General features: G+C 34.9%; 5 protein-coding genes across 6 annotated transcripts; 1 reads left to right on the top strand and 4 right to left on the bottom strand.

The window, feature by feature from the left end:
- The first annotated feature begins 37290 nt into the window (after positions 1-37290).
- Positions 37291-44582, top strand: SRS2 (P-loop containing nucleoside triphosphate hydrolases superfamily protein). Of its 2 annotated transcripts, XM_079020658.1 has the most exons (28): positions 37291-37565; positions 37695-38550; positions 38648-38689; positions 38780-38943; positions 39020-39224; positions 39314-39370; positions 39454-39559; positions 39655-39788; positions 39871-39945; positions 40055-40180; positions 40337-40462; positions 40542-40625; positions 40699-40812; positions 40910-41010; positions 41112-41178; positions 41287-41337; positions 41446-41523; positions 41617-41829; positions 41911-41949; positions 42043-42114; positions 42195-42281; positions 42361-42417; positions 42494-42690; positions 42779-42872; positions 43613-43663; positions 43763-43825; positions 44128-44250; positions 44341-44582. In XM_079020658.1, exons 1-28 carry the CDS (start codon positions 37423-37425, stop codon positions 44428-44430), a joined length of 3615 nt encoding a protein of 1204 aa, XP_078876784.1. In that variant the 5' UTR covers positions 37291-37422; the 3' UTR covers positions 44431-44582. The 2 variants fall into 2 exon arrangements, with proteins under 2 accessions (XP_078876784.1, XP_078876785.1); XM_079020659.1 differs by lacking the exon at positions 44341-44582 and having other exon boundaries at positions 42779-42859.
- Positions 44583-44670: 88 nt separating this feature from the next.
- Positions 44671-46068, bottom strand: LOC145074250 (protein BIIDXI-like). Its single transcript, XM_079020660.1, has 3 exons — positions 45965-46068; positions 45350-45874; positions 44671-45284 (listed from the first exon to the last, which is right to left on the bottom strand). The coding sequence occupies exons 1-3, from the start codon at positions 46023-46025 to the stop codon at positions 44671-44673; spliced, it is 1200 nt and encodes a 399-aa protein (XP_078876786.1). The 5' UTR covers positions 46026-46068.
- A 1312-nt stretch (positions 46069-47380) lies between these two features.
- LOC145075880 (uncharacterized) lies at positions 47381-47881 on the bottom strand. Its single transcript, XM_079021963.1, has one exon. The coding sequence runs from the start codon at positions 47879-47881 to the stop codon at positions 47381-47383; it is 501 nt and encodes a 166-aa protein (XP_078878089.1).
- Positions 47882-58277: 10396 nt separating this feature from the next.
- LOC145075879 (protein BIIDXI-like) lies at positions 58278-61186 on the bottom strand. The gene is made up of 4 exons (XM_079021962.1): positions 61033-61186; positions 60871-60955; positions 58701-59167; positions 58278-58627 (listed from the first exon to the last, which is right to left on the bottom strand). The coding sequence occupies exons 1-4, from the start codon at positions 61184-61186 to the stop codon at positions 58278-58280; spliced, it is 1056 nt and encodes a 351-aa protein (XP_078878088.1).
- A 4851-nt stretch (positions 61187-66037) lies between these two features.
- On the bottom strand, positions 66038-67599 carry LOC145072028 (protein BIIDXI-like). Its single transcript, XM_079018395.1, has 3 exons — positions 67452-67599; positions 66850-67365; positions 66038-66780 (listed from the first exon to the last, which is right to left on the bottom strand). Exons 1-3 carry the CDS (start codon positions 67510-67512, stop codon positions 66167-66169), a joined length of 1191 nt encoding a protein of 396 aa, XP_078874521.1. The 5' UTR covers positions 67513-67599; the 3' UTR covers positions 66038-66166.
- Between the last annotated feature and the right edge of the window lie 4490 nt (positions 67600-72089).

The following is a 72089-nucleotide window of genomic DNA, read 5'->3' as shown; positions in this document are numbered from 1 at the left end:
AACTTGAAACAAATTTTGAAATCATTCAATTAGACATAAATTTGTGCGTAAATTGGGGGATATTCATGGAAACTATGATCAGAAAAGGGGAGATATTCATGGGATAGAAGGACAAAAAGGTAATTCAACTTAGGAGGAAAAAACATTTTAAGAGACGACACGTATACAAAATGGATTCTTTTATTAGGACTAGGATTTTGAGTCCAAATCTTAAGACCATAACGCCTCGTTCCCGAGTTTAACAAAAGAAAAGAAGAGAAAAGAAAAGAAAGTCATGAGAGAAAAGAAGAGAAATGAAAGGAAAACAAAATTTTCTTTTGTGTTCCCGAGTTGGAGAGAAGTGGAAGGAAAATGAATTATTTTGTTCTTTCTTTCCAAATCCTTCCAAATCGGAAGGAAAGTTAAGAGAGAAAGAGATCCTCCAATTTCCCTCAACTTCCTTCCACTTCACTCCTTTAATGAAACTCGGGAACATCAATTTCTTTTATTTTCTTCTCATTTACACTTATTTCCTTTCCTTTCTCCTGTTAAGTTGAACTCAGGAATGGGGTGTAAACGGATTCTTTTATTAGGACTAGGATTTTGAGTCCAAATCTTAAGACCATAAGTTCGTTGTCTGTGTGGTGTAAATACACATATGAATCCTGGTTGTATTCTTCCAAGGCAATAAAAATTCGAAGGTTACATGCAAAAAATAACAACTAAATGTCTCTCATATACTATTTTTTTCAATTTGGTGTATGAGCAAGGTGGTAGTTTTGAATTGAAGTTAGTTCGTTGTCTGTGTGGTGTAAATACACTTGAACTCTCTTTTAACTGGTTAAACCAATATGGTTTTTTTACTGATTCAAAAGATTTTTTTATTAGTTTTAAAATACTTGGAAAACTAGAAAAACAGTATAATTTTTTACTGTTTTAAAGATTTTGTCACTTAACAGTGATTAAATTGTTATTTTTTAATGGTTAAGAAAACTATTGGTGGAAATGTTTCTAAGAAACCATTATGTACCCTTTTACACTTGCCCCTGTCACAACCCTAAGGTCATTAAAATTTTATTTCATTGGGCATTATTTAGTTTCAAATAGTATTGAATCTGCATCCATTTTCAAGTAGCAAAATATTCTTTGATTATCCCTGTTGTGAAGTTATTTGCATGTTTAGCTACCGTGCTCTAAATAGACTGGCAAAAAGAGGAAAATGAGTCTCGCACAACTGGCGTTCTACAAAATGCTCTTAATAGATCCGGAGAAGATACAAGTATCCAAAAGAAATTCTCAAATTAATTCATTAAATATATTAAAAAAGATCCACAACTTCATAAATGCTATTCAACGTAATTGCAATAAAAATAAACTAGGGCCCTAAACCACTGAGATTAAAACACGAACTGTCCCTTTTCTCTTAAGATTTCATTAGCAAGTGTAAATACAAATACAAGTGTAACGGCTCTTATCACTTGAAAGTTCGCATACTCCGATGCCATTGTGTTGTTGAAGACATTGCGCACGACACTCACCAATATTACAACTGTTTGGATCCCAAACCACTTTACATGTTTGTTGTCCATTGACAATCGAAACTCCAACTAAACAAAAAGAAACAAATTACTTATAGTGTGATCCATAAAATATTAGACATTAATATCATACATATAGCTATCTAAAATCAAAAGGAAATAGATTAAAATTGATTGTATGTTAATATAATCACTTTGAGTTGGATATGTTTGGAATCTATCGATAATAATTTAATTCAAACATGATATGCTTTGAGACATGTCGTGTTTGATATCCTAATATCTATATAATAAACTTCATCATGTATTTCAAGATTAAAATAATTAATATTTTTCAAGATTAGCTCTAGAGAATTGAGTAAACAAACCTGAGATTACAACAATAAAAAGCAAGAAGTAAGACGCGAACTTGGCCATGTTAATGTGCAATTACAGAGACTTGATTCAGCGTGGGATTTGTGAATGTTATCGTTTAGGGACGGATAGTCTTCATTTAAATAGACAAAATAAGCATATACTTCTTCTTTTCTTGAATCCCGAAATGTTAAAGCTACAAAACGGCTATCTTTTAATTGAAGGTAATTAATGAAAAAAAAAAAAAAACTTTCAATTGTAATAAGAAGCTTTAAAGTGTATAGCATATATTACGCACATAATTATCTTTCAATATGAAACTGACAGTTGAGTTACATACTTTTCTTTTTAAAAAAATTGATTTTATATATCATTCACATTAAATGTTAAATAAAGAAATTGAGATAACATAAATGTCATGTTTGTCATCTCCAAATATCAAAAACAGACTTCATCATGTATTTTACAATTAAAATAATATTTTGGAGGATAGGCATCTAGAGAATCGAGTGCACAAACCTGAGATTACAACAATAAAAAGCAAGAAGTAAGACGTGAGCTTGGTCATGTTTTTGTATAATTACAAATACTCACTTCAGCGTTGGATTTCTAAGTGCTTTGTTTTAGGAACTGATAATGTACACATTTAAATAGACCAAGCAAGCATTATTTCTCTCTGTTTTTTATATTACAGAAACAAAACAACAATCTGTTAACTGAAAATAATTAATGAAGAAACTGCCAATTGTAATAAGAAGCTTTTAAATTTATCATATATAATGCACATAATCACCTCTCCATCTGAAATTCATAATCTACTCTAATAAATAAAAATGACTTTGTCACATGTCCTTCTCTCATAAGATTAGCCACATGTCATTTTGTCATAATTTGAAATATATTTATTTTCCACTTGTCATTATTTTCATTTTCATTTTCAATATATCATTAATTACTTTCCATAAATTAAACCTACCATAATGACTATCAAATTTTAAATTTTAAATTTCAAATTCAATTCCAAATAAATTTACAGTTAAAACCTTTATGTTTAATATTTTGTTATAATTAACCCGTTTAGTACACATTAAACACATAATTTTAATTAATTTATTTTTTGCATGTTCTTTTCTCATAATTTTCACTTATTTCAATTTCAAATTCAAATAAAATTTATATTTAATCGTTCGTACTTAACATTTTGTTTTAATCAACCCGTATATTATACGGGTCTCACAACTAGTATAATTATAAATTTGATCGATTTAGAATTCCACTTATTTAGAATTCAGCTCAGATTAACATAAGAAAATGATTCAGGAAAACCACAACTGAGTCCAAATCTTAAAACCATAAATTTTTTCCGTGATTATGCGTTTAAACATCCATTCACAGCTAATATGTAGAATTTCAAATTAAAGATTAATATCGTTTTCAATTTTCTTTTTTTGTAAATTATGTATAAGTATAATATCACTCATCACATGCTATAATACAAAGTAGGCTTTTATAATCCATGAAAAATTCAAAGTACATTGGTTTTTAATAATTTTTAGAAAATGAAAATATAAGATGCGTTAATACACAAACCAACGAAGTACAAAGTAAAACGAGACTCTATTTGAAGTGGATATAAAATTCACAATCATTATCAGAACAAACAAATATAGACAGCAAAAGTGAATCAACAAACCATGTAACCAACATCATGGAGCTTCAACAAACCATGACCAAAACATGGTACTCTATTTTTGGATTTTAACTTTTGTATTATTTTTTTTTATACATTTCAATATAATCAATAACACGAAGTCTCTTTATTTTACTTTATCTTATTGATTTTATTTTGTCGAGCATTTTATAACTTTATATGTATTTTTTTATATGTTCCCCACGTTTTACACGGGTCATAATCTACTCTATTAGGATATGAAATACTTTGAGGATATGATAAAGTGTGATTGCTATCTAGGCATAACCATAAATTGTTTAATAATGTGGGATCAATTTAATGTTTGTGTTTACATTTTGATTTTTTTGTATTCAATAAAGTTTTTCCTTATTGTAATTGACATCGGTTCTAAAAGTAATCGTAATTCTTATTGAACATCACTTTTATACAAAGGCCTAATCACCCAAATAATATATTTACTGTTTTCATCGGTAGATTTGTATTTGATTTCATTAGTTTTTGTTTCTTTTTCTTTTTTAACATTTATATGACATAACTTGAGTAGCAAAAAATATCAGAATTAGGAAAAGATAGAGATATTGCCAAGACTTGTAAGTCTTTGAACGTCTATTTTGGGGAAATCTATTACAGTTCTTCATCTTTCATTTTTCATATATTTAGGTTCTAATTTCATGAAAGTTAAGAATTTTATGCTCCGCACAAGAAGGCCACAAATTTGAGGAAACCCACCTAGAATCATTCTTCTTCACAGTTGAGACTGAAGAAAATAGTAAACAGAAAGATCCAAGATTGATTCTTTACTTCTGAATAAATGATACAAACGAGATACATGATAATATAGAAGAGAAAACCTCAAGATAAGGAAACAATATGCACAGATCGGTGCACCAAAATAAAGAGGTTAAAATAGGAAACCAAATAAAATAAAAAAACTAATCCCAATACTCCCCCTCAAGTTGGAGTATGTAGGTTCGGAATGCCCAACTTGTCGAGTAAGAACTTCAACCGGTACCCGCCTAACGGTTTTGTTAATAAATCAGCGATCTGGTTACTCGATTCAATGTGCACAGGTTTTATTTCATTGGATTCAACACGTTCGCGGACAAAATGACAATCCATTTCCACATGTTTTGTCATTCATGAAATACTAGATTGTTAGCAATATGACGAGAAACTTCATTGTCACAGAATAGTGGAGTCGCTCTAGATTGAGCAGCATCAAGTTCAGTGAGCAACCAATGAAACCACAAGATTTCGCTAACGGTGGTGGCCATTGCCCGATATTCAGCCTCAGCAGAGGATCGAGAAACCACTTATTGTTTCTTTGACTTCCAAGCGATGGGAGCCCCACCTAACAGAAGAAGATAACCCGTACGAGAACGTCTAGAAAATGGACAACCCATCCAGTCGGAATCACAATAAGTCACCAGACCCATGCCCCCAGATTTAGGCAAAAGAATTCCTTGGCCCAATGTGTTCTTAAGATAACAGACCACCCGAATGGCTTCATCAAGGTGTGGTTGTCTTGGATCAGCCACAAATTGGCTAAGTAAGTTAACTGAGTAGGCGATATCGGATCCCGTAGCTTGTAAGTATAAGAGACGACCTATCAATCTCTTGTATTGCCCAACATCAACACGAGGTTCTTCGTCCCCTTTCTCTAGTTTTAAGCCTTGTTCCATAGGCAAGGAACTAGGTCGACAACCTTCTAGACCCATGTCACGTAATATATCCTAGGTGTATTTTCTTTGGCTAAGCACAAGACCGTCTTTTGTCCTGGCGACTTCAATGACGAGAAAATATTTTAAACAACCAAGATCTTTAATCGTGAATTGTTCATAAAGGAGGTGGCTTGGATCTTCGTCATATTATTTCCAACTATTATGACATCATCGACATAGATGAGAGTAGCTACCTGATCTGCACCGTGTTTGTAAATGAACAACGAAGGATCCGCTACCGATTGTTTGTATCCCATATCAACCAGTGAATGAGTAAACTTGTGATACCAATTCCTTGATGCTTGCTTAAGGCTATACATAGATTTGCGAAGACGACAGACACGTCTGATATCCTCTTTCGTGAATCCTTGCGGTATCTTCATATAAACTTCCTCGTCGAGATCTCCATGCAAGAATGCGTTGTTAACATCTAATTGGTGTATGATTCAGTCTTGCTTTACCGCCAAAGTAAGGAGGTGCGCAAAGTTACCAATTTGGAAACCGGTGCAAAAGTATCATGATAATCCACACCTTCTAGTTGAGTGTATCCTTTGGCGACAAGACGCGCCTTGTATCGTTTGATTTCGCCATTTGGTTTAAACTTGACTTTGTAAACCCATTTCGAATCGATTGCTTTCTTTCATGCAGGCAAATTTCAAGAGTCCATGTGTCATTTCCTTGAAGGGCTTTAATTTCCTTTTTCATAGCCTCACGCCATTTAGGATCCTGTGAAGCTTGTTTGAAATTCTTTGGCTCATGATAAGAATCAATGGCCGAAAGGAAAGCTTTGTGATTAGTGCTAAAATTCTAATATGAAACAAAGTGAGCTAAGGGATGTACCGTAGAGGTCTCTTGATTTGATGATGGGTCTGCATGGTTTACTGAGGGAGGAAGATCGACTGAATAGTCCTTGAAACATTGTGGCTGGGTTCGAACCTGTGTGCTTTGAGTCCTCATTGTGGGTTCAGGTGGCTGATTAATAGGTGATTGGTTGCCCTCTACCACAACCACAGGTTGATGTTGAGTTGTCTCATCAACTTGATTAGAAGGAGAAATTCTTTTTGCATGCGGTTAGTTTCCTCATTGTTTTGTGGGCCCGTTGAGTCTAATTTATTAGGATCATCTTCATCTGTGAAAGTGTTTGTTTCTGTATCTGCACGTGCTCCTTCTTTCCACCAATTTTCATGCACTTGTTCTCCTTCTTTATAATTGGGTGCTACAAGATTTATATCGTCTTCTTTATTGGAAAAAAGGGAAGCATGTTTCAATGAATTTTACATGCCTAGAAATGATCACCCTTTTTAAATCCAAATCATAAATCTTATATCCCTTTGTCCCATAAGGGTAACCAACAAAAATTCCCCATCTACCCCGTGGTTCAAACTTGTCACCCTTGGTATCATAGTTCCAGTAATAACTCAAACATCAAAAAATTCTCATATGATCATATCTAGGACTTTTCCCGAGTAATACATACGTTGTTGTTAAAATGCATTCACCCTAGAATTTAATAGGTAAATTTGCATCAAAGCGAATGGCACGAGCTATTTCAAGGATGTGTCTATGCTTTCATTCTGCCACCCCCATTTTGTTGCGGGGTGTGTGGACACGTAGTCTCAAGGATTATACCCTTTTCGGCATAAAAATCCTTCATTTGGTTTGAAGTGAATTCACCTCCGTTCTCGCTATGAAAACATTTAATTTTCTTTCCATGTTGTCTTTCTACCATATTGTTAAAGTTTCTCAAACATGTGCTCGCCTCATTTTTTTGTTTTATTAGATAAACCCAAACCGATCGGCTATAATCATCTACTAAGGTAAGAAAATAGCTTGCTCATGATTGTGATGGGGTTTAGTAACACCCCCCCCCCCCCCTAAATATCACAATGAATCAAGTTAAAACAATTATTTGTTTTTATGGAACTATTTGGAAAGGGAACTTTTGTAAATTTAACTCGAATGCAAGAATCACAAACATCGTCTTCTAAATAAAAATTCTTAAAAATATATATATGGGAAAACATAACATTAGGGGTATGACCAAGTATTTTGTGCCACGTACAAGAGGTAACCGCTAATGCTTTTATTTCCTTTCGTATCACTCTCGTTCGATAAAGACCCTTCGTGCAATTACCCGTTCCAATCAAGCTCCTTGTTTTCAAGTCCTGTATCATAAAGAAATCCGGAAAGAAAGTGATTGCACAATGCAAATCCCTTGTTAGTCATCGAACAGATAACAAATTATATTTAAAATTTGGAACAAACAAAGCCCCTTTTATTTTAATTCCTCCCTTGAGGAGGACATCACCATTGCCTTTGACAGATGCGTCCTCCCCATTAGCTACTATAACAGGTCCTTCATTTGATTCATTGACAACATTATCGAGCACCTCTCATTGAGAGATCATGTGGTCAGTTGCCCCTGAATCCACAACACCCTATTCAAGATCGTTATCGTGTGTACCTACCACGTTTGCTTGTGGTGTCTGGTCTTGGACTTGGTCCTTATTGCCACCAAAGAGTTTCAGAAACATATTGTATTGCTCATTAGTCAAACCCGCCACAGGACTCATAACTGATTCAGCATAGGCTACTTTCGGTTTGTTGCCTTCTTTCTTCGTCTTTCGCGGCCACCATTCCGGGTAACCGATCCTCTTAAAACAACCTTCCTTATCGTGACCATCACGACCTCAAAAGGTACAATGCTTAGTTTTGGTTGCAAGGGTTACATTGTCGTTTTTCTGCCACTATTTCTTTTGTGACTGGTTATCTTTTTGGTTTGGTTGACTCACCTGAAAGGCTACTACTTCAGTTGTCATTTTTCTGCCCATATCCACGCTCCTTTTCTGCTCATCCTCTTCCACCATGTGATAAGCATTGTTCAATGTAGGTGTTGGTTTCATTGCAAGGATCTGAGTTCGTATAACCGCAAACTCATTATCCAGTCCCAACAAAGACTCATACAAACGTTCTTTCTCCTTTAACTCAACCAACCTTTTTCCCACTTCACACTTACAGCCATTTCCTGAACATCGTGGTGTCGGCAAGACAACATTGATCTTGTCCCAAATCTTCTTGAGCTTCATATAATATGCTGAGACCGAAGCCCCATCTTGTCGGGTGACATTCAACGATTGCTTCAACTCATAAGCTCTTGGTGCACTTTCTTTGCCAAAGCGTTCGTTTAGATCGTTCCAGATCTCAGTTGTTGTGTTTGCATATTTCACACTCGCCCGTATGTCTTTATCCATTGTTGTCGTTAACCATCCCTTAACCATGACATCACACCGCATCCATGGCATATAGTCTTTATGTGCGTTTTCTGGTTTCCAAACTCGATCTTGTTATTGGCAAACAAGAAATTCGTCATCTCTTGTACCTAATCATTGAAGTTGCTATCTGTCAGACTATCGTTGACATACATTTGTCTCAGATAATCCGATGGATGAAGATATAAAGGTGAGTTTGGATCAATCTGATCATTAGACTTAGATCCGTCATCACCTGCCATTAGGTTTTTCGAATTAAGGATCTTAATTTTAAGTAATCTGCTCTGATATGTATCAAAGAAAACAGTAAACAAAGAGATCCAAAATTGATTCTTTATTTCTAAATGAATGTTACAAACGAGATACATGATAATATAGAAGAGAAAACCTCAAGATAAGGAAACAATATGCACAGATCGGTGCACCAAAATATAGAGGTTAAAATAGGGAACCAAATAAAATAAAAAAACTAATCCCAATAGAAACCGTAAACGTAAATATTGTAACAAAATAATTTATATAGACACTCATGTGGGTCAGTTTATATATGCATAATACAAACCAAAAATCAACAAGATTTTGATTTACATTATGAATCCTTGTGTTTTTATAATTTTAACTCACTTCTCTTGCTCAACCTTGTGACTACAACCGTAGTGAAAAGAGGAGGAAAAGAGAATGGTGTTATGAAGAAGTGTTTGGATAAGGAGAGACATGCTCTCCTTCATTTCTGCTAAAAGCCACATCGATCATCTCTTAAAGGTAAAATTCAATTTTGGCGCCAAATTCAGTTGAAGTTTGACTGATTTTACCTATTTGGCATTCTTCTAATGATCGAATAGGAAATTACAGAGCTCAAGAAGCTCGTGAAGCTTATCTCAGAAAAAAAGTAGTTTTCCTCCTTCATTATGTTTTCTATGTACTAACTTCATACTTTTTAAACCATTGTAAAACACTAGGATTTGCAAGATCATGTGATATTGGGCAAAAGATGTGTGTTATGATGGCTTGTAAACTGCAATAAGAAACAATGATTTTTATGTTTCTTGTATTAAAGAAATGAAAGTAGGATACTGCAATAATTAATAAACAAATCAATGAAAGTACATTGCTATATTTTGACTTTAAGCCCAACATAATTGATGAAAAATTATCGTTCTTGTAAACTAAATGTAAACATCTTATAAATTTTTAGTTATCATCGTACAACGAATAAGAAGGCAAACGGGCAATAAGTTGTTGATGCAATAAAAAAACAATGATTTTTATATGAAAAAAAAAGCCAAAGAAGATGGTTACTTTAAAGTTAGTTACACTTGCTTTTATTGTTGAAAATCATCTCTTTCATATTTATATTAGTAGCATGATTTTCTTAAATTTCATAAATGAGTACAACAACGTGATAAAGGTGAATGGAGTGGAGCTTCAGAAGTTACGAGTTATTGTTTAGAAAACACAGTTGTAGAATTAGAGTCTTGCTCAATCAAACAACCATATGATGTGATTTTTAGCCTTAGCAATCTAAACAAGTCATAGTGTACGTTAAACCGAGAGTGTGCATAAAAAGAACGCCAAAATCAGACTTCGTATGAGGAAGTTATGATTTCTTCTAACTTTCAGCTTAGGAGTATGCAGCTCGAAACTCGAAATTTAGATCGAGTGATTTTTAGCCGAAACAACCTAAACGAGAATCGAAGATTTTTTTGATAGTAGCTCAACGGTAAAAAGACAGACAAAAACGAACGTCAGATGAAGAAGTTATGAATTTTTAACGGACTTTTCCTGTCTCGGCCTGTTAAAAATATAATTTTAAAAATAAAGTCAAAACTAGCCGACGGAGTCTAAACGAAAATTGTAGAGCATAATTTCACCTACGCGTGGATATAAAGAACGTCAAAAATGGAGTTCATATGCGTAAGTTACGAGTTTTTGAAGTTTTGGGCACAAACTTCGACGCTAGTCCGAAGGAGTACGCCCAGCGTACTCATGTAAGTGATCCGGAGTCTGTCACCCTCCCTACCCCTTCACATTTGAGACACATGTCGTAGCCTTGACGCGTCCGATCTGATCCACTCGTACGTCCAGCGTACGAAGTAACGCCCAACGAAGAGGTTTGCAAGGCAGTACGCCCCACGTACTCTGGAATTACGCCCAACGTAATGAGGAGCATCGGTCTCCTATAAATAGGATGTGAGGCTACCCCGAAAATGGTTACAAAATTTTCATCTTTCTCCCTTTTTCTCTCTTCCAAGCTACAATAAAACCCCCCCAAGCCTATAATATCATCCTAGCATCGTAAGCAACCCTAGAGAGCCCAAAATCCCGAGAAAAGAGTTTTTCGAGACGAAACTCTGCCCGTGCGAAACCCGGTTTTTGAGAAAACATCTCGGTTTCATAGAAAAAAAATATTTTAAGGGACGAAGTGATGTCCAAGCATCGTCTTATCAGGAAGTGTGTACTCACTTTCATCTTACACATAGATATGAAATATTTTCTATAAAATATGTGCTATGTGTAATTATATTGTTTGTTTATTTGAGATCGGTGTTGAATAGATGTTTTATACAAGTTTTAAAGTATATATGTATTTTTATCTACAAATATATTGGGTAAAACATGGGTAGATGAAATAGTTGTTGTGTGATAAAATGATGAGAGGCCTCAATATTGTTGTTGTTTCGGTCATCTAGAGGAGTATATATGACGACCACATACCTTTCTAAACAGTCTAGTGGAACGCTAGTAGGCTCGCAACCTGTAGGTATTTGTGAACTTAGTGTTCAACGGTTGTGACAACCCGAAATTTCCATTATCAACAAACCATATCAAGCCAATAGAAGTTGGGACAGTTACAGAGAAATTCCAGACTTTGAGTATAAGTTTGAGTATTTTAGGTTTAACACTTAAGGAGATATCAGGAGAGTGGATGCACTAGGGTTTTGTGCAACATTGTTATTCCAATACTCTATGATATTAGAGTTCATTCCAGGAATAATATATTTTCTGCCAAAAATCTCAAGACTATAAATAGAAATTTGAGCCATATTCATTCATTAGTTACATTTCTAACTAGAGAAAAGCCATTTTCTCTCTCACGGATCTTCGGGTTTTCATCCCAAATCATGAGTACCTCTCTCTAGTAGTGTTATATAGCTTATAATGTGTTTATAACATAGATTACATAGCTAAACAACTAGATTTAGGAGTTTACTCCCCAAGGTGTTCTTGGGCGGTAAACTCCAAAAATGATGCCTAGCCTTTCCCCCGTGATATGTTACTACCTTAGGCTTGTATATAGGTGTAATTGGGACAAGAAAACAAAAATGAAACACCAAAGTTTAGGTGTTCACGGCCCAAGAAGATCTTGGACCGTGAACTCCAAAAACATGGACCTAAGTGTGCTTTTAATTCACCTAAAGCCTTGGACAATTACATAGACTTACTTCCACTTAAATCAAGGACTTTAACACTTCAAAAACCCCTCTCAAAGAGAGATTACGGCCCTAAGATGGTGCTTGGGCCGTGAACATCAAACTAAGGCACCAAAGTGTGCCTAAGGCCTTCATTTGCTTTAGGTAAAAGTCTAGAACCTATCCTACATGTGCATGAGACTTGAAAGCATCAAAAACACCCTTCCATAAGAGTTTACGGCAGTAAACTCAAAGGGAATTGGCCTTGGGGCTGTAAACTCCTCAAAGGAGTGTATCTATGCCCTAAACCCTTCCAAGAATTAATCCACCAAGTTGGAATACTTCTAGGGATCATTTAGAACTTCAAAACACAAAATGTCACCAAGCTTGGGAGTTCATGGCCGTAAACTCAAGAGTTTACAACCGTAAACTCCTTGTGTGATGGTTATGGGAGAGTAAACTCAAGTATAGGGTCCTTTGGAACCCTAAACCCAATTGCCTTGTCCCACATCAACTTAGATGCAATCCTTAGGGCTTATAACACTTATATAAAGTGTTTATTTTGTTCTAGGATGTCTTAACATTTTCAATTAGTAATTTAAGACTAATTGAGTGCACATATGTGTGATTATATGTTCATTAGGATCATAGTGTGTGTACAAGTCCTCGCTTGACACTTAACAATCGTACACCGTTCAGTTCATCCAAACCACCATCTACAGGTGAGTTCATACCCCTAAATCAATGTTTTAAATGTTTTTAAATGCTTTAATGGGGGGAATACAAGTAGAAAACAGTATGTTATTAAATCACTCTTATGTATTTTATAACTGTGTTTTCATCCAGTAGATTTCACATACTTCAAAATGTGATACATGAAATGGTTTTCTATCTTAAAATACCTTGATAACAAACGTATTAGTTTTGAAATGTTTATTTAAAATGACATCAAGTCACTCTTAATTATTGTTCAAAACTCTTAGATATCTTACAAAACCATTACTTTTACCTCTTGAACAAAACTATACTTATACATTTATGTTTATATAAATGTTTTGAGATTATAGTTTTCATCTTTCATTCAGTTTCTGACACTCTTATGTAGTAAGAGTGTATAAACCTACTTGAACAACCAATTACCTTTCAGTTAATTATCATAGGGATAGTTAGAAGATACAAAACATTAGTCCTATTATAAGGAATCACACAAGAGTCAGTTCATTCATTAGTCTATACTAGTACATTACCTAATACATGAGTACATTTACATATACTTACATGATACATGAGTACGTTTACATATGCTTACATGATACATGAACACGCTTAATTGAATACATTACATGAGTACCTTTACGTAGATACATTTACCTGTGTATATTTACATGAATACTTGTATCTCGATTTGCGAGGATGATTTATTAATACCTTCTGTATAAATTTTCCTGCCTATCCCTAGTACCTCGGGATATCTAGACGGGACCCTATCCCTAGTACCTCAGGATATCTAGATGGGACTAACCATTCTGAAACCCAGCTGTTAGCACCAGTGGGTGATGAACATCTACGGATGCCTTCGGTTAATACTTATACTAGGAACATCGATTACGGGACTAACCCTTCCTTCCCCCTGCTGCTGCTACAGAGGATAATTGGATAATCTTCGGATGTTCATTAGGTTACTCATTTCTCTTACCGCGATGTCGTGTTAGTCCTGGTACCCAAGGATAACACTTACATTAGTACTTTTTCCTGTTTACTTTATTTTGTGATACATTCACATAAACGATGAGTTAGACTAATTACTGTTAGTAATAGTCAAAAAGGAGGAAAAACTATCATTTTATAACAAAACATTCAGGTATTGGTAGAAGACTATCATATTCTTTTCCTAATTTACTTTATTTTGTGATACATTCACATAAACGATGAGTTAGACTAAGTACTGATTGTAATAGTCAAAAAGGAGGAAAAATTATCATTTTTATAACAGAACATTCAGGTCTTGGTAGAAGACTATCATATTCTTTTCCTAATTTACTTTATTTTGTGATACATTCACATAAACAATGAGTTAGACTAAGTACTGATTGTAATAGTCAAAAAGGAGGAAAAACTATCATTTTTATAACAGAACATTCAAGTCTTGGTAGAAGACTATCATATTCTTTTCCTAATTTACTTTATTTTGTGATACATTCACATAAACGATGAGTTAGACTAAGTATTGTTTGTAATAGTCAAAAAGAAGGAAAAACTATCATTTTCATAGTAAAACATTCGGGTCTTGGTAGAAGACTACATTTTATACTAGTAGGAAATAAGGGATTTTCTAGGGTTTTCAAACTTATATCAATTGTTTCATTTAGCAATTTACAAGACATTCATAACAGTTTTCCAAAACAAGACAATGACACTTAAATACTTATGAATTCACTAGCTTTAGGCTGATACTCGCTTTCAAAATAACTTGTATTCTCAGGTCACCAGTTAGACAGGTACGATGTCCAGGCCTTGAGAAGACGGAGCACATTCAAGACTCATCTTATTTTGATTATTTATGTTATTGTTGTACATTATGAAAGAACACACATGTATTAAAACTTTACTTTTAATGCAATGGATGATGTTGTTGTTTGTTTACTACTTTACATTGTTATGATACTATACATGACGTCCTCCACCTCGTAACGTTTCCGCCGTTCTTGGTTTTGGGGTGTGACAACGGTATACTCCATCCCCCACATGGTTGCCTTATTTGACATAAATTGTCGAGGAATCCCTAAAGCAGTGTTGTCACCCCCGATGAAAATCCTTAGGTTAGGTCCCTTATGATAGATGTTTATGGACGTAAAGTGAGGATAACGAGAACGGGTAATCAGGGTTATTGTTGGTTGATGAAATTAATAAGTTTATTATTATTTGTGGGTTGAAAACCCTATATGCTCACCAGGCTCCCAAGCCTGACCCACTCATCTTTTTATATTACAGGTAGAGGACCCAGAGCATAATTTGGATGACGATGAGGGATTTTTGGATTATACGCCAGTAGATGTAAATAACTGTTGTAAGGCTTATAATGTACTGTTTATGCTTTTGGTCTGTATCGGAACATGACATCCCGGGGTTTTGTTATATAATGAAAATACATTTCTTTAAGAAATGTTTTGATAAATATTTATTATATTTTGTTTTAGGAACAAATTCCACAATACCTTTTGGAAGATTACTTTGATATTATTTTAAAAGCATAAACTAAATCGGTCTTTTCTGGCCGAGAAATTTGGGGATGTCACGGTTGGTATCAGAGCATTAGTTTAAACGAATTAGGAATTTTTAGGATTTCTAGACTTAAACTTAGAATGCTAAGTGATGATCGTGAGATGAGTGTCTACCATATTTTAGACACGAGCACTGGTATATTTTAGGAAAGATGCCTAAAATGCTTTTATGTACTAAATGCTATATGTTTGCCATATATGCCATTAATTGTTCGGATCTATGCTCTGTTGCCGATCGGATCTGGAAACCTTATGTGTTTAGGATTCTAAGTGTACGACTACGATATTAGAACTAGCATGTAAAAGTTTTGGAGTGATAAGGAGAATTTTTAAAAAAAAAATCTATCGTAAATAAAGATCTAAATTCTCCTTATTTGGTGTATAGATTATAATGGCAAGAACCCGAAGTGGAGCTGGAAATGCAAATAGAAATCAACAACCTCAACCCCAAGTGATGGAACAGGTGACTATAGTAGAAGTTGCACCAGAACCAATTCTATGGCTGGAGTACAAGCCATGATTCGGGCTATGATGGTCGAACAAAGGGAAGAAATGAGACAATTGTTGCTGAATAATAGTGATGAACCCTCAATGCCTGACGAACAACCTGAACTGATTGACAGACAGTCGGAAGAAAAGGACGATAGTAGGACTGTCAGGTCAAGCGGAACCCCCAGTGGCAGAAAGGAATGACCTGGAGAGGGAAATCAACAGAGATGGGCGTATGTATAAGAATTTGTTGGGCGCCAAACCGCCAAGTCTTGCCGGAAGCCCAAAACCTATTGAGATTATGGACTGGATCTCTAAAATTGAGATGGTATTTGAAAGCTGCAACTGTAGCGACAAGCAGAAAACTTTTTTTGCGGCCAGACAACTGAAGACCGGAGTTTTAAGCTGGTGGAAGTTATTGGCAGACATGATGCCACATGGAGAAGCCCTGAAAATGTCTTGGGAAATGTTATTGGAGCAGTTAAAGATGCAGTACTGCTCAAAGATGGATCTGATAGATCTAAATAATGAATTTTAGAACTTGAAGAAAGGGAAAATTATCATTGACGACTATGCTACTGCGTTTACCGAAAAGATGAAGTTATTTCCATAATTAGTGCCAACTGAACTCTCAAAAATTGAGAGGTTCGCAAACGGACTGCCAGCCGACTTTGGCCCAATGGTCAAGATGGCAGCTAATCTGAAGACAACAGTCCGAGCAGCTAAAAACGTGGAAACCCAGTTAAAGGAAAGGGGTCAGGAGAGGGCAGAGGTTGGTGAGAAAAGAAATTTTGATGGATCTTCGAGGTCCACCAAGAAGAGTAAATTCTTGAAGTCTGATTTCGGAGGAAGAAGAGGGGAAGCAAAGTGGTGTGACAAGTGTAAGAAGAAACATGTTGGAAAATGTGGCAAGGAGGTCACTTGTTTTAAATATGGAAAGCCAGGGCACTACGTCAGCAAGTGCACAACCAACAAAAGGGTGTGCTATGGATGCCACAAAGAAGGGCACATTTTGAAGGATTGCCAGAAGAAGAAGGAAGTAGCAAAGCCCAATCTCCCACCAAATCCAAAAGGTAGAGCTTTCCAGATGACATTGGAAGCCGCACAAGATGCAGCGGATGTCGCTTCAGGTATCATTCTTGTAAATGGATTGCTTGCCAATTTATTGTTTGATTCCAGAGCTAATTACTCCTTTATATCACATAAATTTGGTGAAAGACTAGCATTTCCTATAGAAAAACTTGAGGATGCCCAAATTGTAGAAATTTCTAGTGGCAAATTCATACATGTTAGTGATTGCATTAAGAATATCGTCATTGACTTGAATGGGAATAAGTTCCACGAGGAGTTATTTCCTATTGAGTTAAACGGCTTCGACATAGTATTGGGAATGGATTTGGTTAGCGCCAATGATGCCGAGATACAATGCAAGAATAAGATAGGGAGGGTAAACCCGCCTGGAAAAGAGTCCTTTATGGTATACAGAGACAAGCGCAGCGTGAATTTTGGAATCATTTCCATAATGAAAGCCATAAAATGTTTGTCTAAAGGATACACCTCATACTTGGCATTCGTAATCGATGCTAAGAAGGAGAAAAAGGATATGCAAAGTATACTAGTGGTGTGTGACTATCCGGAAGTTTTTCCCAAAAATCTTCCTGGATTGCCCCCTGATAGGCAAGTGGAGTTTAGAATAGACTTGTTACCAGGAACAACACCAATAGCAAAAGCACCATATCGATTAGCACCGATGGATATGAAGGAGCTTATGACGCAACTTCAGGAGTTGTTGGACAACAGTTTCATTAGACCTAGTTCATCACCCTGCGGAGCTCCGATGTTATTCGTAAAGAAGAAAGATGGGATCATGAGAATGTGCATAGATTATAGAGAGCTGAACAAGGCAACAATAAAGAATAAGTACATGTTTCCAAGGATTGATGACCTGTTTGATGAGCTGCAAGGTTTGAGCTATTTCTCGAAGATCGATCGGAGGTCTGGATATCATCAGCTAAAGGTAAGAGAGCAGGATATTGAGAAGACTGCATTCAGAACAAGATATGGACACTACGAGTTCTTGGTTATGTTGTTTGGACTAACCAATGCTACAACAGCATTCATCGATTTGGTGAACAGGCTTTGTAAACCATTCCTTGATAATTCTGTGATAGTGTTCATAAATGATATTTTGATTTATTCAAAAAGTAAGCAAGAGCATGACAAGCATCTGCGAGAAGTGTTAGAAGTTCTGAAAAAGGAGAAACTGTATGCAAAGTTCTCCAAATGTGATTTTTGGATTCAAGAAGTCCGATTTCTTGTTCATGTGGTTAACCAAGAAGGGATTATGGTTGACCCAGCTAAGATTGAAGCTATAATAAAGTGGGAACAATCGAGAAAGTCCTACGGAGATTCGAATCTTTCTAGGATTAGCCGGATATTATCGAAGATTTATCCAAGGCTTTTCTTCGATAGCTGCTCCATTGACAGTTTTTAACCCTCAAGGGAGCTACTTATACTTGGAGTGAGAAGCAGAAGGAAGCTTTTGAGAAGTTAAAGAAGAAATTGTGTAAGGAACCGATTCTTTCTTTACCTGATTGAGTCGAAGACTTCGTAGTTTATAGCAATTCATCTGGAGTTGGGTTAGGTTGTGTTCTAACCCAAAGGGATAAGGTGATAGCGTATGCATCGAGGCAATTGAAAGAACATGAAAAGAACTACCCTACTCATGATTTGGAATTGGCAGCGATAGTATTTTCCCTAAAGATTTGGAGGCATTATCTTTATGGCACAAAGTGTAAACTTTTCATTGATCATAAGAGTCTTTAATATCTCTTTAATCAGAAGGAATTGAATATAAGACAACGATGCTGACTAGAGTTGCTTAAGGATTATGATTATGAAATACTTTACCACCCTTGGAAAGAAAATGTTGTAGCTGATGCTTTAAGCCAAAAAGTGAGTCTTGAAAAGAAAAGGCCATGAGCATTAAGAATTGAAGTTGTCTCAATGATTGTAGAAAGTATCAATAAAGCTCAGATAGAAGCTTTAGAGAAAAATGATCGAAAGGAAGAACGTTTGGGCAAAACGTTAGTGTTCGATACAAACGGTCAAGGACAGAAGGTATTCCAAGATAGGATTTAGGTACCTAAATGGGAGGAATAAGAGATCTTCTGATGGAAGAAGCTCACAAGACCATGTACTCGATTTGTCTCGGCAACACGAAAATGTATAGGGATTTGAAACCCTACTACCGGTGGCCGACGATGAAGCTCGATGTTGCAAAGTATGTGGCCGAGTGTGTGACATGTGCGAGAGTTAAGGCACAACATCAGAAACCGTATGGGAGTTTAGAACCTTTACATGTACCCATGGGTAAATGGGAAGACATCACCATGGATTTTGTGACTAAACTGCCCAGAACGAAGAGTGGTCATGACATGATTTGGGTGGTCGTTGATCGATTTACTAAAAGTGCTCATTTCATAGTAGCCAATGAAAAATGGTCTATGGATAAACTTTCAGATGCCTACGTGAAAGAGACAGTGAGACTTCACAGTGTTCCTTTAACGATTGTATTAGATCGTGATAATTGTTTCACATCGAGGTTTTGGAGAAGTCTACCAGAGGATTTGGGTACAAAGTTGTGTCTAAGTACAACCTACCGTCCACAAACTGATGGTCAGAGCGAATGAACGATTCAAACATTGGAGGATATGCTGAGAGCATGTACCCTGTAATTCCAAGGTAACTGGGATGACCATTTACCTCTAGTAGAATTTTCCTACAATAATAGTTTCCACTCGACCATCAAGATGACACCTTATCACGCTTTGTATGGACAAAAGTGTCGAACGCCGTCATGTTGGCTTGAAGCTATAGAAAAGCAGTTTACGGGACCCAAGATAGTTTATCAGACTGCTAAAAAGCTGAAGGTGATTAGGGAAAGGATGTTAGCAGCTCAGGATCGTCAAAAGAGTTATGATGACAAGTAAAGACAACTGATAACATTCGAAGTTGGAGATTCAGTTTTACTTAAAGTCTCGTCATGGAAGGGACTTATACGATTTGGTAAAAGAGGAAAGTTGAGTCCAAGGTTTATTGGACCGTTTAAAGCTCTTCATATGATTTGGAACCAAGCTTACAAGCTAGAACTACCTGAAGAACTAGATGGTATTCATACCACTTTCCACGTGTGTTACTTGAGGAAGCTCAAGGGAGAAGTTCCTGACATAATTCTAATTTCTGAATTAAGGTTGGATGAAAGCTAGAGGTTAATTGAAGAACTGGAGGCAATTGTTGACCGTAAGACTAAGAAGTTGCGACACAAGATGGTCGATTTAGTGCTTGTGCAATGAAAACATACGAATGGGCCAAATCTCATCTGGGAAACGGAGAGTGACATGATGAGTCGTTATCCGCATTTGTTTGCTGATGTATGATTTTGGGGACGGAATCATCCTAAGGAGGAGAGAATATTAACGTCCGTGTTTTTAGGCTAGGCATTAATGAAGATCTAATAGTCTATGCCAACCTTTGTAACTAGTTTTGAAATAATAAGAATCAATTATTTGAGTATTATGTGTTTATACTTAATAATTATGATTTAATAAGTTAAGGATAAACATAAGCATCGAAAATAAATGTTAGATAAATCCGATATCTAAGAAGAAGTTGTAGTGGTTGAAACAAGGATTCAAGAGATATAAAAAATACCGAAATTCGAGTTATAACGAAGAAATTATGATTTGTCGAAGTTTCGCGACAGAACCGGCACGACGTTGTGTGACGTAAAAGGTGAATTTACGATAAAGTGAGTTTTAGCCTTAGCGATCTAAACGAAAGTCGTAGTGTTTGTTAAACCGAGAGCATGCATAAAAAGAATGCCCAAATCTGACTTAGTATGATGAAGTTTTGATTTTTCTAAGTTTCAGCTTAGGAGTATGCAACCCGAAACTCGAATTTTAGATCGAGTGATTTTTAGCCGAAACAACCTATACAATAACCAAAGATCTTGTTGATAGTAGTTCAATGGTAAAAAGACAGACGAAAACGGACGTTGGATGAAGAGATTATAATTTTATTGGACTTTTCCTGTCCCGACCTGTTAAAAATATAACCTTAAAAATAAATCAAAATTTGCCGATAGAGTCTAAACGAAAATTGTAGAGCATAATTACAACTACGCGTGGATATAAAGAACGTCAAAAACGGAGTTCATATGCGTAAGTTACGATTTTTTGAAGTTTTGGGCACAAACTTCGACGCTAGTCCGAAGGAGTACGCCCAGCGTACTCGTGTAAGTGATCCGGAGTCTGTCACCCTCCCTACTCCTTTGCATGTGAGACACGTGCCGTAGCCTTGACGCGTCCGAGCTAATCCACTCGTACGTCCAGCGTACGAAGTAACGCCCAACGAAGAGGTTTGCAAGGCAGTACGCCCCACGTACTCTGGAATTACGCCCAACGTCATGAGGAGCTTTGGTCTCCTATAAATAGGATGTGAGGCTACCCCGAAAATAGTTACAAAATTTTCATCTTTCACCCTTTTTCTTTCTTCCAAGCTACACTAAAACCCCCCAAGCCTATAATATCATCATAGCATCGTAAGCAAGCCCCAGAGATCCCAAAGATCCCGAGAAAAGAGTTTTTCGAGACGAAACTCTGCCCGTGTGAAACCCGGTTTTTGAGAAAACATCTCGGTTTCATAGAAAAAAATATTTTAAGGGACGAAGTGTTGTCCAAGCATCGTCTTATTAGGTGAGTGTGTAGTCACTTTCATCTTACACATAGATATGAAATATTTTCTATAAAATACGTGCTATGTGTAATTATATTGTTTGTTTATTTGAGATGGGTGTTGAATAGATGTTTTATACAAGTTTTAAACTATATATGTATTTTTATCTACAAATATATTGGGTAAAACATGGGTAGATGAAATAGTTGTTGTGTGATAAAATGATGAGAGGCCTCAATATTGTTGTTGTTTCAGTCATCTACAGGAGTATAGATGACGACCACAGACCTTTCTAAACAGTCTAGTGGAACGCTAGCAGGCTCGCAACCTGTAGAACTTAGTGTTCAACGGTATACTCCATCCCCCACATGGTTTCCTTATTTGACATAAATTGCAGAGGAATCCCTAAAGCAGTGTTGTCACCCCAATGAAAATCCTTAGGTTAGGTCCCTTATGATAGATGTTTAGGGACGTAAAGTGAGGATAACGGGAACGGGTGATCATGGTTATTGTTAGTTGATGAAATTAATAAATTTATTATTATTTGTGGGTCGAAAACCCTATATGCTCACCAGGCTCCTAAGTCTGACCCACTCAGCTTTTTATATTACAGGTAGTGGACCCAGAGCATAATTTGGATGATGATGATGGATTTGTGGATAGTAAGCCAATAGATGTAAATAATTGTTGTAAGGCTTATAATGTATTGTTTATGCTTTTGGTCTGTATCAGAACATGACATCCCGAGGTTTTGTTATATAATGAAAATACATTTCTTTAAGAAATGCTTTGATAAATATTTATTATATTTTGTTTTTGGAACAAATTCTGCAACACCTTTTGGAAGATTACTCTGATTTTATTTTAAAAGCATAAACTAAATCGGTCTTTTCTGGCCGAGAAATTTGGGAATGTCACACTTGTCTATATAGGCATCTTGTCAGTACGCTACTTGCTCTTACCATCAGTAGGCAAGATATGACCTATGTCGTGACAAAATTTAGTCAATTTTTTAGTTGTCCACAATGTTCACACACGGACGTTGCATTCTATATCCCTCTTTATCTAAGAGCTACACTAGGAAATTGTTTGTTTTTATATGTGAGTGGTGGTTTGGATCTACGAGTTTATTGTGATGCATGTTTGTTAAGTCTTGCATCAACCAGAGGACCATGTACAAATTACTTTATTATTTTGGGAGGTGAACCTGTCCCACAGAGAAAAAAAAAGACTAAGGTGTTGTTTGTTTTTCTGAAGCCAAAATGTCTGCAGTCTGCGAACCACATCTGCAAGCCTCTGCAGCAGAAGAGGTGGACCAAACGTCTGCAGTCTGCAATAAGAAGACTGTTTGTTTTTTAACGTCTGCAGACTGCTGAAATAAACTTAAATTTTAAATAAAATGATTTTACAATTTGAAACATTTTTTAGCATATTCAACACATTCTAACACCAATTTCAGCAAAAAAAATATTACTTTCAGCAACATTTATAACCATTTCAGCAAAAAAAAACAATGAAATAACAATTTTCATCAACATTTAACAACAAATTGAAACAATTTGAACAATTTAAAACAAATTTTAACAACATTTAACAACAATTAACAACAAATTGAAGCACTAGAATTTTTTGCAACATTTATCAACAATTAACAACAATCCAACAATTTGAAGCAAGAATAATCCTCAATTAACAACAATTTATCAACAAATTAGTGTATTAGTGAGTTTTCCAGCAATAGTAATCATCAATTTCATGTTGGAATTAGAAAAAAAAATCGAACGAAACAAACCTTTTTTGTTGCTATTCGCTGCTGGTCGCTGTTGGTCGGAGGTGCCTGCTCGCCTAGACTATCGAAGGCGGCGACTGGCGGTGCTAATCGGAGGATGGTGGCGACCGGCGGTGGTAATCGGAGGTTGACGATCGATTGAAGATGGAGTGGTCAAGGTATTGGCTGGGATGTTTTGACGATGGAGGCGCAAACAAAAGAAAGAGACGCCTTTTTTTTAGGTTAAAATCAATTCGCAGACCTTAGAAGAGGCTGACCCAAGTCTGCGTGGTGAAGACCTCGTGCAGACGTTTTTATGTCTACGCACTTCAGAAAAACAAACACATTGCAGACGTCTAGGTCTGCGCGTGGTCTGCGCCGTGCAAACAGAAGACATTGCGCAGATCTGCAAAGAAAAAACAAACGCCCCCTAAGTGTAGTGTTGAAGTTGAGTATATGGCTATGGCCGCTTGTGAAGTGTTGCGGTTAAGATGATTACTAGCTACAAGACTTGGACAAAATTTAAATTAAGAAAATGTCATTGATGTATGATAATGAGGTTGTTCGACACATAGGAATCTGATATGAACATTACCCAAGGGATATATTTATTAAAGCACTTGGTGCATATCGGTTTTAGACTTTACGTAGCAAGTTGGGTGTTTGTGATCTTCACAGTCCAACTTGAAGGGGAGTGTTTAAGATTCTTATACTTATCCACATCTAATGTTTATCTTAGGTTATTATTAGGATTTTCTTTTATAAATGTTCCTAGTTTATCACATTTTCTGGATTACCTAGTATATCCGCCACATCTACTTAAACTCTTGATTGTAAACGACTTTAGAAAGTAACTTATAAGAAATTTGACCAGTCCTTAATTTTACAAGAATGGCAATTGAGCCGTGTTGGCGGAGAGGGAAGGCTTCCTTAGTTGATGCATCACTGATTTGGTTCCCTTATAGTTCATTGCATCATATTCCACTTGATCAATATGTTTTAGTAAAAAACGAGTTTGTTGTCTAGTGTAAATAGATGTACGATTCCTAGTTGTATTCTTACATATTCCTGAACTTTATCACCTTAGCCACGTCCCAAGGCAATAAAAATGCGAAGGTTACATGCAAAAAATAACAACTAAAGGTATCTGGTATACTATTTTTTTCAATTTGGTCTATGAGCAAGGTGGTAGTTTTGAATTGAAGTTAGATTTACACATCCAGGACCAAAGAGCACTTTTATTTTAATATATTTATCCAAAAGTATAAAAGTAACATATATATTTTTTACATTTTATCGACTTAGATAGTTTAACTCTCTTTTTACTGATTAAACCATTATGTTTTTTTTACCGATTCAAAAGATTTTTTTATTAGTTTTAAAACAGAACGAAAACAGAAAAACAATATAATTTTTTTATGTTCTCTCAATTTTTCACTGAACAATCTTTAAGTGATTAAATAGTTATTTTTAATCATTGAGAAAACTATTTTTCCCACTTCTGAATAGGAAAAAATATAGAAAAAGCACACTATACTTTCTCGATTTTATTTGTTTACCACTATATCGATTTTGTCACTTAACAATCTTTAAGTGATAAAATAGTTATTTTTTATCGTTAAGAAAACTATTTTTCCTGTTTTGAAAAGGTAAGAATATAGAGAAAGAACATTATATTTTCTCCATTTTATCAATTTATTCACTTAACTATTTCTAGTGACTAACAATTATGTTTATTTTCACGGTTTAATAAAACAATCGGATCCTGATCATCTGATTTTAAATATGGGGAAGAAATACAGAAAGGCACAACATATACATCCTTTTATCGAAAAGAGAATTTTATTAGTTCTTGTATTTTTGACTCAACAAAAATATACTATACAAAACGTTTACTTTGATTAAGGAGATTCATAGTTTCATATTGGAGTAGTTTCGGTCTAGTTCTTCTCCTGCACGTGTCATGTTGTTCGTATTATCACAATGACCATCTTACTACATGGCATATAAATTTTATAAAAATATTTCACTCAACCAAAATCGGAAAGAAGAAAATTACTGATAAAAAAGATAGATAGCAATCCAAAATTCCAAAAAGAAACATGCTTTGATGTTCTTTATTTCTAAGTTCCAAAATAAAAATAAGCTCTTGGACCTCCATATTTCACAACCACTGATTTTCAGCCAATGCCAGTCACACTTTGTGACTGTGAACAGCGTCTACAAGCCCTAGATATTCAATTATTATTTGGCATAATGTCCCCATGTCAAGAAGCTTGACTATACGAAAGGGCTTCTAGCCCAGCGGTATCGGGTGTTGCCCTCCTTCCTAGAGGTTGAGGGTTCAAGTCTCATTGGAAACATAAATGGTATTAGGAGTAGTTTAGGATTAGTGTAGTTTGCCGTTCTAAAAAAATATAAAAAAGAAGCTTGACTATGTGAATCTAACACAACGCATGTTTAAGTTGAAATCAAAGCCAAAAATTATATCAAAATGACTGATTCTGTTTTAGTAAACTAAAACTTCTTATCAATGAATGAAAACACACTCACAAAAAATATTCTTATTCATTTACGTTCGAGAACATTTATTTATGCTCGATCGTTAATGATCTCGTACGTGTTTTTATTTTATTTATGTTCGTTTATTTATGTTTGTTTTTTTATGATCGGTGATTTATATGTTCATTTTTTTTATTTATGTTAGTGTGTAAACAAATCAACATAAAGAGAGTACTTTTTTTTTAAAACAAAATGCACGGACAAGGAAAGTCATTTGTTTGTGTGTCCGTATTCATTTCATTTGTTCGGATAAAATTAAACTAAGAAACAGGAACATGCCCTTGTTTGTTTTTGTTCGGTTCGTTTAGGGCTCTAAGCAAAAAAATCTCAAATAATTCATTGAATATATTGAAAAATATCCACAACCACAAAAATGTTATTCAATGTAATTGCAATTCCTATGGAGCAGGCCCCTAAACCTTTGAGGTTTTAAACACTATAGGTGACACTATTGTCTTAAGATCGGATTAGCAGTTATAAATACAAATACAACTGTAATGACTCTTATCACTTGAAATTTCACAAACTCCTTCGCCCAAGTGTTTTTGAAAGCATTGTGCACGTCGGATCCCACACCACAGTACATCTTTGTTGTCCATTCACAATGGAAACTCCAACTAAAAATGAAGAAAAAGAAACAAATTACTTATGAAATGAATCATAAAATATTAGATTTTAGGTATATAGCTACCAATCAATAAAAATACTAAAATCTAGTATGATAATTTTCCATCATTAGATTGGAACCGTATGGAATTATGCAATCAATTGACAATATATTAATCAACCAGAAATCTGTTTTGAGATAACATAAATGTCATGTTTGTCATCCCAAAAACAGACTTCATGTATTTTACAATTAAAATAATATTTTGGAGGATAGGCATCTAGAGAATTGAGTACACAAACCTGAGATTACAACAATAAAAAGCAAAAAGTAAGATGTGAGCTTGGTCATGTTGATGTATAAATACGAAGACTCACTTCAGCGTGGGATTTCTAAGTGCTTTAGTTTAGGAACTGATAATGTACATTTAAATAGACCAAGTAAGAATTATTCTCCCTGTTTTTAATATTACAGAAACAAAACAGCAATCTTTTAAATGAAGATAATTAATGAATGAAACTGCCAATTGTAATAAGAAGCTTCAAATTTATCATATATAACGCACCTAATCACCTCTCAATCTGAAATTGATAATTAAATTATAGATTTGATCGATTTAAAAGTTCACTTATTTAGAATTCAGCTCAGATTAACATAAGAAAATCATTCATACAACTGAGTCTAAATCTTAAAACCATAAATTTTTCGGTAATTATGTGTTTGAACATCCATACTAGTTTTATTATAATAAATTTATAGAGATCAATACAATTTGACAATACTTAACTCGCTTACTCACGTAGAAGGATGAAATGTTATTATGAAGTATTTTACAGATGTATATAGTTGTATTTATGGAGTTTGATTTTTATAGTTTATATCTTATGGTTTATTTGTAGGATCCGCTTAATAACGGCTATATTATCATATCATTTTTTCCACTTATTTGGAACTTAAAGGTGGCCGAGATAGGCCGACAGTATAAAAGGGATTACATAATGTTTCATGTCAAATAACTTAATTAAGACGCTTTACAAATTTTGATATCATACTGGATGGCATATAGCAACCATATACAATATTACAAGGTTAATAAGTCGACATCTAAATTTTATTTTGGTATATGCAGATGGAGTGTGTTCTTTCAGTGAGTAGCATCTTTTGGAAACAATTTATATTACATAGAAAAACAATGCATCAATGAAGAGTATCAATTGATCAAGGTTTACGGTTTACGGTTTGCAATTCTAAAAGGCGGCAAATAGTTTCATTTTGACGAATAGCCTTTGATGCATTACTGTAAGGTTTACATTTTTCAAAATATAATGTCCTAATAATAAACCATTTTAAAGTAAATAGCTGTAGAAAGGAAAAATGAAAGTAGAATCCTATAAAAAGAAAAAATAAGAATACAATGCCAAAATAAGTACTTAAATAAATGTTAAGTAGATTGTTATTTCTTGCATTTAATTGATCAAAATTTATATTCCCAATGACGTTACTAAACCTTGTAAAAGTTTCTATTCGATCGGGGCATCAAAATTTTCCATGAAAGTGGAATTCTGTAATAAGAAACATTAAAAGTATGATAATATTTCTTTCATTTCTATTATATTTAAAAGAATATAAACTCTTTTTAATTATATAAACTTTATAAACATGTTCTAATAAACCTACATTTAAAACTACTATAAATCGACCAAAAAAACTTAATATTACTTTGTTTTTACCCCGTTGTAGTAATATGCTCGCTATATGTATGAGGTCTTTTCACCCATAACAACAATGTAGTTTTTTTGTGCTCTAGCGGTTGCATGATCAAAAAAGCAATGGGAAGTGCACCAACTAGATTTCAACAATGCCTTTTTACATGGCAACCTAGATTAGGAAGTTTACATAAAGATATATAACACAAAGTTTTCACAAATGAAATGTGACATGGGTTTGCTAATTGAAAAATCTACTATTTATGGATTACGACATGCATCAAGAAATTGGTTTCAAAAGTTCACCAAAGTTGTTTTCTAAATTAGCTTTCAACAATGTACAGGAAGGATCAAACTAAGATCACTACTCCCATATACGTCGATGACATTCTTTTGATAGGAAATTATAGTAAGAATATTAAAAATGTCAAAGTTGGTTTGCATACACATTTTTGCAAAAAAATATTTAGACCCTTTGAAATAGTTCTTAGGGATTAAAGAGGCTCGTTCATACGAATGGTTTGTGATTAGACAATTGAATTACAGCTTGAAAATTTTGGAAGATAGTGGCCTGGTGTTCAAGGAACTCGGAAATTGCTTTCCAACAGGGGCAAAACTTGTATTTACAAAAGGAAGACGGCAGTCCCATGGTTAACGCTTGTCAATATAGGCATCTTGTGGGTAGGCTACTTGCTCTGACCATTAGTAGGGCCAGATATAACCTACGTCGTGATACAATTTAGTCAATTTTTTAGTCGTCCACGATGTTCACACGGACGTTGCGTTCTATATCCTTTATCTAAGAGCTACACTAGGACAATGTTTGTTTTTATATTTGAGCGGTGGTTTGGATCTACTAGTTTATTGTGATGCATGTTTGTTAAGTTTTTCATCAACCAGAAGGCCATGTAAATATTACTTTTATTATTTTGGGAGGTGCACCAGTCCTATAGAGAAAAAAAAGACTATGTGTAGTGTTGAAGTCGAGTATATGGCTATGGTCGGTACTACTTGTGAAGTGTTGGGGTTAAGGTGATTACTAGCTACAAGACTTGGACAACAGTTAAATTAAGGAAATGTCATTGATGTGTGATAATGAGGTTATTCGACACATAGGAATCTGATATGAGCATTAGCCAAGAGATATATTTACTAAAGCACTTGGTGCAGGATCGGTTTTAGACTTTACGTAGCAAGTTGGATGTTTGTGATCTTCACTGTCCAACTTGAAGGGGAGTGTTTTGGATTCTTATACTTATCAACATCTTATGTTAATCTTAGGTTATTATTAGGATTTTTTTTTAAACTTTTCTAGTTTATCACATTTCTTGGATTACCAAGTATATTTGGCACATCCATTTAAATACGTGATTGTAAACGCCTTTAGCATGTAACTTATAAGAAATTTTAGCAGTCCTTAATTTTACATGAATGAAAATTAACTCTTGTTGGCGGATAGGGAAGGCTTCCTTAGTTGATGCATCACTGATATTGTTCCTTTATAGTTCATTGTATCATATTCCAATTGATCAATATGTTTTAGTAATAAACGAGTTTGTTGTCTGTGTGGTGTAAATAGACGTACGATTCATGGTTGTATTCTTGCATAGTCCTGACCTTTATCACCTTAGCCACGTCTCAAGGCAATAAAAATGTATGGTCACACCTTATGATATGATGAGTAAAACACACAATACGTTGATAGATTAGCGTCGGTGTCTACTTCATCTATAGTGTCAGCATATCAAGCTTATCAACGTCAGCTTACAGTTCAGTTGTCTGATTGTAATATTTTGTATATTAGGTAATGATATAGATAAGTATAGAATAGATCACAGATCCGGTACCTTTGTGATAAGATCGATTCTTAATATAGATTAGACGCAATCCCTTCAATCAATGGATATACATATATATATATATATATATATATATATATATATATATATATATATATATATATATATATATATATATATATATATTAGTATATATACAACATTGGGGCAATCCCTAATGTTATGATTGTGGCTTTGTGTCAATCGTCTTTTTGATAAACTCATCTTCTTGGTGAAGACAAAACTCTTTCTTGGTGAAAGAACAATCTGGAGAACTTCTATGTTATTTACTTTTTGTTTATTATTTTGCTTAGATTAGTTTTACGTTTCTTATTCATACTTGAAGTGTATCTGATCGATACAAACCTTCAATTGGTATAAGAGCAAGTTTATGATACACTCAAGTAATCATGTCGACTTCTTTTATTCCAAAGTAAATTGTCTGTAAAAAGGTCCCTCCTTTTGACAAACACAACTTCTCTGATTGGAAATCAAAGTCCATGGAAGTTCTAGAGTTCATGGATTTTGATATGTTTGATGTCGTCAACAAAGGTCCTATAGTTGCTATGCATCAATCATCCAATGATGGTGCATCTAACAGTAAGCTGAAAGGGAAATCTGTTCCCGGTTATAACAAGGAAGAGAAAAGGATGTTGAATCTCGATGTAAAGGCTAGACTTGATATTGGAAACTCACTCCCTTTTTCTGTCTATTGTTTGGTCCAAAACTGCTCAACTGTTCAAGAGATAACGACCACTCTATCATCTGCTTTTGAAAAGGAAAACTCTTCAGATAATGAAGTTAAGTGTTTCTTGACTCATATTGTTGAATCTCATACTGACACTTCACATGATTGCGTTTGGATCCTTAATGTTGATTCTCCTCGCACTGCTAAAGACCTCAAGTCAGAATGGGACGATACGTCAGCGTATCAGGTAAAAAAATCATGTTGATATAGAAAAATATGACATGATTGATCTCTTATGTTTTAATTTATTGATCTCAAATAAAGAAAATTTTTCTCTCAGTCTTGATCTAAAGATTCTCAAAGAAAAACTCTCTTCTCTAGAAAAATCTCTTTCTGTTTTAAAAAAGGAAAACACTTGTATCTTGCTAACCAATAATTTTCTTCACACTGAAAAAGAAAAAGTTTTTTTTATCATGCTAATCACACTCAACTTATTTTGAATTACTAGGCATCCTCTCACTTTAATGTCACGAGAATCATTAATGCTCATATTCCAGATCAGTGCAAAATAATTCTTGGAGGTGATATAGAAGGTGTTGTTTCTTTAACCAAAGATGAAACTAAACAAACCTTTTATAAAGCTGACTGCTTAAAAGAAGACTTTAAGAGTATATTTGTGAGTTCTTATTTTATAAATCAAACTTTAATCAATACTCATTGCTCTACTGATTCTAATGACATTACTAAATGTGTTTCTAAATTATTTACTCTTGATCCTTCTCTCCAACCTTCTCATCGTGAGTATGTTCTTCCCTCCACTAAGATTCTGTAAAAGTTTCCTATATGTAATGGTGAAGTTCATTCTGTAAATGAAATTCTTAGCATGTTTCCTCAGTGCTCAATTCGTAATTATGAACCTAAAGACCAATTAAAGCCCTCTACTCGGGATGACTCTTCAAAGGATCATGTGTCTCATGACAAGGTAGTATATGAGCATACCATTGATAACATTCCTTATTCCAAAACTAAATCAAGAACTCTTAAGTCAAATAATCAAAGTTTTTCAGATTCAACAGTTGTAAATAAAATCAAAATCTAATGTTAAAGGAAAGAATCTTGGAATTAAAGTTTGTTATCGATGTGGTGACGCCTCTCACAAAGTCAGCGAGTGCACTTTTGAAAAGAACACCATTCATGCTGATAATATCATGAATCAAAATGATAAGTGGATCAAAAATGGAAACTCATTGAACTGTCTCCCTAATGATTGTTATAACATCTTTTCTTAGTGATCCTTTGCAAATGGGTCAGTGTATATTTTTTGGACTTACTGTACATCTTAGTTTTAGGGTAAAGAGCATATGTGGTATTTAGACAGCGGTTGCTCAAGACATATGACAGGATTCAAGTCTCTCCTGGAAGATTTCATAAAGAAGGATGGTACGTTAGTTATATATGGAGATAATGGCAAGGGAGCCACAAAGGGATATGGATCCATCAAATGCAATTTTGTTGTTTTCAAGAATGTCTCTTATGTGAAAGGTCTCAGCATAATCTCATTTCTATCAGTCAACTGTGTGACATTGGCTATGAAGTTCTCTTTAACAAGAGAAAAGGGAAAGTTGTTGATCAAAAGAGCATCATTGTTCTTATTGTAAATCGACAAAATGACATTTATGTTCTGGATATGTTTTCTCCTGACAACTCTCTTCGCCGTTGCTTCTTCTCTCGTGCTCGGTCTCATCTACATTGGCTGTGACACAAAAGGCTATCACATCTGAACTTCAAGAACATCTCAAGGATTGTAGGGAATCAGCTTGTGAGAGGAATTCCTAAGATGCAATTTGTCAAGGAAAAATTGTGCTCAGCATGTGAAAAAGGAAGAAAACCAAGTGTTCGTTCAAGCCAAAGTCCTGTTCTTCAATAATCAAACCTCTTTATCTCCTTCATATGGACCTTTTTGGACCAGTTCCGATTAAGTCAAGAGCTGGGAAGAAATATACTACTGTAATTGTGAATGAATTTTCAAGGTTTATGTGGGTAGTCTTTTTATGAAAGAAGAGTCATGTCGTTGATGAAATCATTGCTCTCATTAAGTAGTGGGAAGTCCTCCTTGATCACAAAGTAAGGCAATTACGTAGTGATCATGGAACTGAATTCAAAAACTCCTCTCTGGAAGATTTTTGCTCAGTCTCAGGAATCTCTCAGAACTTTTCAGCAGTTAGAACTCCCCAACAAAATGGTATTGCAAAAAGAAGAAATAGAACTCTCATTGAAGCAGGAAGAACTATGGTTGTTGAAGCTGGTCTTTCATTGTCATTTTGGGCTGAAGTTGTCAATACAGCGTGTTATACCTAAAATAGGTCTATTATTATTAAATGTCATGAGAAAACTACTTATGAGCTACTAAAAGGAAGGAAATCAGAAATCTCTTATTTTCATGTGTTTGGATGTGTTTGTTACATCTTGAATCAAAGAGATTAGTGTTTGAAGTTCGAGGCTAAAGTTTATGAAGGAGTGTTCCTAGGATACTCCAACATATCCAAGGCTTTCAGAGTATTTAATCTTTCAAGGAAAATTGGTTAAGAAACAATTCATGTCACCTTTGATGAGGACTCATTCATTCATGATCGAGTTGATCGTCCCTCGTTAATTTTGAATGAACTTACTTACAATCCTTCAGACCCTGTTCCTGAGCTCTTGTCAAATGATGTTGATCCTATTGTTCCCAATGTTGATCAATTAAAACCATATGATTTCATATTAATATATTAGTGCTTATAATATATTAATAAATCATATATAACATTCTCTCAAGAGTCCATCCTAACAAATTGTCCTGATGATATGCAACCCAAATGGACCATGTTACTCTCAGGTCAAGTGCATACCAATAATAGTTATGGGCTTAGACATCTAATCCAACAGTTACTATGCTTAGTGATCTGTAGATTAGCTTGACTGTCTGTAGACTGTTATGTGGTTATTTAATATGTTTGCACATATTTGATTGGTGGTTGATGCATCTGCTTAAGCATGAGCCAATAAACTTGGGCATTCCAACCCGACAGTTGTGGGTCGAGAGTATTCCATCCCGAGGATGATTGGACTCTTAGTATGTGGGCATTCCAACCCGATGGTTGTGGGCCGAGGGTATACCATCCCGAGGATGATTGGACCCATAGTATGTTGGCATTCCAACCCGATGGTTGAGGATCTGGGGCATTCCAACCCGATGGTTGACTGGGCCTAGAAGTCGAATGGGTGATCGTGCACCTCCTTATGTTTTTATGATTTGACTTCTGGGATTTCCATTTTAGAAATATTAGTCATTTCCATTTTAGAAAGAAGTGCTTACACCTTTTTTATTTGTGCAGCACGACATGAGTGTTGATGCATCAATTACACTCTCGTGCAAACCCAAAATCAGCGGGGAAATCCTTGCGACATTCATAAACATACCTGAATGCAAGACTATGTTCCAGAATACATGTTTTGGGAGGTGGTTAGACATTCCTAATGTAAATATGGATCCTTTGCCTTACATTACATCTTTTCCCATGAAGTTGTCACCAACCCCCGAAGCCATGCAGAGGAAATGGTTTTTGAGATTGGGGGTTACGAGCTGTCTTTCGGGAAGAAAGAAATTTGTCTTATCACCGACTTCTGTTTTGGTGACTATTTTCCTACTTCTGCATCCGGCGGCGCCTTATGTTCACATGCCTTTCCTATAGTCCCAACGAATGTCTCTGTCAAATTAGACCATGTTACGAAGGTGTTTAAAAAATTCACTCAATGAGTTATCGGACGAGGATGCAATCTGTGTATGTCTTCTATACCTGTTAGAGAAGGGTTTCAATGGGCGGTTGGCTAAACAGTCTGTTACAGAAGAGTATTTCGATTTGCTATCCAACTTTGATGAATTGGACATGTATAATGTCATCTATTTTATAATTAATGATTAATTAAATTACCTATCGTTACTAATATTTTTCTATAAATTAAATTGTTAACTAGTTTATGTGTCGAATATCCATAGGGGAGGATAATTTGGGATCAATAGTACAAACAACTACATATTGTATTCAATAAGGTTGAGAAGCTTTTACATCCAGAAGAACTGAAAGAGAACGGACCTCAAAGATTGACCTACACCCTACAAGGTTTTTATACGCTTTTAAGGTAACTATATAATGAAAGTTTTATTTTTGTTTACTAACATTCCAACTAACTTTTATTTAATTGTTTGCTAACATTCAAATATGGATTCTTGAGACTTTTCCAGTGATCAATTTATTTGGTATCCGACAACAAAATGTGATCCTACATGATGTTGCATGGTCAAAACTTAGGTCGTTACAAAAGACTCACTGCAACTAGTTTTTACTAATAGACGACGTATGGTTACTTTATTATTTATTTTATAATTCGTGTTTATTTACAATTTTATAATTTTGTTAGCAATGTAATAGACTCGTACTAAAGTTGGAGCCAACAGAAAATGAGATGTGTGCTAAATGGTGGGTTGTTAGCTCGGATTGGATTGAGCGCCCTAATTTTCCAGACCCTGAAGTTCACAGGGCACCTTCCCTAACACCATCACCCAAAAACTCCCCAGCCCACGAGCATCGAGAAAAGAAGCATAGATATATGATCCATCTCACCCACCACCACCACCGTCGCCGCCCGCTGACCCATAAATTGAAAATGACCAAATTATTAGTGACTTGTAGGACGAGGTCGGTCAATTGAAAAATGAGGTTCATTAATGTTGCGAGCAGTTGCAGTCTCAGGAGGAGCGTTTAGCAGAGCATGAGGCTACTTTAGCTATGGTTGTAAAACTTGTCAATAAGACTCCCGGATACGACGTTGGTACCTCGAAGGGGATGGAGGTACATTTTTAATTATTTCATAGTTTATGGTTGTTATGTTTTTGCATCGTTTACAAGTATACATTATTGAACCGTATAGGGATACTACAATGACAATTAGTTATGGAAGCATGATTATGTCTTAAGCAACCCCGAAAAAAGCCGCTAAATGTCAGCCCTGAACAGTCGTTGAATGTTGGCCCTGAGCAGTAGTCTCCGGTTATTCACCTGTCGGGTGTAATAAAGATTTCGCGGGATGATTACAAAACACCAACGCAAGCACCTCTTAGGCGTTCTAAACGCCAAAAAGTTATGTCTATATGATATAAGTCGCCATGGATATAAATGAAAAGGAAAGATGTTACACAACAACAGCCAACACTGTTGGAAAATCTTGTAGATCATACCGTACACATTGTATATAAAGAACAGGATGGTTCGCTGTTGTGTGCTCATAATTATTTGACCGGTTTTGCTACGCTTGAGTTTTGGACATGGTTATATGTGGATAGTCATGGAGGATGGTTGTCATGTGATGTAAGTAATATAATTATTTGATTATTACATACTACGCTTCTAATAATAATACTTAATTTACTGCAAAAAAAAATTAATTGACAACACCTCATGATGTGGATCTCATTGCTGCTAGAGCATAGAGCGGATGATGCTCGGTGGTGTCGTCAGCTTTCAACACCGATGCATATGAATTGAGTGACATGGCTGACGGATCCATTTACCCAGCCCGAGCAGAGTGTGATACGGTAGAATTTTGTTTGGATTACATTATCTGAGTATTTATATACTAATTAATTATTTCTAACATTTTTTTTGTAGCTTTACATCCCAATTAACATACCACAAACTCATTGATTTTTGGGTTTGGATTTGAAGACACAATGACTATATACGATAGTCATTAGAAGGGCGGCTACTGTTCGGAAAATTATGATTGGTGTATAGGTCTAAGAGTCCACATCAACAAATTGCTAGTGAGAATCAACTAATGTGGTACCGAACCAACTAATTCAATCATACTTGAGAGCTTCAAGATGACCCTGAAAAAGGCCCCAGACGTATCACAATAGATTGATAGCAGAAAGAATTGTGAGGTGTTTTTGTGTTGGTTCTTTGAGGTGTTAACCACCGGAAAATCGATTTCTATAGAGGGTAAAATCGGTCCATTGGCTTTGGGTTATCGAAAACAATCAACGGAAATTTTAAGGTACAATGGCAAAGATAATTTAAATATCGTATTTATAATACCACCTATAGACACATCATTTATTTTGTTTATTTTTTATTAGTTGTTTGTTGATTTTAATTGCTTTTTATATTTGATAAAACCAAAAGGTATACATTTTATAAAAACAAAATATAAACATTTTATAAAAGCAAAACCTATACATTATATAAAACGAAAACTTACGATAAAAGAAAAACCACATGTTACACATAAAAAAAAAAGCTAGGAAACTGTATTCCGAAACCGTACTCGAGAATTCTAGAAAGCTCTCCGGAACAAGATGTTCCAGGGAATGTAGTTATTTAAAAAAAAAGTAATCATTTATAAGGTTTACATTACTCATTTTTTTAATAATTTTTACTACACCACGGCACATACTTATGTGTAATTTACTCCTAACTTTTTGACAAAATAAATAAATAAATAAAAATAAATCATCGTCTTTAAACGGGTCTACCCGAACTGAATCTCGACCCGAAGCCCCCAACAAAAAGGACATGTTTGAACTTTGAAGTTTGAACGCAACAACAAAGGAGGGAACCACCGCAACGGGGCACAAACCTCCACTTACGCCGTTTTAGATGATCGATTCATATATCAGATCAAATTTTCCCTAAAACGTCTTCACGGAGCTCGCATTTGGATCCTATCCGAACTCCCAAGACGATGAACAAAGAAAATATCGGTGTAGGACAACTATCAGATGAACAAAAGGCTCGAATTTCCGCAAATTTCAGAGCTGCGAAGGCTCTTCTTGATCGCAAACGCCCCCGAGATGCCTCCATGGCCTCCAATTCTTTTCCTCGAAAGTAAAACCTTTAATCCATTCTTCTAGGCTTCGATTTAACATCAAAAATAATATTGATTTTTGCAGTTTTTTTTCCCGATTGTATATTAGGTGAAGTTTGTTTACAGTTTCTGTTTTATTTGTTCTGTAGAATCGGGGTTGTGAAGGGGATTGAAACTCCACCGGTTGTTAGCAGTGTCAATAGACTGCCTCTTGCAGACATTTCAGTGAACACTCCCACTCCATTTAGGGATCTTAAGTTAAATCAGAGCGGGTGTCTCAGCAGTTCGCATTTCAAGGTGCCTTCTGTTGATAAAAGTAATGGTGGCTTGTTTGCCAGGACGAGGGGTTTGCCAGATGAGAATGAAAAGCCTCTCACTTCGTTTCAGACTCCAATCCGACAAATAAATTATAGTGAAACTTCATTTCAAACTCCAGTCAGACAAATAAATTGTAATGGGAGCTCATGTGCCAAGGGAGTTCCCATGAGTAGATTTGACTTCAACCAAGGCTCTCATAACCCAAATGAGAATAAACCAAGCTTAGATTCATTCAAAACTCCAATCAGACCTGTAGATTGTAATGCAACTTCATCCGTAACTCCAGTGAGGCAACAGACATGTTATAGTCTTCAAGAGATCTCCACAATAATGCCCACTATTTTTTATGAAGATTTTGATGATTCCATTCTTGCTGAAATCGATGAGATATGTGAGTCTGAGACAAAGTCCAAGATAGTAACCGAGGAGTCTAGCTGTGACATTCAGTTGAAGAAAGCACATGCTGAAAAGAACAACTATGAACTTAAATCCAACTTGAGTCCTGTTGGGCTAGAGAACTTCAAAACTGATAATATCTTGGAGGAAAATTCTGAGGCTTTGATAATTAAAGGCATGCCTACAGAGTATGCAAAATATATGCAGTCTTTAAATGATAAGCAACGTGAAGCAGCCTCCAGTGACATTTCAATACCTTTAATGATTGTTGCGGGTCCCGGAAGTGGTAAGGTTGTATTTCTCAACTCTTTCACTATTTACCACTCTCTTCCTCTTGTTTAAACCTTTCTTAATTCTTACATATTCTCCTATTTCTTTCTATTGTCAGACATCCACCATGGTTGGGCGAGTTTTAATGCTTCTTCACAAGGTACTAACTTTTTCTTTTGTCATTTTGTCATTGTGATTGAGAGCTACAAGTTTTTACATGTGTTTCTTTTGTTCAAAAAACCAAATTCAGGGGATTGAAGCATCCAACATATTGGCTATGACATTCACCACAGCAGCTGCTTCAGAAATGAGGGACAGGATTGCAGCAGTGGCTGGAAAGGCAACAGCAAAGGAGCTCATGATCAGCACCTTTCATTCATTCTCATTGCAACTGTGTCGATTACATGCTGAGAAGTATGTAAAAGTAAATCTTTCTCATTTATTTTTCATATAACCATATTGACTAATGACTATATTGCCCATGTTATAGGGTAGGTCGAACACCAGAGTTTTTGGTGTATGGACAGGGGCAACAAAGAAAAGCAGTGATTGAAGCTGTTCGTCTCTCAGAGAGTGGAAATAAAATAAAGATTTCAGATTCTGATGACAAACTTTGTGAGGAGTCTAATGTCATTAAAAGCTGCCCTGAAGACTTCAGAGAAAAGTCAAAGAAGTGGATGAAGTTTGTGGCTCAAGTAAGTCAACTTATGTCATTTGAGTTTTCTTTGTTTTTTTTTCTGACACACGAATCATCTGTTAGCCTTAAACAATGTTCTTTTTTCAGGCTAAAGCTTCAGGAAAAAGTTATGAAGATTGTAAGAATTCAGGAAATGCAATTGGAGTAAGATGACTTTGAATTGGATATTCTAGTTTCTTAATTTATTAGCTTCTGAAGTATTATTCTGATATGAGAATCTGTATCAGGCTGCAATTCTTACAAAATATGAGGAAATATTACAATCATGTAATGCTTTGGATTATCATGACTTAATTATCTACTCCGTCAAGCTGCTTACTGATTTCCCTGAAGGTTAGACTCATATATTTGTTTTTTTATTAAAGTTAAGCACTGAAGCTTCTCATTTTTTGACATTTATTGGTTTTATATAATTATATCACTTGAAGTTTTCAAGGAGTGTCAAGAATCATGGCAAGCTATTGTAGTAGATGAGTTTCAAGACACAAGTAGCATGCAATATGATTTATTAAAACTTCTTGCATCACATAAACGCATAACTATTGTTGGAGATGAGGATCAGGTAATTATATAATCCTATCTAGATTCTATTAATAATAATAATAATAATACATTGAGTTTATGATTTATAAATCATGATGCAGTCGATCTTCAGTTTCAATGGTGCTAATGTAAGCGGATTCAAGTCATTTCGCAAAGATTTTCAACCTCACAAGGAGGTTTGAATGTTTGATTAGCACTTACATAATCATTATTGTTTTTTTTGTGTGCAAATTGTGGAGAAAGTAAAAAATACTTCTTGATGTTCTTTACATTGCTTTATTTCAGGTCAGATTAAATAAGAATTACCGTTCTACCCGTTGTATAGTTGATGCTGCATCATTTCTTATACAAAATAATTCAAAAAGATGTCAGTTAAATAAGGTTTTGACTGATAATTCTTCTGGTTCTAAGGTAACTAACTTGTTATTTTTATAAACTGTGTATGAAATATTATATATATATATATATATATATATATATATATATATATATATATATATATATATATATATATATATATATATATATTTGATTTGCATGATTTTGATTATAAGATTATTCACTCAGATTAGTGTCAAAGAATGTTGTAATGAGGATGCACAATGTTCATTTGTTGTTGACAAAATATTAGAACTCACTTCTTCATCTATCAAAGGCAGTTTTGGAGAGATAGCTGTTCTTTACAGGAGACAGGTCAACTGGTCAACCACATTTTTTTAAAAATATTTTTTTTTTCTTTATTCTTTGTTATAAGTTACATTCTATGTAACAGGTTTCAGGTAAAGTGTTCCAAACAGCTTTTCGTGAAAGAAAAATTCCATTCAATGTTCATGGAGTTGCTTTTTATAGAAAAAAGGTCAAATCCTATATCCAATTTTTTTTGATACATTTACCGTTTTACCCTTTAGTTACTGATGGAAAATTGACAGGTGGTAAGGGCTATTATATCTATGCTTAGAACAACATTGGTGGCATGTGATGATGGGTCATATAGGCGAGTATTTAAGGCCCTGTTGCCTCTTGAAAAAGATGAAAAAAAGAAGGTATAAAACTATAAATAATAAATTATAGTAGCATTATGCTGATGTCATCATGAGTTTATAAATAATAAAACTTCTTCACTTTTTTTTCTCTTTGTAGGTGATTGATCATATTAATAAAGTTTCAACTGTAAGAAAATGCAGCTTCATATCTGCTGCTTCTGATATATTTAGTGCAAAGATTTCTGGTGTCTTCAAAAGGTATGATGCATTAAAATTTAAAAAAGTTATATGCTTGTGATTATGAAGTAATTTTTATTAACATTTTCCTTTTTTTAACTTAATTCCTTCTTTCATTTTAGGAGTCACCTCACTCAAGGACGAAAGGTGTTGGTTACTTTAGACATGATTTCAAAGCTTGTTCACAGGGTAAATTTAATTATTGTAAAAAAAATTATTTAATTTTTACCAAACTAATAAACTTTATATCTCTCATGATAAAAAAAAAAAAAATTATGATTACATTTACATTTACAGGAACAATCCATTTCAGCTGTCATCACATCAGTAGCCAACTTGATACCTCAGGTATATCTATCATCTTTTTAAATATTGTTTAAATGTTAATAATTGCATATAGTAAATATATATATATATATATATATATATATATATATATATATATATATATTACAGAAGTATGTTCTTGAGCAACGAGCTGTTCTTGATGTTGATGGAGGGAAGTTGCTAAATGAAGAGCATGATCTTAGATCAGTAAGTCAAGTCTTTTTCACTACATAAACATATATTTTATATTTTATATAAAAAGTTGATTAGATAAATAATTTTTTTTTACTGTTTATACAGGTTCTCCAATATTTACTAGATGATGTCTCTGAGTTTTTAAAATCATACGACTTTGATTTAGATGAAAAAGATAAAGAAGAAAAAGAAAAAGAAAAAGGGTGTGTAAATGTACTTAAATCTTTTATAGATTTTATATCTGAAAGAGAAACAGAAAATTTTCGTGTGAGGCGACATGATAATGATCATGCTGTTACTCTTACTACCATTCATCAGGTATATATATACATAAGTCATAATCTGAAGTAAATAAATATATTCAATTATTTAATTTTATTATCTGATTATTACTTGCAGTCAAAAGGATTGGAGTGGGACACTGTCTTCATAGTAAAGGTACACTGTAATTCTGTAAATAAACTTTTATATGTGGATTTTTATTTTTATAATAAAAACTTTTAACTTCTCATGGATCAATAAATATTTTAGGCAAACGAATCTGAAATACCCCTTTTGCATGAATATAACGGTGTCACGATAGATAAATGTGCCTCCCTTGAGGTAAGTTTGATATTAATTTTTTTTTTTTACATTTTAATCAGGGGTTAAATCTGTATTTATCTTCTGTGAATAAATGATAGGAGGAAAGACGTTTACTATATGTGGCATTAACTCGGGCAAGAAAGAAGCTTTTTATTCTTTATGTCACTATGGATTCAAATTGGCAGGTGGTATAACAATTAACAAAAATCAATTATTCATTCATTCTTTACATATATATTTATAATTTTTATATTTTTCTTTCAGATTCTTCGACCTTCACGTTTCCTCAAAGAAATTCCAACCCATCTTCTAGAAATTCAGGTGTGTATAAGTATAACTACAATTTTTAATTTTACATCATAATAAAAGTCAATCTGACTTTGACTTTTTTTTATAGGACGAGTCTAGTTCTGTTTATTTACAAGGGAAGAAGCAGGAGAATATTCCAAATAAAAACTCTGGTTTTACTGATGATCTGGTAAAAGTAAAAGTAAAACCGGAGACTGATGAAACAAACAGTAATTTATTCGATCAAGATTCCAAAGAATCAAGTGAAATTATCTTTCCATGCAATGGCAATGATTTCTTAAAAAGGTCAGAATGTGTTCTTTATATTATTAGTTTCAGTATCAAAGTGTTGAAATTAACATAATTTGAATTATATGTTTTATTGATCAAATAGATTCAGCAGTGAAGAACGTGCATATGTTTCACATTTATTCCATCAATGGGCCAAAAAAGCAGCATTCAAGGAACCAAAGAGGTTGCTTAACAAGGTTACTTTTTTTTTTTTTTTTTCTGTATATTTTTACCATTTTACCCTAATATCTTTTAAAGTTTCGTATTTAAGTCTGATTTAGTAAAGTACAAGAATGGTCCCTGTGCTTTACTCAAAATTGCAAGTTTGGTCCATTTCTTGAAATTTCTTTAATGTCAGACCCTAAGTTTGATTTTGTGGTGGCGTTGAATGTGAAATGACTTTTGTGCTCTTATGTAATTTCTTTTACTTTTTTTCATTACTTGTTCATAACTTTAAGAGTAAATTACATTTTTGGTCCCCAAGTTTATCTAATTTTTGAGGTTTCGGTTCCAAAAAGGTTTGTTTTGCACTTTTGGTTATTATTTGAAGTTTTTGTAACATTTTTGGTCGTTGAGTCCCAAAAATAGTCATTTTCTTGAAACAAGGACAAAAAACATAACAAAAGTTGCAAGAGAAACTTTTTGGGAGCAATGTTGAAGTCAAATATACTCATCGACCAAAATGTAATTCAGTTGAACTTTAATTAATACGTATTAAAAGGTACAAGAAATTACATAATAGCACAAAAGTTGTTTCACATTTGTTGGGGACCAGTACTGCAACAAAAATCAAACTTGGGACGATATTTGTAAAATTTCATAAAATGGACCAAACCTGGGATTTTTGGTAAAGCACAAGGACCATTCTTGTAATTTACTCTTCTGATTATGATGCCATGGCTAGAATCTGATTCTTTGGTTTTCTTTTAATTAATAGGTTGCCTTTGTCATTGATGAACGACTTAGTGCAAAGAAATCTGCACAAAAGGTGACACTTTTCTTTTAAAAAATAACAAACATATATTTCTAAACTATGGAACTAAATGTTAATTGTAAAATTTATTTCTTTTGCATGTTAATTTACTAGGATGTTCTTCGGTCACTGAAGTCATGCTTGAAGACCAATGAAGCATTCCAGTATGCTGAAAATGTAGGTTTTAAAATCATCATATTCATATTCACTATATTTCATATTAAAATTATTAAAGTAGATTACATTTTTAGTCCTCAAGTATGCTTGATTTTTTCAATTTTGGTCCATATTTGAGGTTTTTATAACGTTTTAGGTCCAAGTACTCGGACCAAAAATGTTACAAAAACTCGAATGATAACAACCAAAATTATAATAGAAATCTTTTGGAACCAATTGAAAAAATCAACTATACTCAAGGACCAAAAATGTAACTAACTCAAATTATGTCTAATATGAATTCTGTTCCTCTTCATCATCAGATTCTACAATGGCTAGAAATTCCTGCAGACAAGCGTGCATATATTACAAGGGAAAAACAAGAACATTTTCAAAAGTTAAGGATTGAAACCGCAATGGATACATCTGATCCTACCTCTAAGCAGGTGACTATTTCTCCATTAAGTTGTTCTATCTGTATTAAGTTAAAAAGAATTGATCCTTTTTTTTTTTTTTTTTTTGCAATATGTCGACAGATTGCATTCCTACAGAGTTTAGGATGCACCACAGTCCCAACTTCTCGTCTCCATGCATCACGTTTAATCGAACAGTACAAGTCATTGTAGCATGATTTGTACAAGTCATTAAAGCATGTTGCTTTATTATGGTATAATTATATAAGCGTTGTTGGGTTGAATGAATTAACGTGATTTTTCGTTTGATTTTATGCAAATTGCATGTAAAAATATATAGTTTACGCAAAGTTTTGTTTTACATGTTAGATTATAGAAATTGTACCAACAATTAAAGGCGAAATTCCTACATAATGATCGAAAATGAAAGAAAATAAATTTTACAAGCGAACTTTACATGAAAATAAGAAATGTCATTGCCAAAACAAAGCTAAAAGTCACCGATCCGATATGCTTATGTGCTTTTGAATGTAATCCATCAGAAAACCGAAGCACTGTGCTATCAATCACAGGCCCACATAACACGTTGTTACTGTTTTGAGTCTCGTTAAAGCTTGTAAAACTTATCAGAACCTGTTCAGTGTTGCTAAAATTTGCCTTGAAAGTCACGGAATGTGCTTCTCTTGATCCAACACCAATGCTTCTCATTGTAAAGTTCCATATCATCGTGTCTCCAACTTGCAAAAACACTAAGAAATCCCCAACACACGAGTCATTGGCATCACCCATGATGAAATCAATAGTAACTTGCCTGTCTTTCAGAAAGCCTACATCTGACACGATTCCCGATGGATTACCAGAAACCAACTCAACTGCTCGACCTCCACGTGGGACTGCATAGTGTTTCGAGTCGAGATATTTTACTATACCTAAAATGCTCCAATGTTGGAGCGGAGATTGGATTGAACTTTCAGGATAGCTTGAATCAGCCTCAAGTAGGACTCCTTGAGAGGAGTTCCCGATAAAGGCTGGTCCCACTTCGAATCCATTATTTGCAAACCCATTATCTGTTAAAAAAATTAATTAAATATTTGAAATACTTATAAAAAATATTTTGCAATTAACGACATACCTGAATACCACCATGGACTATCGATCCCGGTAACGAGAATAGTGTCGACAATAGGCCAACAAGTTATATTATTACTATTACTATTACTATTACTTGTTGATGTACTTTGAATTTGTAGGCTCATAAGACCCATTTGGTTCCATAACGAATAAGCATAGGTTTGCCACATTTCGGTCCCTAATGATTCTCTGAAGAAGAATACTTCAGAAGCAGTAGGGCCCGAAACATTTACAGAAGTGGAGTTAGCACAATCGGGGCTGCTTGGAGCAAGTGTAAAGGTGAGGACATAATAGTAATTTCCATCCTGTTTGAATGTTTGGTTAATCATACCGTTTGGACCTAATTGCACTCCATGACCGTTTCCGGGTAGAGAAACGTTTTCGCCAGCTGTCACGTACCAAACTGTACCGTTGAATGACCAACCGGGGATACGGTTGGTTTTGGGATCGAGGAGTATGAATTGGGAGGTAGAGTTTGTGGTTAGATTTGTTGGTGGAGATTCAAAACCAGAATTCTCAAGTGTAACTGCTTAGTTATATGAAAGATTAAATCATTAGAATTGGAGATAATATAAAAAAAAAAGCAATGATTTGGTCAAAATAGATAAGAACGTACCTTTAGAATACACTAGTGATACCAAGAAGAGCAATATAAAGATGAGATTCATGAGAGCCATTGCTATTGAAAGAGAGTGGGTTGCATATAGATTAAGGAAAATGGCAAGAGGTTAGCTATGAATTTAGGGGAAATGATCGAACATATTGTATATGAAGATGCAAAGTCAACTCTTTTGTCAACGTGTACCATGATTTGGTTTTCAAAAGATTTGCTTTTATATGAAGTCAATGGTCGATGAAGTAAGATCATGGGTTTCGTAACATTTCGAAATAAGAGAGAATCACTAGCAGAAGACTAACCATTGACTATTCATGTTAGTTAAAGTATATGTGATCATGTGTTATTTAATTACATGGAATATGAATTTTCAGAAGACATTATCGTTCGCTCTTTTGTCACCCTCTATTTTGTATAGTTGAAATTAACATGGGTGCCAAGAAGGACTCAAATTATGATATAATATAAGTTAGGTGATGCATATGTACAATTCTCTAAGACAAGTTTGATCCCGAACACGACGAATGATAAGGATCAAGAGGTATGGGCCTTGGTGGTGGTCCCACTGATTGCTCGGCCGCGCATCCTTTGGCAACCATGCTACCTGAAGAGTTCTTCAAGTCGGCTTAAGTTGCTGAACGGTTTTTCCGGAAATCTGCTACCAACTATTTTAAACTTAAAATTATTGTATCCATTTTTGGATGTGTGACTATAAAGCCTCAGATTTCACTAATATTGGATCTCTTTAAATTTTTTGAAATTTCCATATACTTTCCGATAACGTTGTTTTCTTTTTCATATGTAAATCGGAAATGTGTCTTTGGTGGATTATCCGATTAGGCTTCGTGAACCAAATATAATATCAAAACTAGATTATGACTCGTGTGAAACACTGGGGAATGTATAAAAAAAACATATAAAGTCATAAAAAAATATACACAATAAATTAAAAAAAGAAAGATCAAGTAGCATCATAAACAGAGTTCGCGTTACTAGTTATATTAAAATGTCGAAAACTTAAAATGAAATGTTTGAATATCTATAATCGTTGAAAAACCACTTTCCAGCAACATTTTTTGTTTTATTAGTTGGATGACCTTCCTGATCACATATAAGTACCTTCAAACTTTTTTTGCTTATGACGCGAGAAACAACTACATATAACTTACCATGTGTGAAGATGAGTTTACGTAAGTACAATCCAACTCTTAATAATGATTGTCTTTGACTTTTGTTAAGGGTCATAGCAAAACAAACAATTATAGGAATTGCCTCCGCTGAAAACGAAAGGGGATTCTTTTATCAGACGGAATCAACTACAGGTGAGGTATGTAATTAGTCTCTTTGAAGAATCTACTGTCTATAATTCGTGCCTCAATGACATGTTTTCCAAGCCTAACAATTTGTAACCTGATACTATCGCATAGACTTTTGTTTGGTCGATATTACAAGTAACATGATTGAAAAACCTGCTTTTAGTGTAAGTTTATGGTTGGAAATTCTGGATGCCTTAAAAGCATTAAACACGTATGGAGAGTAAGTTGATTCCTCAAAACAATCTGCCGACTCTGTCTCACATACAAAATTTGAACTCAAATACATTTTCCCTTCATCTTTCATCAATCCTAATTTGTAGTCATTGATAACATCAACGTTTTCATTTGTAGAGACCAAAATAGCTTTATCTTGAAAATATGAAGGATCATCAATATGGTTTTCAAAATACGAATAAATTGTGCATACAACTGAAGGGATATGGTCTCCTGTAGAGCGAACGATAATGTCTTCTGAAAATTCAACTTGAGATTCACCATCATTAGGACCACCAATATTACATTTACTCATTTTAAGAATCCATTCAACAAATGATTTTGTCTCATCCAAATCATTAGTTGGAGAACCAACTTGAAGCCTCATGTTTATTGTTAAACGTAAAATTATACATTCACGCCATAATCTCATAATCTGGATGAATGCAATGATGCCTACACAATATCCGAACGATTGACTCTTTGTATTAATAGAAGAATTTGTCTAAAGTCACCTCCAAATACAGTGGTCTTGCCTCCAAACAATTTATGCATGTCCGATAAATGTATAATGTCTCTAAGTGTCATATCAAATGCTTCAAAACAATGACGGTGCATCATGAGAGCTTCATCCCAAATGATAAGTCTCACTTTGTTCAGTAGTACAACAAGATTGTCGTCTGGCGCGATAGAACAAAATGAATCCTTGTTAAGTTAATTGATATATATTAAATCTTGAATGATTTGTCCTACCACCAAAAGCAAGAGTGCTACAATTCCACTTGAAGCAACGTTGATAACAATTTCACATTTGGATCAAATAGCAACAAACAAGGTCTTCCAAACAAATGTCTTTCCGGTTCCTCCATAACGATAAAGGAAAAAGACATGCCCTTGTTTGTTGTTAACAACATTCACAATTGTTTCATAAACATTTTTTTGCTCGACATTTAATTCAGAATGCAAGTCTTGATGCTCAACTTCAAGAATAGGAGGATCAAAGTTAAGCTCATCTTGAATTAACATATTGTAGGACTCTTGAATTAACATATTGTAGGACTCTTGAATGTATCTATGATCAGGAAATGGCATGTTGGGTATTTGCTTCAAACTCACTCCACAACTCAATAATGATTTTTCTATGTATGACAATGTAATGTTGAAAATTGCATCCGGTTTTAGCTTCAAGCCTGAAAATGCAATAAACAATTATATATATATATATATATATATATATATATATATATATATATATATATATATATATATATATATATATATATATATATATATATATAGGTTTTGTTAAGATTTTGTAATGAGATAAAATGTTGTAAATTTTTTTCTTTGTTTCTCTGTTTTCCATGTATAAGGTAAAAATTGTGCAAAATTAATAATTTTTTTAAGAATTTTTTAGCAACTTACATCCATTATAGGCGTGTTTTAGTAACATATACAATTGGATTAACATATGCACAGTTTTGTTAAAATTTGACTGTCTTCGCAATGTAAAAATTGGTTTGTTTTAGATACATGTATAAATGTAGAAAATTATAGCAAGGTCTTTTATTAAAGAGGAATTTTGAAATCAGGTAAATAGGGTTTGTAACGAGAACATTTTGGTAAAAACAAGACTATTTTGTCAAGGTTAAAATGGTAAAAATGATGTTTGTTTTCACAGCAAATGAAAATAGTGCAAAATATATACATTTTAGATATATTTTTAGCAACATACTTCTGGAGATATCGACATACTATACACTTGGATTAAAAAGAACACTAAAAAATTTATTGTTTTTGAAATGAAAAAAATGGTAAAATGATGATGTTTTGAAATCACGAAAAATTGTGAAAATAGCATTTTAAGAGTAATTTATAGCAATTTATTTCCATTTATGAGATTAGTCTGACATATGAAAAAACGGTTTAAAATGAGAATTTTTTTTGTGAAAATGATAAAAAAAAAAAAAAAAAAAAAATAGGGGGGGGGGGGGGGGGGGGATGATTACGATTTAACCGAAAATTGTGCAAAAATGTCATTTTTAGAACAATTTGTAGCAATGCACTTCCATTAAAATGTATATTTTAATACAAAGTAAAAATGTTTTGGCTGTGTTATTACATTTACTATAATACTAACATTAAAATGTATATTTTAATACGAAGTAAAAACGTGGGTTTTGGCTGTGTTATTACATTTACTATAATACTAAGCATACAAAATAATGACGTTTGTTTGTTAAATTCTATCCAACTTTATTTAAAGTTGAAATTCATGAAATTTGCAATTTTTTTTGTATTAGTTTGAATTAAAAATAACTATAAATCAGTTTATTTACCTGTGACGCCGATTTCTTTTTCATGAACATGAATGACATCATCCAAAAGACACTTATAGGACTCTTTAAAAACATGATCAGGCCTCGACAAACTATCTGATGTAATCAACATAACAAAGAAACCTTCGGAAAGAAGCACTAGCCTAATGATATGTTTCGTTTATCGACGAAATGTACTCTCTATCATCATGTAATAGACCAAAAGCATAGCAAATATCTTTGTAAGACTCATAAATGGTTCTATTAACCGTCCTAATATCTTCATAGAAAGTAAGACCCTTTATTTTGTTTAGCAAAATCTGAAGGTAATAAATGTCACTAGACTTGGGAGACACGTGATTTATTCAGCCAAATGTCTTGGCCTTTGTTTTTCTTCTTGTCCTTATCTTATCTGATTTATTACCAACATATCGAGTTAGGGAATTCAACATATGATAGCTTATGTGCATTTGCTTCATGCTTGGTACATTCCGTCCAGGCCACAAATTGAGAAGCAACGACAGTGGGTTTAGAAACAACTTTAGTAACTTGTTGGTATGCTTTAAAGACAACAGACTGTTTGTGTTCAATGTGAAATGACAACCTTTCGACAGGCAGTGTTCTATAATGAATGTCATATCCAAAAAGTCTCCAACATGCGTCACATATGGAAATATAACAATAGTTGTAAAAATCACCAATTACATCACGATCGTGTTATATTCTTTCTGTTGTTCCTTTTTTCTGTTGCATAAAAATAAAAGTGGTGATCCTATCCGATCATTTTTTAATGTACTTAAAAAGATACTTTATTGAGCTAACCTGACTACACCACTCTAGATTCATATGTGTTTACTTAGGGGTGAGCATTTGGACCGGCCCGGACCGAACCGGACCGGACCGGCTCTTGGACCGGACCGGTTATGGAGAATTTTGTGGACCATGGACCGGACCGGATGAGTCGTGTCTGTGTCCGTGTCCGGGTCCAGGTCTGGGTTTTCCGGTTTTTGGACCCGTTTGGACCGGTACAACTTTAATTGCATAAAGTATAATAAGTAATCTACATTGATGTATAATATTATAACTTGCAAAATTAATATATTTCCGTTTCATGCCTAACTAATCTACATTGATGTATAATATTATAACTTGCAATTTGCAAAAATTAATTTTCCAAATAAAAGCAACTAACATATAAATCAAGTTCACCAACAAAAGTTAAACAATTTTAAGACAAACATAAAAAAGTATTACCGTAACAACAAAAATCATAGTTTAAACTTTAAAATCAATCAAACTAACAAATTTCATAAACTCATAATCTAATCTTCCATTGACCTCTTCCCCATATCATTGTCATCCATATGTAACATATTTAAAGCTTGTGCAATCTCTACATAAACACAAATAAAAATGTTGTTAGTATTTAATAAAAAATAATAATTGTATAAAAAAAGAATAAAGATTGTAATTTTTTTACCCAAAGCTATATCATCATCGTTCAAGATGTCACCAACGTTGTCAACAATCGGATTTGTAAACTTTATCACCCAATCTTGGGTGCATAACAAAGCTTCAACTATCAATGTCGATAAACTAGTTTGATATTTACTTACAACTCTACCACAAGTGCTAAACGCGGACTCGGAATTATAGTATAAAATAATACTAAAAAGCTGAAATATTTCAGCTTTGATAGCTCTACTTTGAAGGATTGTAACTCAATGAATATAATACCAAAATAAACAAAATTATAGTCTAAATTCATCTACAAATTGTAAACTAAATGTTGGAAAAAACCATAGGTCAATCCGACTTAAAACGAATGAGTTATGGGTGTTTAAAAAACGTCACAGATTATAAAATCTTGCTAAAAAGCTGAATTTTTTCAACTTTGATAGCTCTACTTTAAAGGATTGTAGCTTAGTGAATATAATACCAAAATAAACAAAATTATAGTCTAAACTCATCTACAAACTGTAAACTAAATGTTGGAAAAAATCGGAGGTCAATCCGACTTAAAACGAATGAGTTATGGGTGTTTAAAAAACGTTACAGCTTACAAAATGTTGCTGAAAAGCTGAATTTTTCAGCTTTGATAGCTCTACTTTGAAGGATTGTAACACGGTGAATATAATACCAAAATAAACAAAATTATAGTCTAAATTCATCTACAAACTGTAAACTAAATGTTGGAAAAAACCGCAGGTCAATCCGACTTAAAACGAATGAGTTATGTGCGTTTAAAAAACGTCACAAAAATCTTAATCATGTCCAACCGGTTCTAAACCCGGTAAAAACCGGACCGGACCGGCGAGAAATCTTAGAACCGAGAACCGACCCGGGGGTCCAAAAAAACGGTCCGGTCCACCGGTCCAAATGCTCACCCCTATGTTTACTATTGTTTCAAAATGATCTTATTATATGGAACAACATATCTGAAAATACAATAAATAATATTAAAATCATATATATGTTTTTAAACATAGGAACAACAAAAAAAACATATATAATAACTATTTTTTTTATAATATATAATGTAACTTGTTTATTGATGTTATTTATTAAAACATATAAAATATATTTAATATAAAACAAAACATATTTAACGAATTAAATTTAGCAAATGATTAAAATGGATTTTTGTATATACCTGTTCTCTAAACCAACAATATGAATTTTTTTTTCTCTTAATCATCAGGTTCTACAATGGCTGAAATTCCTGCAGATAAGCGTGCATATATTGCACCGGAAAAACAAGAACATTTTCAAAAGTTAAGGATTGAAACCGCAATGGATACATCTGAACCTACATCTAAGCAGGTGACTTAATATTTCTCCATTAAGTTGTTCTTTCTGTCTTAAGTTAAATAGAAACCCCATATATTATATATAGCTTACTTGATCAAGTCATGTCCCATTAAGGCTTTGTTTGCCTTATTTTTTGAGCTTATTGCAATTTAGTATTTGATAAGACCATAAAAGAATTGATTCTTGTTTTTCATTTTTTTATTTTCTGTAACATGTGACAGATTGCCTCCCTGCAGAGTTTAGGATGCAAAACAGTCCCAACTTCGCGTCTCCATGCATCACAGTTTAATCGAATAGTACAAGTCATTGTAGCATGATTTGTACAGGTCACTGAAGCATGTTGCTTTATTATGGTATAATTTTATAAGCGTTGTTGGCTAAATGAACTAAGGTGATTTTTCTTTTGATTTTATGCAAATTGAATGTAAAAAATGTAGTTTACGCAAAGTTTTGTTTCACAGTTAGATTATAGAAATTGTAACAAAAATTAAACGCAAAATTCTTAATATAATGATCGAAAATAAAAGAATAAATTCTACAAGCGAACTTTACACGAAAGTAAGTAATGTCATTGCCAAAAGAAAGCTAAAAGTCACCAATCCGATATGCTTATGTGCTTTTGAATGTAATCCATCAGAAAACCGAAGCACTGTGCTATCAATCACGGGCCCACATAACACATTGTTACTGGTTCGGGTCTCGTTAAAGCTTGTAAAACTTATCAGAACCGATTCAGTGTTGCTAAATTCTGCCTTGAAAGTCACCGAATGTGCTTCTCTCGATCCAACACCAATGCTTCTCATTGTAAAGTTCCATATCATCGTATTAGACAAATGTTATATATATTAGGCATTAATTACATGTTTATATTCTAGAGGGATCATAGTGTAAATATATCTATTATTAATACTTATGTAATTGTGACATTCTGAGAAGATATACAATTCACGTTTTACCAATTTAACTTGGTATCAGAGCCGCTATTCCATAACCCTAAAATTGGCGCCACAGCAGCCCTCAAGATCATCAACCTGCACCTGTTTCTACTCTTTCTTCCTCTTTTCTCTTGTCGATCAGTACACATTGACATTAGCCAATACAATGGCGCCTCTCACAGCATTCACTACTGCAGAGAAAACAGCCCACAACTCTCATAAATTTGCCTTTACTTTGTCCCCAAACAACTATGGCTACTGGAAAACTATGTTACAACCCTTTCTGGTTACAAACAACCTGTTCGGGTATGTTGATGGCACCATACAGTGCCCACCAGCCACCATCGTGTCCACCACCCCTACAGGAAAAGAAGGCGACACCATGACCACATCCACATCTACTACTAACCCTTGTTACAATACATGGGTCTCTAATGATGCGCATGTTCGAATGCTTATTCTGTCCACCATCTCTGAGACGTCTTTTCAGCATGTTCAAGGTAATACATCACGTGATCTTTGGCTGTCTTTAGAAAGTGCTTATGCTCCTCATACTTCTTCTCGTGAATATACTCTTAAAACCCAACTTCTGAAAATCACAATGAAAGAAGATGAGTCCTCATCTGCTTACTTAACCCGTGCACAAGAGTATTCTAATGCTCTTGCTAATATTGGCGAACCAGTTAAAGAAAAGGACCTTGTCATGCTAGTTATCTCTGGCTTAAGAGAAGAATACAATGGCTTGAAATCTACCCTTTTAGCAAGACAGTCTCCAACAGCCTTTGCTGAACTTCATGGTCTACTGTCTGACCATGACTACATGATTACAAAGACCTCCACAGTGATGCCACCAGCCCAAGCGTTCACAACCACCACTAGACAACCCGGTTCCATGGCTGCTGGTTCGTCTCTATCACAAGATGAAGCAATCCAAGCTGTTCAAAAGCTTGCATAACAGCTGGGGTTACAGCTCCAGCCAACTAATTCAACATCAGCCCAAGCTTTTTACACAAATCGATCAGGAAACAATCGCAACAGCCGATCAACAAACAACCGTGGGCGTGGCAGCTACAACAATCGTCCACAAGGAGGAGGTAATAGAAACCAATTTAGTTGGGCATCTAATCAAAATACTGTGTATGGTACATGTAACAGGTGCGGTATTGGGCATGTTCCGTCTCAATGCCCTAATCGAGATCCCTCCACCATACGTGTGAGACAACAACAACCATCCGCTAATTTTGCAGATTATCGATCCCGGGCCTCCTCTACCTGGGTCACTGATACTGGGTCTAGTCATCATGTTGCATCCGATCTCTCGAGCTTTGATCACTCCGAGGCATACCATGGCCATGACAACTTACATGTTGGCAACGGTAAAGGTTTACCCATTCTCCATATTGGCTCCTCTAAACTCTATTCTCCTAATAAAACTTTTCATCTCTCCAAAATTCTTCATGTTCCAGAAATCAAACAAAACCCTCTTTCTGTTCAAAAATTCTGCGATGATAATAATGTTTATTTTGAATTTCACACTTCCTTTTTTGCTGTGAAGGACGAGAATACTCACACTACCCTCCTCATGGGTCCCAATAGTGGCGGCCTTTACTCCTTCCACCTTCCGCAGTTGCAGTCTACCTCGTCTAAAGTTGCTTTCTCCGCTACTCGTGCTTCTTCCGTCACTTGGCATCAACGACTTGGACATCCCCATCCGCAGCTGTTGAAGTCAATGATTTCTAGATATAGTTTACCTTTATCAAACAATTTTGTCAATTCACCTTGTGATTCTTGTTCTATTGGAAAATCTTCAAAACTTCATCTATCATCTTCTAATTATAAAAGTTCTCATATTTTAGATTTACTCTTTTGTGATGTTTGGGGACCAGCCCCTGTTACTTCTTTTGAAGACCATCGATATTTCTTACTATGTGTTGATCATTTTTCTAGTTTTATGTGGATTTTTCCCTTAAAATCCAAATCTGATGTCTTTAGTACTTTCCAACAGTTTCTTCTTACAGTAGAACGACAATTTCAAACCAAACTAAAATCTGTTCAAACTGATTGGGTAGGTGAATTTCGAAACCTCTCTAAGTTTTTCTCATCTCTCGGCATTACTCATCGCTTGTCTTGTCCTCACACCAGTGAACAGAATGGCGTTGTTGAGCGTCGTCACCGTCATGTGGTCGAAACCGGCCTCACTCTTCTTGCTCAATTCGGTGTTCCACAACGGTTTTGGCATTATGCTTTTGACACAGCCGTCTATCTCATAAATCGTATGCCTTCTAGAACCAACTCCAATATCTCACCTTTCGAACATGTTTTCAAACACAAACCTGATTTTTCCTTTCTTCGTTTGTTTGGTTGTCGATGTTATCCACATCTCCGTTCGTATAACAAGCATAAAATGGATTTCAGATCTCTTCCGTGCATTTTTCTTGGATATAGCACCTCCCACCATGGTTATCGGTGCTTTGACCCTTTTTCCGAATGCCTTTATATCGCTCGTCATGTTCGTTTTCATGAACAATTATTCCCTTACCAAATCAGCCCATCATCTCCACCCACATCTTCCTTTGATCCTTATACATCCTCTTATCCTAATCCTGTACCTGTACCTGACATATCAACTCCTTCCAAAACATCCCCTACACCTCCTACGTCACCTACACCATCCCCTTCCAATACATCCCCTCCACCTCCTATATCACCTACACCATCTCCTTTCAATACATCCCCTACACCTCCTACATCACCTACACCACCTCCCGCATCATCTTCTTCCCCTATATCTCCACATGAACCTCCTCTTCCGCCTCTCCTTTATACCTTTGCTTGACGCCCTAAAACTACCACCACCTCTCAACCAGAAAACACCACATCTCAACTAGCACATTCTACCTCCCAACCCGACAGTTCCTCCTCTCTACCTCGTCCTCGTCCCTCTAATTTGCGTCCTAATCCTAAACCCTCTCAACCATATAGTCCGGCCTCCTATCATACTACTACTGTTCCTACCGAACCAGCCACCTTTAACGTTGCTAACAAATCGCCTCAATGGCGTCAGGCCATGGCCGACGAGTATTCTGCTCTTCAGCGCAACAACACCTGGTCCTTAGTTCCTCCTCCATCGAATGCTAATGTTTTTGGTTGTAAATGGGTCTATAAGCTCAAACGTGATCCAACTGGGGCAATTACACGTTACAAAGCGCGTCTTGTTGCAAAAGGTTATCGTTAGCAACATGGTCTTGATTATCATGAGACTTTTAGTCCCGTTGTCAAAGCGACTACAATTCGGGTGGTTCTATCCTTGGCAGTCTCACACAATTGGCCCTTACGACAACTTGATGTTCAAAATGCCTTCTTACATGGCGATCTCACAGAGACAGTCTACTTGCAACAACCACCGGGTTTTGTTGATCCGGACAAACCTGATCATGTTTGTCTTCTCCACAAGTCTCTCTATGGACTTAAGCAAGCTCCCCGAGCATGGTTTCATCGGTTGTCAACTGCACTTCATGCTCTTGGTTTTCGTGGATCTAAAACGGATCCTTCGCTGTTTATATACTCCTCTAACGGTGTTTTCTTGTATATACTTGTTTATGTTGATGACATTATTCTCACAGGAAATAGTACCGCTGATATCGACCGGGTTGTTCAGCATCTTAGTCGCATTTTTGCTCTACAAGATTTGGGGTCGTTATCTTATTTTTTGGGGGTTGAAGTTATTAAGCAGGGGTCCGACATTGTTTTGTCTCAAAGAAAATACATACTCGAGCTACTTGAACGTGCGAATTTGTTTAATGCCAAATTTGTGCCATCTCCGATTACTACCACCGCCAATCTTGCCCTTGGCGACAGTCCACCATTTGAAGACCCGGTTAAATATCGTCAAACAGTTGGTGCACTTCAATATGTGACTCTTTCACGGCCGGATATTTCGTTTGCGGTAAACAAAGTGTGTCAATTTATGCACTCTCCGAATCAGAATCATTGGTCTGCGGTTAAACGCATTTTGCGTTACTTACTTGGCACAGTAACAAGTGGACTTTTATTTCAGCACAATTCCGATAGTGTTCTTCATGCTTACACAGATTCCACTTTTAATGTCTTGAATGCTTTCTCTGATTCTGACTGGGCTGGTTGTCCGAATGATCGTCGATCCACTGGGGGATTTGCTATATATCTCGGTTGTAATCTTGTCTCATGGTCTGCTAGGAAACAAAAGACTGTCTCGCGATCATCAACAGAATCCGAGTACAAAGCCTTAGCCGATACAGTTGCTGAACTCACATGGCTTCAAACTCTTCTACAGGAACTACAATTTTCTACTCGTACTGTTCCAGTTCTATGGTGTGATAATCTTGGTGCTACATACCTATCTGCTAATCCTGTCTTTCATGCTCGTACCAAACATGTTGAAGTTGACTTTCACTTTGTTAGAGAAAAGGTTGCTCAAAAACAACTCCTGGTTCAGTTCATCAAAACAGATGACCAGATTGCGGATGTGTTCACTAAACCACTGCCTTCTCAACGTTTTCAGTTCTTGCGGTCCAAGCTAAGAGTCGCTCCCCGACCTTAGCTTGCGGGGGAATATTAGACAAATGTTATATATATTAGGCATTAATTACATGTTTATATTCTAGAGGGATCATAGTGTAAATATATCTATTATTAATACTTATGTAATTGTGACATTCTGAGAAGATATACAATTCACGTTTTACCAATTTAACTCATCGTGTCTCCAACTTGCAAAAACACTAAAAAAATCCCCAACACACGAGTGATTGGCATCACCCATGATGAAATCAATGGTAACTTGCCCGTGTTTCAAAAAGCCTACACTTGACACAATCCCCGATGGATTACCAGAAACCAGCTCAACTGCTCGACCTCGCGCATAGTGTTTCGAATCAATGTATTTCACTATACCTAAAATGGTCCAATATTGGAGCGGAGATTGGACTGAACTGTGAGGATAGCTGGAATCAGCCTCAAGTAGGACTCCTTGAGAGGAGTTCTCGATAAAGGCTGGTCCCACTTCAAATCCACTATTCACAAACCCATTATCTGTTAAAAAAAATTATTAAATATTTGAAATACTCAAAAAAATTAATTTGCAATTAACCAAATACCTGAATACCAACTTGGACAATAGTGTCGACAATAGGCCAACAAGTTATATTATTACTATTACTTGTTGATGTACTTTGAATTTGTAGGCTCATAAGACCCCTTTGGTTCCATAACGAATAAGCATAGGTTTGCCACATTTCGGTCCCTAGTGATTCTCTGAAGAAGAATACTTCAGAAGCAGTAGGGCCCGAAACATTTACAGAAGTGGAGTTGGCACAATCGGGACTGCTTGGAGCAAGTGTAAATGTGAGGACATAATCGTAATTTCCATCCTGTTTGAATGTTTGGTTAATCATACTGTTTGGACCCAATTGCAAGCCATGACCGTTTCCGGGCAGAGAAACGTTTTCGCCAGCTGTCACATACCAAACGGTATCGTTGAATGACCAACCGGGGATACGGTTGGTTTTGGGATCGAGGAGTATGAATTGGGAGGTAGAGTTTGTGGTTAGATTTGTTGGTGGAGATTCAAAACTAGAATTCTCAAGTGTAACTACTTAGTTGTATAAAAGATTAGATCATTAGAATTGGAGATGATATAAAAAAGCAATCATTTGGTCAAAATAGATAAGAACGTACCTTTAGAATACACAAGTGATACCAAGAAGAGCAATATAAAGATGAGATTTACGAGAGGCATTGCTAATGAAGGAGAGTGGGTTGCATATAGACTAAGGAAAATGGCAAGAGGTTAGCTATGAATTTAGAGGAAATGATCGAACATGTTGTCTATAAAGATGCAAAGTCAACTCTTTTGTCAACGTGTACCATGATTTGGTTTTTAAAAGATTTGCTGTTATACGAAGTCAATGGTCGGTGAAGTAAGATCATGGGTTTCGTAACATTTCGAAATAAGAGAGAATCACTAACAGAAGACTAAACATTGACTATTCACGTTAGTTAAAGTGATCATGTGTTATTTAATTACATGGAATATGAATTTTCAGAAGACGTTATCGTTCACTCTTTTGTCATCCGTTATTTTGTATAGATGAAATTAACATGGGTGCCAAGAAAGACTTAAATTATGATATAATATAAGTTAGGTGGTGCAGTATGTACAATTTTATAAGACGAGTTTGATCCTGAACACGACGAATGACAAGGATCAAGAGGTGTGGGCCTTGGCGATGGTCCCATTGATTGCTCAGCCGCGCAGCCTTTGGCAACCATGCTACCTACTCTGAAGAGTTCTTCAAGTCGGCTTAAGTTGCCGAACGGTTTTTCCAGAAATCTGCTACTAACTGATTTAAACTTAAAATTATTGTATCCATTTTTGGATGTGTAAGTATAAAGCCTCAGATTTTGCAAATCTTGGATCTTTTTAAATTTTTTGAACTTCCCATATACTTTCCTATAACGTTGTTTTCTTTTTCATATATGAATTGGAAAAGTGTCTTTTGTGGATTATCCAAGATTAGGCTTCGCGAACCAAATATAATATCAAAACTAGATTATGACTCGTGTAAAACGCGAGGGAATGTATAAAAAACATATAAAGTCATAAAAAACATATACAATAATTTTTAAACAAAAGATCAAGTAGCATAAACAGAGTTTGCGGTACTAGTTATATTAAAATATCTAAAACTTAAAATGAAATGTTTGAATATCCATAATCGTTGAAAACCCTCTTTTCAAGCATCATTTTTTGTTTTATTAGCTGGACGACTTTCCTGATCACATATAAATACCTTCAAACAATTTTTGCTTATGATGCGAGAAACAACTACATATAACTGACCATGTGTGAAGATGGGTTTACGCAAGTACAATCCAACTTTTAATAATGATTGTCCTTGACTTTTGTTAATGGTCATAGCATAACAAACAATTATAGAGAATTGCCTCCGCTCAAAACGGAAGGGGATTCTTTTATCAGACGGAATCAACTGCATGCGAGATATGTAATTAGTTTCTTTGAAGAATCTACCTGCTATAATTTTTGCATCAATGACATGTTTTCCAAGTCTAACAATTTGTAACCTGATACTATTGCATAGACTTTGGTTTGGTCGATATTACGAAGCAACATGATCGAAAAACTTGCTTTTAGTGTAAGTTTATGGTTGGGAATTCTAGATGCCTTAAAAGCATTCAACACGTCTGGAGAGTAAATTGATTCCTCAAAACAATATGCCTACTCTATCTCACATATAGAATTAAAACTCATATACATTTTCTCTCCATCTTTCATTAATGCTAATTTGTAGTCATTGATAACATCAACATCTTCATTTGTAGAGACCAAAATAGCTTTATCTTGAAATAAGAAGGATCATCAATATGGTTTTCAAAATACAAATAAATAATGGATACAATTGAATGGATATGGTCACCTATAAAGCGAACGATAATGTCTTCTGAAAATTCAACTTGAGATTCACCATCATTAGGACCACCAATATTACATTCACTAATTTTAAGAATCCATTCAACAAATGTTTTTGTCTCATCTAAATCATTAGTTGGAGAACCAACTTGAAGCCTCATGTTTATTGTTAAACGTAAAATTATACATTCATGCCATAATCTGGATGAATGCAATGATGTCTACACAATATCCGAACGATTGTCTCTTTGTATTAATAGAAGAATTTGTCTAAAGTCACCTCTAAATACAATGGTCTTGCCTCCAAATAGTTTATGCATGTCCGATGAACGTATAATGTCTCTAAGTGTCATATCAAATGCTTCAAAACAATGACGGTGCATCATCAGAGCTTCATCCCAAATGATAAGTCTCACTTTGTTCAGTAGTGTAGTAAGATTGTCGTCTGGCACGATAGAACAAAATGAATCCTTGTTCAAGTTAATTGATATATTAAATCTTGAATGAGTTGTCCTACCACCAGAAAGCAAGAGTGCTACGATTCCACTTGAAGCAACGTTGATAACAATTTCACCTTTGGATCAAATAGCAGCAGACAAGGTCTTCCAAATAAATGTATTTCCAGTTCTCCCATAACCATAAAGGAAAGAGACATGCCCTTGTTTATTGTTAGCAACATTCATCATTGTTTCATAACATTTTTTTGCTTGACATTTAATTTGGAATGCAAGTCTTCATGCTCCACTTCAAGAATAGGAGGATCACAGTTTAGCTCATCTTGAATTAACATGTTGTAGGATTCTTGAATGTATCTATGACCAGGAAATGGCATGTTGGGTATTTGCTTCAAACTTACTCCACAACTCAATAATGATTTCTCTATGTATGACAATGTAAGGTTGAAAATTGCATCCAATTTTAACTTCAAGCTTGAAAATGTAATAAACAATTAAATAAATTATATATATATATATATATATATATATATATATATATATATATATATATATGTATGTATATGGGTTTTGTTAAGATTTTGTAATGAGATAAAATGTTGTAAATTTTTTTCTTTTTTTCTCTGTTTTCCATGTAATGAGATAAAATTGCCTTGGCCTTTGTTTTCTTCTTGTCCTTATTGTATCTGATTTATTACGAACATATTGAGTTGGGAATTCAACATATGATAGTTTCCGTGCATTTGCATCATGTTTGGTACATTCCGTCCAGGCCGCAAATGGAGAAGCAGCGACAGTGGGTTTAGAAACAACTTTAGTAACTTATTGGTATGCTTTAAAGACAACAGGCTGTTTGTGTTCAATATGAAACGACAATCTTTGGACAGACGGTGTTCTATAATGAATGTCATACCTAAAAAGTCTCCAACATGCCTCACATATGGAAATATAACAACAATTGTAAAACTCACCAATTTTATCACGGTTGTTATATTCTTTCTGTTGTTTCCTTTTTTTTTTGTGCATAAAAATAAAAGTGGTGATCCTATCCGATTATTTGTTAATGTACCTAAAAAGATATTTTATCCATCCAACTTGGCTACGCCACTTTAGATTCATATGTGTTTACTATTGCTTCAAAATGATCTTATTATATGGAACAACATATTTGAAAATACAATAAACATGTCATAAATAACACTAAAATCATATATATATATATATATATATATATATATATATATATATATATATATATATATATATATATATATATATATAGGAACAACAAAAAAAAACATATATAATAACTATTTTTTTTATAATATAATGTAACTTGTTTATTGATATTATGTATTAAAACATATAAAATATATTTAATATAAAACAAAACATGTTTAACGAATTAAATTTAGCTAATGATTAAAAATGATTTTTGTATATATCTGTTCTCTAAACCAACAATATGAATTTTTTCCTCTTAATCATCAGGTTCTACAATGGCTAGAAATTCCTGTAGATAAGCGTGTATATATTGCACCGGAAGAACAAGAACATTTATAAAAGTTAAGGATTGAAACCGCAATGGATACATCTAAACCTACATCTAAATAGGTGACTTAATATTTCTCCATTAAGTTGTTCTTTCTGTATTAAGTTAAATAGAAACCCCATATGTCATATATTATATAGCTTACTGGATCAAAGTCATGTCCCCATTAAGGCTTTCTTTGCCTGATTTTTTAAGCTTATTGCAATTTAGTATTAGTAAGACCATAAAAGAATTGGTTCTTGTTATTTATTTATTTATTTTATTTTCTGTAACATGTGACAGATTACCTCCCTGCAGAGTTTAGGATGCAAAACAGTCCCAACTTCGCGTCTCCATTAGGGATGTCAACGGGGGCAAACGGGACGGGGAGTGCATCCCTCGCCCCCGCCTCCGTATCCCCTTTATTACCCCCACCCCCGCCCCCGAATCCCCTTTATAAAAATAAAAAAAGTTATGACATCTTAAACACATTATACTAACAACTTAAAAACATGTTTTTAATGAATTTTAGAAGCTCAAAATCATGTTATTGTTTACTATATTTATATAATTAATATATGCAAATATATATGTATTTATTAACGGGTCCGCATGGGGGTTTCAGGACGGGATTGCCTATCCCCGCCCCCGCCCCTAAAATTAAAACGGGAGTTAACCTTGCTCCCGCCCCCGCCCCCGATTTCTTTAAAAACATTCCCCCAAACGGGACGGGGCCTCCATGGGAGCAGGGTCCCACGGGACTTTTTGACATCCCTAGTCTCCATGCATCACGTTTAATCGAATAGTACAAGTCATTGTAGCATGATTTGTACAGGTCATTGAAGCATGTTGCTTTATTATGGTATAATTTTATAAGAGCACTAGGTGTGGGCAGCTAGATGTAACACAATTTTGGTGCCACATCACATGTCACATCATCAATGGTGTTATAACACCAAGTGGGGAAATGGTCACCATGTTGTATCTTGTTATGACACCAACTTTTTTTTTCCATTTTATAATTTATTTTTTATTTTTTTTCGATTTTTTTAATTTAGACAAATATTTGTTAAATATAATATAATGTTTAAAAATTATAAATAACATATAATAATTTTTAAAGATTAAAATTAACTTAGAGATTAAATTACACATAACATTCAAATTCAATATATATATATATATATATATATATATATATATATATATATATATATATATATATATATATATATATATATATATATATAACATCCAAATTCAAAAAAAAAAAAAAAAAAAAATACAAAGCTATTCGTTATCGTTATTGTTACCATAGAATATGTAATTCGACAAGTCTTCTCGAAGTTGTCTGTGTTTATTTACGTCCTGAATGTCAACAACGTGATGCAAATAATCTACTGTTCCTAGTTGAAACTGAACGTTTTTGGGCTCCGTTAGGATATAATGTGCAATATTTCGCCCTTTATCTTCTACTACCATGTTATGCATTATGATACATGCATACATGATATATCGTAGAGTTTCTAAATCCAATTGTCGTGCTGCATGTTCAACTATATGTCACTTCACCTTCAATACTCCAAAAGCACATTCCACATCCTTACGTGCTCCTTCTTGTCTTCTCTTAAAAAATTTGTCTCGTTCTTCAACCGAGTGGCAGAACGCCTTCACGAATGTAGAATACTGAGGATATATTCCATCTGTAAGGTAATATCCATGTTTGTATTCGTTTCCATTCACTGTGATAGGAGCATCTGGGGCCTTTCCATTCAAAAGATCGCCGAATATTGGCGACTGATCAAGAACGTTGATGTCGTTGTTGGAACCCGCAACCCCAAAAAGTGCATGCCAAATCCATAAATTTTGAGAAGCAACACCTCTAAAACCAACGAAGGTGATCCGTGATGACCACTTGCGTATTGCCCTTTCCATGCTACCGGACAATTTTTCCATTTCCAGTGTGTGCAATCAATGCTTCCGATCATTCCGGGAAACCCATGGCATTCTTCATGCGCTGCATACAATTATTGCAAATCATGAAACGAAGGTTTCCGCAAATACACGTCTTCAAATGTTTCAACAACACCCCTTGACAATGTATACAAACTCTCCCTTGCGGTTCTTTCAGACATTCTCATATAGTCGTCCATGGTGTCGGGTGACTCCCTCATAGCCATCAAACGAATGGCCGCAACACATTTCTGCAAAGTTGTAAACATTCGTCTACTCTAGCATCATATCTCAATTAGAAAAATTCATACCTAAACATATATTAACTACAGTTTAAAAATATATTGTATATGTTGTAAAATTAAAGAAACATGTACTATTTTTTTTTTTGTATAAGAGTATAGTAAAGAAGAAATACCGGCTTTCCAAGGCATTGACGATCCATAGGAACAGATCCCTACTCAAACGAAATCTTCTTGTGAAGTCCTTCGACCCGTATACACGATTATCCGCAAAGTAATCGCGATATAGACGTTCGTGTCCTTCCTCACGATTTCTATTTAACATCGCACGTCTTGTTAGTAGCAGGGCTAGGTCTAGTTGTAGTAGCTCGTTAGTATAATACTGAAACATCATCCTGAAAAATATATCGTCATCGGAATCATCGGACGAGTCGAAGGATCCATAATTTTTTTTTGAAGATAATTGAGATTTATAGAGAGAAAGATAGAAGTTATGTGTTTAAAAAATTGTTTAGATATAATAGGTATTTATAAAGGAAAAAGATAAATAATTTTAATATTTTTTTTATTAAAATAACCATTTTCAAACGGTTTAAAATGGTAACGTTCCATTTTTACTAGTTTCATCTGGTCGAGACGGCAACGAGAATAGCCGCAACGAGCAACAACGAGATGTAGCGGGGGGGGGGGGGGGGGGGGGGTGCAGCTCGTCATGACGCCGTTGAGGCGTGCCACCTCATCCGCGTTTCTTCTCGTTTGGACCCATACCGCATGGTCTAAGCGTTGTTGGTTAAATGAACTAAGGTGATTTTTCATTTGATTTTATGCAAATTGAAGGTAAAAATATAGTTTACGCAAAGTTTTGTTTCACAGTCTGATTATAGAAATTGTAACAAAAATTAAATGCAAAATTCTTAATATAATGATCGAAAATAAAAGAATAAATTCTACAAGCGAACTTTACACGAAAATAAGTAATGTCATTGCCAAAAGAAAGCTGAAAGTCACCAATCCGATATCCTTATGTGCTTTTGAATGTAATCCATCAGAAAACCGAAGCACTGTGCTATCAATCACGGGCCCACATAACACATTGTTACTGGTTCGGGTCTCGTTAAAGCTTGTAAAACTTATTAGAACCGATTCAGTGTTGCTAAATTCTGCCATGAAAGTCACTGAATGTGCTTCTCTCGATCCAACACCAATGCTTCTCATTGTAAAGTTCCATATCATCGTGTCTCCAACTTGCAAAAACACTAAGAAATCCCCAACACACGAGTCATTGGCATCACCCATGATGAAATCAATGGTAACTTGCCCGTGCTTCAAAAAGCCTACACTTGACACGATCCCCGATGGATTACCAGAAACCAACTCAACTGCTCGACCTCCACGTGGGACCGCATAGTGTTTCGAATCAATGTATTTCACTATACCTAAAATGGTCCAATATTGGAGCGGAGATTGGACTGAACTGTCTGGATAGCTGGAATCAGCCTCAAGTAGGACTCCTTGAGAGGAGTTCTCGATAAAGGCTGGTCCCACTTCAAATCCACTATTCACAAACCCATTATCTGTTAAGGAAAATATTAAATTATTTATTAAATATCAAAAATACTAATATTTTGTAATCGACTACATACCTGAATACCATCTTGGACCGTGGATCCCGGTGACTAGAATAGTGTCCACAATAGGCCAACAAGTTATATTGTTACTATTACTAGTACTTTGAATTTGTAGGCTCATAAGACCCTTTTTGTTTTCTTGGCTCCATAACGAATAAGCATATGTTTGCCACATTTCGGTCCCTAGTGATTCTCTGAAGAAGAATACTTCAGAAGCACTAGGGCCCGAAACATTTACAGAAGTGGAGTTGGCACAATCTGGGCTGCTTGGAGCAAGTGTAAAGGTGAGGACATAATCGTAATTTCCATCCGGCTTGAATGTTTGGTTAATCATACCATTTGGACCTAATTGCACTCCATGACCGTTTCCGGGTAGAGAAACGTTTTCGCCAGCTGTCACGTACCAAACGGTACCGTTGAATGACCAACCGGGGATACGGTTGGTTTTGGTATCGAGGAGTATGAATTGGGAAGTAGAGTTTGTGGTTAGATTTGTTGGTGGAGATTCAAAACCAGAATTCTCAAGTGTAACTGCTTAGTTATATAAAAGATTAGATCATTAAAGATGGAGATAATATAAAAAAGCAATGATTTGGTCAAAATAGATAAGAACGTACCTTTAGAATACACTAGTGACACCAAGAAGAGCAATATAAAGATGAGATTTACGAGAGCCATTGCTATTGAAGGAGAGTGGGTTGTATATAGATTAATGAAAATGGCAAGAGGTTAGCTATGAATTCAGGGGAAATGATCGAACATGTTGTATATGAAGAGGTAAAGTCAACTGTTTTATCAACGTGCACAATGATTTGGTTTTTAAAAGATTTATTGTTATATGAAGTCAATGGTCAATGAAGTAAGATCATGGGTTTCGTAACATTTCGAAATAAGAAATAATCAATAACAAAAGATTAACATTGACTATTCACGTTAGGAAGAGTTAAAGCATGTGTGTGATCATGTGAAATTTAATTACATGGAATATGAATTGCTAATTTAGGACTATATTATGTTGGTGATTTTAGTGTCACTTTTATTTTTTGTAAATAAAATTAACATAAGTATCAAAAGAGACTCAAATTATGATCTAATACAATTTAGGTGGTGTGGAATGTACAATTATAAAAAACAAGTTTGATCTAATACAAGCCTTGCTGCCAAATGCAACCTACTTTGATGAGTTCTTCAAACAGCTTAAGCTGTCTAACGGGTTTTCCAGAAAAATTGCTACTAACTGTTTTAATCACGGAAATTGAACCAGACAAAAATTATACAAAAAAACTTACAATAACAAAACTTGTAGTTTTAATTTCTGACTTTTAACTAAACAAAAAAATTAATGCATATCACATGTTAGCAGCAGTGTTGATTATCACTTTTAAGCTGTATCGAGTTTGTTTTTTTTTTTTTTTTTTTTTTTTCTGGTTAAAGGTCCTTTGGAAAGCAATATTCAACATATTAATAAAATATTTAAAACTCCTTATAATTATTTAATATTTAATTGTTAAACGACTAAAAGTTAGAATTATCGGTTGTCTTTCTCTTTTTCTCTAAGTTGATGATTAGAACACAAAATTATATTATTTCTTCGGTATATTTTCAAATAAAAATACAACGTTAAATAATGATATATATGAATAATAGGACATAATTCAATGACTCGTTATATCAGGTCATTTAATCAAGTTTGGTTTCATTCATGCTTTTGTGTAGTTGCATTTGCATGAGTAAGTACCAAACATGCAACCTGGTTGGATATGAATTATAGGATAATTCAATGACACGTAATATTGAATTTTTTTATCAAGTTTGGTTTCGATTAATTAAAGCTTTTGTGTAGTTGCATTGCATGAGTGTCAAACACGCAACCTCGTTAGATATGAATAATAGGATATAATTCAATGACTGTGATATTAAATGGATCATTTTATCAAGTTTGGTTTCATATCATGCTTTTGTGTAGTTGCATTGCATGAGTACCAAGCAACCTGGTGTGGCTACAACTAAGAAACCCTATTATAAAGATTTCATAATTCGGTTTAATTATGTTATTATTGTTATTGTATCCCACATCGATGCAACACAATCTTTTATGTCTTTGTACATGTTTGTATCTCCTCTTTTTCACCATAAGGACTCTTTTAGAGAGTTAATATAAGACATTACATACATATTAGGTCATCCGTTATATATACCCACCACTAATCACTATAGTGGTGGGTGCCAACTCATTACCACATTCAACCACTAAAAGGTTGGGATACCTACTACTATATCATTCTTATTTTTTCATTATTAATATAAAAATAATATATTTTTTAATTAATTAATATGTAGAGAGAGGTAGAGAGAGATAGAGAAAGAAAAAAGCTCATTGATGTGGTGGTTCATCCTCTCCATAACAATTGACCACAAATTTTTTCACCACTAGCCACCACTAAGAATATGGGGTGGTGCTCACAATTGTTGTTCGTGGCCACATAGACCACGAACATGTTTGTTATAAGTATACCACTTGGTCTTACATGGTATTGATATCGGTGTCTAGCAACTTGACACATCCTTGTCTATATATCCTCATCAATGCTCTATCTCTAGGATCCGTGTTAGTATCCCACATTGGTATGACACGACACGACTTTATAAGTGGGGATGTATATGTTGGAGCCCCTTTTTTCTATAATGGCTCTTTTTGAGTGATAATTTTAGACTCCGCATATATCTTACGTCCATTTATAATAATAAACTAATATATATATATATATATATATATATATATATATATATATAATAATTGAAAAAGTTTGTTAAATGTGTAACATTCGATTCCAGGTATTTTCTCTTTGGTCCTTGAAGTTTAAAATATTTTGCAAAAATGGTCCCCTCGTACGGGCGTACATTTTGGTACGCTTAGCGTACATGCGCACCTTGGATCAGGAAGCTTAGCCACGTACGTTGGGCGTACGCAGCCAAAGACTAAACCCTAATTTTTAGGGCATGAGCCCTATTTAAGCATCATTATGGCATTTGGACGCTTACCCTTACCAGCCTCCACTGTTATTCACGGCCAATTAAACCCTAGTTTAGCTATTAAGTGATTCTTGAGCTTGGAAGTGACTTTTGTGGCACTTTTGTAACGACGTAAATTTCCAACACAAAATTTCATTTTTAAAACATACTTTTATTCACAAGATAATATCAAAACATAATGTATCCAATGTTATCATAACAAAACATATCCCAGAATCTCAAAACATAAAACTCCACAAGTGTGTACGGATCATGCCGGCGCCTTCCCGCGATCCTCGCTAGTACCTGAAACACATAACACAACCACTGTAAGCATAAATGCTTAGTGAGTTCCCCAAAATACCAAATACAACACATACGCCACCCAAGGCCATAATTATGTGGGACCTTCCGGTCCAAGTGTCTCAGGGAACTTCCGTCCCGAAATCCTGGTAGACCTTCCGGTCCTACCCGTATCGACCTTCCGATCCGTAACCTCCTGACCTTCCAGTCCATACTAACTTGACCTTCCGGTCCTTATCATTCATAACATACATAACACATATATATCATATAACAGCATACAACACATACATCTCATAGCATATAAGACATTCCGGTCACACATAGGTACCACTCTAGGTACAGTATAGTGAGAAGACTCACCTCGGATAACTCGGTAAATCTCGAACTCGGAAATACTGATCTAGCCTCCGCCTAATCATATAAAATAATTACTCTAATCAATACGACTCTTAAAGGCTAGGCTATTTCCTCTCTAAGTTCTCTCAGGAGGGTAAAAGACCATTTTACCCCTCCAGTGGCTCAAAAGTCCCAACATTGACTAGACCCTAAAAATCAACGAAAGTCAACGTCAACTTGACCAGACTCGTCGAGTGGACAAAGGTGACTCGGTGAATCCAAGCGTGTCCTCTGGGTCTATCTAAACCTCGCTCGACTCGTCGAGCAAACCTTCCACTCGACAGGTTACTACTGGTCATGAATCGCGGGGTAACCCGACTCGACTCGTCGAGTCCCCTTATGGACTCGGCGAGTTCCTTCTATGGCAACACTCAAACGACCTTCTGAGGTCAGATCTGCTTCTCCAACTAGTAGATCTAACCTTCTAGCACTCAAAAGTCATGTAAAGGTTCGAACTTTAGGCCCATGCATCACATTATCATCTTTATATGCCAAAATAACTCTTAATACGATAACCTAGGCCCCAAACTCATAAAGGATTGCATAAAGCTGAAGAAAGGGACTCTCTGGACCTCTCAAGGTCCATATCTGATAATATTGTCACAAGGGGACATCACACACACTAGATCACTTACCAAAAGTGAAGAGAAGAAACCCTAGATTCATGAAATCTATTACTCAAATGAAGATAGACATGAATCCTTACCTCCTACAGCAGCTCTGAACGAAATGATGGAAGATTTGAGTCCCACAAGTCAGCCTAGCTCAAATCCTTCCTTCCCTTTGCTAAAACACACCAAAGAATGATGAATTAGCCCTCCTCTTGCTCTACAAGCTTTCTCTTTGCTCTCTAGGGTTTCTCAGGGGTGTAGTTGCCGCAAATGAAGGCCATAAGGGCCTTTAAATAGGGCACATGCCCAAAGATTTAGGGTTTCTGCCGCCAACACAGACTCGTCGAATCACCTAGCCGACTCGTCGAGTCCAATCATTAATCCAGTCAGCGAATCGCGATCCTACTCGACGAGTCTTGGTGTCAACTCGTCGAGTCCCTATCTTTAACTCAAAATAAAATACCTAGGAATCCGGATGTTACAACTTTGGTGTGTTTTCAAGAGGAAAAACTTGAAGATCAAGCATTTGTTGAATTTAAGCTTCTAGATCTAGAGTCTACATCAACTTAGCAAGCTTTTGAAGGTAAAAAGTTCTTACCTTGATGATTCTTTTGGTTGTTAGAATTCAGGGCTTGTTTATGGGTTCATTTTGGTCCCATGGGTTCTTTTGTGAGTTTGGGCAACTTCAGAAGTTAAAAGTATTAGATCTCAGTCCCTTCGATGTTTTAGATGCATAAAAATGTCATCTTGGTCGTTGATATGAGCCACGCATGAATTTAAGTCCTTAGTGTGAGCCTTGTTGGACAAAAATGGATGTTTGGTTCCATTAACACATGCTAAGGCATAAAGTTGCCAACTTTATGTCTTAGAATCCCATAATGGTAGAAATATGAAAGTTGGATCGAGTGGCTGTAAGGATTAAGCACCAAA

The sequence above is a fragment of the Lactuca serriola genome, chromosome 9 (assembly GCF_051521515.1).
Source record: "Lactuca serriola cultivar US96UC23 chromosome 9, Lser_US96UC23_V15, whole genome shotgun sequence".
NCBI classification, from domain to species: Eukaryota; Viridiplantae; Streptophyta; class Magnoliopsida; order Asterales; family Asteraceae; genus Lactuca; species Lactuca serriola.
The sequence above is the reverse complement of the archived record's forward strand: the minus strand, read 5'-3'. Positions and strand labels throughout refer to the sequence as shown.

Coding starts and splice junctions, on each gene's coding strand:
- SRS2 (XM_079020658.1), top strand. CDS start 37,423: ATGAACAAAGAAAATATCGGTGTAGGACAACTATCAGATGAACAAAAG. Junction 38,551..38,647: donor CGGGTCCCGGAAGTGGTAAG/GTTGTATTTCTC, acceptor TTCTATTGTCAG/ACATCCACCATGGTTGGGCG. Junction 42,418..42,493: donor CCCATCTTCTAGAAATTCAG/GTGTGTATAAGT, acceptor TTTTTTTTATAG/GACGAGTCTAGTTCTGTTTA.
- LOC145075880 (XM_079021963.1), bottom strand. CDS start 47,881: ATGAGGCTTCAAGTTGGTTCTCCAACTAATGATTTGGATGAGACAAAA.
- LOC145074250 (XM_079020660.1), bottom strand. CDS start 46,025: ATGGCTCTCATGAATCTCATCTTTATATTGCTCTTCTTGGTATCACTA. Junction 45,875..45,964: donor ATCACTAGTGTATTCTAAAG/GTACGTTCTTAT, acceptor ATAACTAAGCAG/TTACACTTGAGAATTCTGGT. Junction 45,285..45,349: donor TAGTCCATGGTGGTATTCAG/GTATGTCGTTAA, acceptor TTTTTTTAACAG/ATAATGGGTTTGCAAATAAT.
- LOC145075879 (XM_079021962.1), bottom strand. CDS start 61,186: ATGAGGCTTCAAGTTGGTTCTCCAACTAATGATTTAGATGAGACAAAA. Junction 59,168..60,870: donor ATGAAAGATGGAGAGAAAAT/GTATATGAGTTT, acceptor TGAGAATTCTAG/TTTTGAATCTCCACCAACAA. Junction 58,628..58,700: donor CGACACTATTGTCCAAGTTG/GTATTCAGGTAT, acceptor TTTTTTTAACAG/ATAATGGGTTTGTGAATAGT.
- LOC145072028 (XM_079018395.1), bottom strand. CDS start 67,512: ATGGCTCTCGTAAATCTCATCTTTATATTGCTCTTCTTGGTGTCACTA. Junction 67,366..67,451: donor GTCACTAGTGTATTCTAAAG/GTACGTTCTTAT, acceptor ATAACTAAGCAG/TTACACTTGAGAATTCTGGT. Junction 66,781..66,849: donor CGGTCCAAGATGGTATTCAG/GTATGTAGTCGA, acceptor TTTCCTTAACAG/ATAATGGGTTTGTGAATAGT.